General features: G+C 55.4%; 2 protein-coding genes across 7 annotated transcripts; both read left to right on the plus strand.

The window, feature by feature from the left end:
* The first annotated feature begins 680 nt into the window (after nt 1-680).
* Nucleotides 681-46623, plus strand: NPLOC4 (NPL4 homolog, ubiquitin recognition factor). Its single transcript, XM_075014250.1, has 17 exons — nt 681-756; nt 3926-4006; nt 7809-7921; nt 9123-9305; nt 12176-12224; nt 13046-13140; nt 14373-14496; nt 15169-15348; nt 18350-18436; nt 21997-22068; nt 22805-22931; nt 25734-25894; nt 37428-37499; nt 40092-40187; nt 41496-41612; nt 43372-43474; nt 44082-46623. The coding sequence occupies exons 1-17, from the start codon at nt 742-744 to the stop codon at nt 44237-44239; spliced, it is 1833 nt and encodes a 610-aa protein (XP_074870351.1). The 5' UTR covers nt 681-741; the 3' UTR covers nt 44240-46623.
* Nucleotides 46624-55157: 8534 nt separating this feature from the next.
* Nucleotides 55158-67518, plus strand: FAAP100 (FA core complex associated protein 100). Of its 6 annotated transcripts, none has more exons than XM_075014708.1 (10): nt 55158-55224; nt 55634-55810; nt 57595-57713; nt 58862-59826; nt 61341-61494; nt 62256-63040; nt 63877-64013; nt 65555-65671; nt 66416-66505; nt 66790-67518. In XM_075014708.1, the coding sequence occupies exons 2-10, from the start codon at nt 55646-55648 to the stop codon at nt 66913-66915; spliced, it is 2658 nt and encodes an 885-aa protein (XP_074870809.1). In that variant the 5' UTR covers nt 55158-55224; nt 55634-55645; the 3' UTR covers nt 66916-67518. The 6 variants fall into 6 exon arrangements, 4 of the variants coding, with proteins under 4 accessions (XP_074870809.1, XP_074870811.1, XP_074870812.1 ...); XM_075014710.1 differs by having other exon boundaries at nt 66419-66505; XR_012648263.1 differs by lacking the exon at nt 66790-67518 and having other exon boundaries at nt 63877-64024; nt 66419-66450.
* The last annotated feature ends 859 nt before the right edge of the window (nt 67519-68377 follow it).

Consider the following 68377-nt stretch of genomic DNA (forward strand, 5'->3'; position numbering starts at 1 on the left):
TATGGGGGGTGCTGGGCAGGGTTATGGGGTGGGACGGGGGGTGGTTCAATGGGGTACTGGAGAAGGGTTATGGGGGGGACCAGTGGGGGCAGGGTTATAGGGTGGGATAGGGCCAGTTCCGGGGGTGCAGGGCGGGGCTATGGGGGGACCAGTGGTGGGTTCCATGGGGTACGGGGGGGTGCTGGGCAGGGTTATGGGGTGGGACGGGGGGGTACTGGAGAAGGGTTATAAGGTGGGACCAGTGGGGGCAGGGTTATAGGGTGGGATGGGGCCAGTTCCGGGGGGTGCCGGGCGGGGCTATGGGGGAGACCAGTGGGGGGTTCCATGGGGTATGGGGGGTGCTGGGTGGGGTTATGGGGGGACCAGTGGGGGGTTCCATGGGGTACGGGGGTGCTGGGCGGGGTTATGGGGGGACCAGTAGGGGGTTCCATGGGGTATGGGGGGTGCTGGGCAGGGTTATGGGGTGGGACGGGGGGTGGTTCAATGGGGTACTGGAGAAGGGTTATGGGGGGGACCAGTGGGGGCGGGGTTATAGGGTGGGATGGGGCCAGTTCCGGGGGCTGCCGGGCGGGGCTATGGGGGGGCGCAGGCGGCGCTAGGGCCCGGGGGAGGCGGCGGGCGGGGGCGGAACTCTCGGCGCCCGGAACCTCGCGCTCGGGGCTGGCGGACGCGGGCGGGCGGCGCAGGGCAGAGGCACCGGGGGAGCCGGTCCCGGAGCAGGCGGGGGAGGCCGGCGGCGCCATGGCGGAGACCATCGTGAGTCGGGGCGGGGGGGGAGGCGCGGAGGGGCCGGGCCGAGTCCGCTCCACGCGCCCCGGGCCCGGCCCGACGGTCAGCGCCGGACCCCCGCGCCCCCCCCCCGGGCCCGGCTGCAGCCGAGCGGGGGAGGCCGCAGGGCCCAGTGCCGGGCCCGCCGCAGGGCGCTCCCGCGGGGGGAGGGGCAGCGTCCGCTGGGCGCGGGGGCGCCGGCTCGGCTCGGCTCGGCTCAGGCAAACCGCACCGGGCCTCGCCGCCCCCTCCCCCCCCCCCGGGACCGCACCGGGCCTCGCCGCCCCCTCCCCCCCCCCCCGGGACCGCACCGGGCCTCGCCGCCCCCTCCCCCCCCCGGGACCGCACTGGGCCTCCCCTCCCCCTCCCCGGACCTGGCCTCGCCCCCCGGCTCGCGCCCAGCAGGACCTTCGCCGCCTTTCCCTGCGCCCGCAGCGGGGAGGCGAACGGCTGTTCACGCGCAGGTGCTCCGGGAAGCCCGCGCCTGACCCCTTCCCTGCACTGAGCTTTTTGTCTGAAAGCCCCCCCCGTGCGACGGCGCTTGTGCGCCCCGCTGCTGTCCGGGAAGGGAGGTGGGAGCATTCCCCGGGGTCCTCCAAGTCGGGGGCCCCTTTGGCTGGGAGCAGAACCACATTAAAACGCTGTTTGAAAGCCACCTTCTGGCTTTTGTCAGCGTGTGAGTTCGGGTGTTGTTCTCCCAGTGCAGTGAGGCTCCCTCCACCTGAGTTGATTAGCTGTGCTAGAAACTGGTTTAACTGGTACCAGGCCATAAGCAGTTCATTTATTCTTTGTAAAGGTCTGTCTGTATAAGCCTGTAGCTTGCCGGTTATTACCTGGTATGCCCTTGGCCTCTGGTGTGGTCTTCCGTGTTAGTCGTCCCCTTGCCAAGAAGGGGCGTAGAAATTGTCAAATGAAAAAAGTTACTTAAAATGTGTGGGAAAATTCTGACAACTTGCCACAAAACAGGTTTCTCTTTCCTGAAGCTGCCAGGCAGCTCTTGCTGTTGAAAACAAAGCGTCTCCCTTGACTTCCAAAATTACAAATGTTTCTGCTACTCTTGTAGGCAAATCTTTGGCCAACAGGGATCTCGTCCGGGAAATAGGTCCCGTCGTGTGTATATGTTCTTGGGGCCATCTCTGGTGAGGCATGAACTGGCATCTCTCAACATGGGACATTACTGATAATTGCTTTCCTCTTAGCATTTTCTTGGCTTACCTGAGCAGCGGCAGCCATCTTTTTTAAACTGAGTTAAGACCAAGTGTTCCTTTTCTCCCCTGCATGCTTCATGTTAGCTATTGTGACATTGATGTTGGAGATCTTGTTTGAAATGACACCCTAGGCTAAGGGCAGCAAAATAAGGAACAAAGCTGATTTGTGGTATATTTCTGTAGAAAAGGTTCACATTAAGACCCAGTGGTATAGCTCTGTGCTGCCATGCTAGTACCAAGCGGTTAAATATTCAGTTATCTGTTGTGATTTCTGGCTAGCTCCAGCAACATTATGTGGAGACATCATCTACTTAGCCACAGGCAGAGAGAGAATGCTTCAGAGTATTCAACAGCCTTGGTCCCATTAGCCCATTGTATATTTTCTGTAAGCCCCAAAGGTGCGAGAAGCTTGAACAATTTAAAAGATCTTTAGAGCCTTACTTTGGGCATCCCTAGGCTGATTAAATGTAAGTGGAGGGTTTTCCAAGCAAGAAATGCACTGTATGTTCAGTTCCCCTGTGTGTTTGAAAAACCAGAGCAAGACGAGCTCATCCCTCAGGCGTTAAGGTGCACCCTGAAACATAGTGTTAACAAATCCAGCCCTCCTTTGTCGTGTGCGCACTCCAGCAGGGAAAAGGTAAAGTGCAGCAGTTTGAACTCAAACAAAATAGTATCGGTTGCACTTCTCTCTTCCGGAACCCTTGGAACCTGACAAGAGCGGGACGAGAGAACTCGCCGGACCAGTAGGGATTCAATGTTGTCTAGCACATTCCCACCGCGTCCACGGCTAACTGGGCTCTTTGAAGCCATGCCGGGGTCAATTACAACGAAGTAACAGCACAGGACACTGGGAGCCAGGCCTGGTGACTCAGCAAATTTTATGTGACCATGGGCAACTTGGCCACACCCATGATAAATGGTCATCCGGCTAATGAAAGTCATCCTGGATTATGGATGTTGTTGCACGAGAGTTCTGGATTAGAGAGGTTCACCCTGTCGTCTGTTACAAACATGTCCTGATTCTAGTGCACACCATGGATTCACACAGAGCATCGGAGCAGCATTGTAAAACAGCTCTGAAGCAGAGCATTCTGGAGCGCTCTGGCAGCCTTTTGCTGTCACATGTTGAGCTCTGCCCTGCTGTCCTTCAGATGGGCAGATCGCTGTTTGTAATAGTGTTCTCCGCAGCGTGAGTCTTCCCTGCAAATCCGCTTGCTGCTTTGGGCTGGCAGCAGCTCTGAAGCTCTGACTGAGCTTCAGTCACTTCCATGCTCCAGAGAAGTGCAAGACATACTGATGGTTGTGCCAAGGCTGTCTTTACGGGAACAATTGCCTTTGGCCCCTTTTCCCAGAGGCAGCTGGCTTTACTCCTCTCTCCAATGGAAGTTCTATTAACATCTCCCAGTAATATCTTTTGCCTTCTCTATTTCTCTTTATTGGAGATAGATACCGAGTGTCAGTAAAGTTAAAAAGAAAGAAAAATGGAGATGACACTTACCTGCAAGTTAGCCCAGTCCTTTGGTAAGGGAACTTGAGATTGAATACCTGGCTCTCATAAAAGCTTTGAATCATCCTCCAGTAATGCTGTGTGTTGTGCTTCGTGTCTAAATCTAGAGGTTTCATCAGAAAAATAAGCTTGGTGCACTGACTTTTGACATGTTTGTAAAAATGCCTTGCGTCTCAAAGGGCCGTATCCTGCAAATAATATTAAAGCCTTGGTTTGTATACTCTGAAGATGGTAATTAAACTCGCCCCCGTAATTCTCTCATTGAATACAGAGGTGAGTTCAGTCATGGAAAAGAGGTGTGGTCAGGGTGAGAGGTGGTGAAGGAGACTCACTTTGTTTCAGGTCTTCAAAGTGGGGGACTCCTTTTGGTCAGGAACAAAACCAGGGCAAGCTGCAGGGTTGCTTTGGTGCGTGACCTAGCATACCTTCTCGTTCTCTGCAGATAATCCGTGTCCAGTCGCCGGAGGGGGTGAAGCGTATCACGGCAGCAAAGCGAGAAACAGTTGCAACATTTCTAAAAAAGGTACCCTGGGCTTTCAGCATTGTATTGCTTGTGTTCCATGTCTCCTCTGAGCAGAGCTAGGAGAAATCTGTGGCTGCCCGGAACTTTGTCAGTCTAGACTCACAGTGTCCAATATGCTTTGTGTTCGCCCCAAGTGGCAAACAGGGCAGCACCGTGTGGTGAAATATGGCTCCTCAGAGTCACCCATGTGGAGTGCCCTCCACCCATTTGTGCACACGCCCCACCGCTTGGTGGGACAGGCATGTGACGGCTCCAGCCACAGCCCCTGGCGTGACTCACACGGCAGCAGCTCTGGTTAGTTGCCGACAGTTTGCACTGCGGGGAGTGCCTGGTTCTGGCGGTAGGGAAGAAGCCCTGGCTCTGCGGGGGGCAGTTATGACGATCCTTAAAGTTCTGTCGGACACCACTGGTCTAGATAGCTGTGCTCTCTGGAGCTGCTTACCCTGCTGGCTGTATCTACAGAGATTTTGTTTAATGAAAGATATATGCTCAATCAGGATAGCTGGATGGTGGTTGTATGGCTCAACGTGCATTAGCCAAAACAATCTCTCCACAGCTATAAACCCAGTTTTGATACCCTCATCCTAATTTGAACAAATTCAACCTCTCTGACAAAACTTTTCTTTATTGTTTTAAATTTCTGATAAGGCGGTGGTGGAAAAGGTGTTCGAGGTACGACTGCTTGAAAAATCAGTTACGCTCCTCAATTTGCAAGCAGTTATTCCGGGTGACAAGCCATGATTTGTTTTTAAAATAGATTGGACTGTATATTGGGTGGTCTGTACCAGGGATGTGATAGAGTATCCAGTTACACAACTAACTGACAAGCATCTGCTACCTGTTACTCTTAGGCCATCCTCTCCCTACCCCAAGTAAATAGGGAATGGCTGGCTCAGCCTCTATCCCTGCTCATGCCAGGATCAGTCTGTTTCCCCTGCTGTGACTCTGCGTTAAAAAAGCTGAGCCACGCACAGGCTCGCTTAGCTTCTGTCCCCACCATGGGGATCAGGTTCCTCCTCCCTGCCGCTCTGCATTCAAAAGGCTGAGCTGGCCCACAGGCTGGCTCAGGTTTTGTCTCTGCCATGGGGATTGGGTTCTTCCCTGTTGGGGAGGGAGAAGAGCCCAATCCCCTGTGTGCTGGCTCAGCCTTTTAAATGTGAGCAGGAGGGGTGGGAGGGTGAAGAGAAGCTGAGCCAGCCTGTGCAGGGAGGGGTGGCGGTTAACCGAGTAAGTGACAGAAATTTTTGCGGTTTCTCAGTCACCAGATTACTTGCTCTTTAGCATCCCGAGTCTGTACATCTTTCCAGGGATTAATACAGAAAAATCCTATAACCTTTTATCAAAACGCCATTCAACTGGTGTCCTTTCACGCTCCATTCCTCATCTTGCCAACAGCGTGTGCAGAGGGAGTCATCTGATTCCTTCTTCACCTTAATATTTTCAGCCATGCCACCAACATCAACCCAGTTTTGGTGACACTGAATGAATCAGAGACTTGAGTTGGAGGTTGAAAGGAAAAACCCTCCAATGTGTACACACACACAACAACATTAATCCCCATAACTAATGGGATTGTGGGAGAGCACAGACTGAGAAGTAGATGGGAAATATATAGAGAGTATTCAGTATCTACCACAAGTGACTCGCCCTTTTAAGCGTACTTTGAGTGGAAATTAATGGTTAGCTGGTTAGTTTGCTCCGAGAGTACCACTGTGTGTTTTCTGTCTCATTGTTCTGTGAATGCCACAGGGCCTCTTCCAACATGAGGGAAGGGATGTTAGGGATATTAGATTAGGGGAAGATACTGAGCAATTTTGAGATCCTTATGTGATCTTTAAGGAATGGATTGCTACAGGAGAGAATTTCATAACTGAAACACAGAGCTAGCTTTGTATTAGAGATCAGGTGATCATCTTTTGTTTGGTACAAGTATGGTTAATGTCTCAAATTCATTGTTTTAGAAGGGCAAGATTCTCCGATATTTTGCATATCTTCTGCAATTGTTTTTCTCCTCTTCATCTCCTGGGGCTTTTGCAGTAACACGTAATCTTTAAGCTCAGTGCTTTTTTTCTTAGTGAGAGAAATATCTTGTACTACTGTGGTCTGAGAGAGACATTACGGGTTGTAACACATCAATGTCTAGGCTTCTTGCGTCTTAATGGGTTTCGGTTTTACTACATAATGGCTAATATATATAGTAAGTGTTGCATCTAGATAGATAGCTATAATTTAAAAATCAGATTATAGATTTTTCTGTTTATAGTTAAACTTTATCTTTTCCTTGAGAATTTAACAAAAGCTCGTACAAACTGAAGACGAGGGACAGACAGCATTTTGTTAGAGTACCTGCACGTTGGAAGAACTTTGAAACGTTTTGCTCAAAACTCAGACTTCCTTTTCTCTGTATTTGTCATTGCTCTCTTTACAGAATTTTTTTACTTATTTTGGAGTATGCTTTATAAACCAGGGCTTTGTTCCTTTTTGGCTTGTGATCGCCTCTTAGTTAATCCTGCACAAATACCATGTTCATTTCAAAATGTTACACCATGGGGCATTTAATAGTCCTGGCATTCTATCTTTAAAGCACATGACACCATATATCTTAGGCCAGAATACGGTACTAGATGCACCAGTGGTCTGATCCAGTCTGAGCATTCCTCTTTCATATAGCAAGGTCAGAATCTTGAGATCATCTGTGTGCAAGTTAGAACTTTAAACCTGGAAAAAACTGTAATTTTGTTTCACAGTTGTAGAATTTGCTTCCTCCATAACAGAGGAGGTCTGTGAGCTGATGGTTCACGTCAGGCAGGTAAAGTACACAAGTTACAGGGCTATGTAGAAAGCACATTCTTCTAAATAACTTACCTTCTTTTGTTACGACTCACGCCTCAGAACACAATAGTAGAGAGCATAGAGAAAACTGTATTCTTTTTTTTCCATTTTGCTTAGTGTGCTTGGCAGTATTTTGTGTGTTACGTGCTTGATTGTGTCCTGTCCAGAGTCCATGCTTCTGTCTGTGGGTTTGACAGGAACATCTGGGTAAGGGTGCAGATCTAACACCTGCAGCTATTTCTAACTCAGGTTTTTAAATTGCCTAGCTCTTAAAAGATCGGATTTATAAATGGGCAGAGGATGCTATTGAACTGAAGTCAGCATTGCAAAGTTAAGAGAAAAGTGGGCTTTAATTGAGGCACTTAAAGGATGTAAGAGAAGCTGGCTAGGAGTCTGAAGGAAGAGGCTTTTGCAAGCATAAAGTCCAGGGTGAAGAAGGGCACATGGCCAACAGTGTAAAGAAATGGAAAAGGAAGAGCAGAGAGCGAAAACTGTGTGGAAAACACGACTGAGAAAAGAGAGGGGAGATGACTCTAAGCTGAGCCTGATGTGTGAGGCTCTGGTGTGAGATGGGAAGTACAGCAAGACATCTGAGGTGGATTGAGGGGCAGAGATGATTTGATGGGTGCAGTGCTGCACAGAAGCTGCCACGGTACAGGTTTGGATAACAGTGACTGAGGCTTCTCTACCCTAAGTGTTCGGTTTTCGAGCAAACGCCCAGTGTTGCGTTTGTCTTTTATTTTCATGATTGTCTTTAAGACCAGCCGAGGTCCATGTGTGCGTCCGCTCTTGTTTTCTTCTTGGGTCCTTGTTGAGCACTGTGGTTGTGAGCTACCCAGCACTCTTTCCCACACAGTGGGAGAACGGATTCAGTTAAAGTATCTGCGACAGAAAATTCCACCAGGCCTGGCATATCTTCTCTCACGTTGAGGACACAGATGTATTGTCTCACTGATCTCTCATTTCCTAGGTTGCAAAAGAGTTTGGCTTCAGGAATAATGGCTTTTCTGTGTACATCAATAGAAACAGGACTGGCGAGATCACAGCGTCACAAAATAAATCCCTCCACCTGCTGAAAATCAAGTAAGTGCCTCACCGAGAATGCCAGGGCTGCAGAGAGAATGTTGTACAGTAGAACGTACCTTTCCCTTTTCGCCAAACCCGTCTAGCTTCTCTGGTTGTGCCTGTGTGGGTTGGAAGTAAAGGACAAAACTCGGAATGTCAGTAATCCCTGCAATTGTCTGTGTCGCTTGTGAGGAGGAAAGTTGGACTGGTTGCAGTGCTGCGGGCTGCCGATGGTTACTGTCTGTCTGAGCCCATTGTAACCGTCTATCTTAGGGGTTTATAGTGCAGCCCACCGTGTCATAAGGCCATACCAGACTCCTCGTTTGCACCTCCCTGGCCAAGAGGGAACTGCATCATTTGTTCCTCCTTGCTATCTTCTGCGCTCCTCCAGCCTCACTGTGTCGCTGCTGGCGGCTCACAACAAACTTGTCCAGTTAGCACGAGCCAGAGCTGTGGCCCTCCCTCGTCAGAGATTATTGGCGCTGCTCTCTCAGCCCTCCCATCCCCTCTTCTAGTGTGAGTGTCGGTGGCAGAAGGAAGAGCAGCCAACAACGCCAACTCTTCTGTGGTCCGTAGTGGGGCAGAAAGGCCTTTGGAAGACACCTGACTGCAAGCGTAGGCAGCTTTCTCCTTAGCCCTGTGCTCTGCTGAAGCCTCGTTTCTCTCCTTTTAACCCCTTCCACTCTGTTCTCCTTATTTTTCTTTGGCTCTGTTCTTGGTGACAGGTGCCTCTTCGTTAAGCTGGTGCTAAGGGGCAGAATTCAGCGCCAGCATTTGAGGGCCTCCTGCAGCTTCTTAATGCAAGTGGGTAAAGCAGCAGGAGTGCTAGGTAACGAAAAGGCTTTGGAGGATGGTTGTTAGTGTTGTGCAGTTTCATTTATACTACTCAGATCTTGATCCTGTGGTCCTGCAGATTTCAAGTTCTGGTGGGCGGGAAGCTTGGTAGACATGACCTAACAAAGGCTTGTTTAATAGCTATAGACCCGTAAGGAAACTTAGAAATTTCACCTGAGAACTCAGGCAGCAGCAGTAGTTCCACAGAGTGGTTCCAGTGAAAATTGTAATCCGACAAGTTCGGCTGAAAGGAAGAGAGGCGAGGTTGTAATGTATCAGTACTCTAACCTATTAAGCGGCTGCTTTCCTAGCAGCTGGTTGGCCTCACTGTGTATCTAGGAAATTATGCACATTCCAGTGCTTGTTTCTCTTTCTCCCCACACAGACATGGTGATATGTTGTTCCTTTTCCCCTCGAGCCCTGCTGGCTCTTCCTCTGAGAACATGGACACCTCTATCTCCCAAGGGCTGTTGCGCCCCTTCGGGGCCCCCCATGTGGTAGAAGATGAGATCGACCAGTACCTGATCAAACAGGATGGGAAGATTTACAGGAATCGGGACCAGCAACTGTAAATACCACTGTGCTTTCTAACTAGTTTCGGTAGTGTTGGCCACATGCTTGGTGCTTAGCAAAATTTAAAATAACGTTTGGTATGAAACCAGTAACCAGTAAGTGTGTTAAAGGAATGGTCACCTTTCTAAACCATATGCCACTCGTTGGCTACCCCAGCCCAGTTGAAAATACCCCCAAGCAACGTTCCCTCTAATTTTTTCCATCCGTTTGCAGATTTTTTCCCATCCACATGAAGAGTAAATTTTTTGATGTGCACCATCAGTTAGAAACAAAATGCGCGACGCTGGGTGCTCTGCTAACCAGCTGGGCGGCAGTGGAATCGCTCCTCAGTGGCCACACAAACACACCACTCACAGGGAGCACTGCCACCAAGGAAGAGACTTTGCTGTTGTCCTGGAACATTCAGTCTGGGCTCCAGCAGAGCCAGGGTGCAAGCAAATTCCCGGCTGGAGGACCTGCTGACAGCCATGATTGCCTCTGATGATGATCTCTCTTCCCACCCCTTTAACACTAGATGGATGAAAACCAACACCTTGAATTCTACTTAGAAAAGTCCCAGTAGTTAGTGCAGGACCCTCCTGGAATATGCTCCCAATGTGACACCTGCCTAACAAACAAGCAGGCAGGCTGCATTCTGAACTAGCTTCGGCTGCCATATGGTTTCACTGTGTATTTCCTATAGCGCGTGTTGCATTAATCCAGGCATGAGGTGACAGGCACGGACAAACTTTGGCCTGGTCTGGATCCCACGTGAAAGCCGCAAATGAAAAAATTCCCTTTTCACCAAAGCTGCTCCCTTGACATCCAGGAATAATAGGGGGTTGAACACAGGCTGAAGATCTCAGTTGGAAAGCCACAAGAGACAAAGAAATGTGTGGAAATGTTGCGACCGCAGGGAACTGGAAGTCAGGAGTCCTGGTTATGATGCCTAGCTCCCTTCCAGGTCCCTGTAATAATTTTTTGTGTCCCCCGCTTACCCTTCTATAAAATAACGGTGCCTGCTTAGCTCACTGGAAAGTGTTTGTAAAGCATGTTTAGATAGTCCTAGCCATTATCGGCAGTGCTTTACAAAGAAGGTAGTTATCCCCATTTTACAGATGGGAAAACTGAGATATATGGAGGGAAGAGAGTAGCTCAAGGTCACTCAGCATCAATCCAGTGTCACACCTGGGAATAAAACTTGGGTCTCCTGAGTGCCAGTCCAATGCTTTGTCTGCCAGCCCATACTGCCTTGCTGGTTTTGGCTGGGAGGAGCTTTGGATAAACAGTGTCATACTTTCTCCCATAAAAATAAATATTAAGATATTGTAATAAAGCCTTAAGTCTAACCACACATTAACAAAACTCTTCTAGGGGCATCGGGGAAAGTGTACGGCAACCATTACCGATACCTAATTTCTATTTTCGCTTACCCTCAGAGTCACGACTAGATCCCCCTTTGTGAAGTAACTTCTGAAAGGTGCTGAACAAAGATTTAGAGACGGGCAGGGCTTTTGTTTTTTTTTAACATGAGTGCCCAGGTGGTTTAATCTTTCGTGCTGCAGCAGAAGGAAAGATCAGAGAGACATAGCCTTGAAATGGAAAATACTGTCTCGCCTTTTCGACCTGATGATAAATGAGGGAAATGGCTCATTAATCTTCAAACAAAAAAGGCAAAACTTTCCACATCTCTTTTTTAAAAACAAAAACCCAAAGCCTGGCTTTAACATGGCCATGTTTTTCAGGAGAGGAAAGGTATTCTTAGCAGGGGGCCAGAGCACAGTGACGAATATTTATGATGATAAAAAATGTATGACCAGAGTTGTGCTTGTATTTGTGGCTGCCTATCAATCTGAAGGTGAGGGGATGCTGGCATTCTGCTGAGTGCATTAGCGGCCTGTAGTGGTCCTTTAATGTGGGAGATAATGTTCATACAACCTTATTAAAAGCAGTGCCTCACTGGCTCCCATCCATATCTTTCTAGCAAGAGCCAATAGTCATGTTCATCAGCTCTTTTGCTCTTAAGAACCCATATTGACCCGTTCTTAATGTTCGGGCAGAGCTCCTGTGATTTCTAAAGAGATCACCTCACAGGAGGATATTTTTCCTTGTCTCAAGGTTGGCTTAGCAACATTTTATTGGTTAGATCAAGGCATGTTCCACTGTGTTCTACGAGCATCCTAATGAGTGTGTTGGAACTCATTTCTTTAAAAGTAATGCAGCCACTCCCCTTCCCCATACATCATAAAGCATTATGTATTGGAACTGAGGCGCTGCCCTGAATCAGAGTGCTACAGATTCAGGTATTATAACCTAAACCTGAACCTCTCTAGTCTGGCACTTTGGGGCCTAATGGTTGCTGAACGAGAGAATTTGCCAGACCACAGGACATCGGTATTGTCTACCAGCATTACCAACACTTCCACTGCTTGCTGGGCCCTTAGAAGACATTTAGGGGTGGATTACAGCTAAATAACAGCACAGAACACTGAGAGTCAGGGCTGGTCGCTGGAAAAAAACTTTGAGACCACAGGAAACTTGGGCACATCCATGATAGGTGGTCATCTGGCTAATTTAAATCATGCCGGTTTCTAGATGCTGCTGGGTGAGAGAGGTTCAACCTGTAGTGGAAATGTCTGCCGGTGAAACAGGTGTGTTAAGAACCTCCGATTGTGACCTCAGACTTAGAGGTTAAATCCAAGATCTCATTCCCAATTTATGAGAAATCATTGTTATGCCCCCTCAATGTCTCATAATAGACCAGTAGATGCTCATGGCCCAAATAGGTACCCAGTCATTCTAAATCACTGCATAAAGATGGTAAAGTCTGGCACGGCGCATCTGTCCTCTTATTCAACGCGACCTTTCTTCTCTCTCTTCACACAGGTGTCGGCATGGCCCGTTGGGTAAATGTGTGCACTGCGTACCCCTAGAGGTAAGGAGTCAAACCATACACTTCAACCATCACTTCTTCGTGTTGCTTTCTGAAGTTAAATTTCTTTACACTGTCGGTACCCGCCTAAATGTTCCTTGAAGCTCTGCCTGAGTAATGGCAGCACTCTGAGAGGCAGACAGACCCTACGACTGCCTGCTCACATCAGTAATCAAGTCCACCCTGTGGCTGTGATGCTGACCTCAGATTTAGGCATTTTTCCTGCGGTAATGGGTTTAACAGAAAATACTTCACGATGCCCAGGCAGACCTTTGCGTACGAGCTTTTGTCTTCTCTCTTCGCTTTGATTCCGGATCCCTCTACCTCTCCCGGTCTTTGTTTGGCTCTTCAGCCACCCCCCAGAGAAATCTCAGTGCCTCTTTGCAGCTGTCCACCACACTCCATTTAGACTGAAAACAACAGTAACTCTCAGCTGTTTCCCTGGGGGGCACTAATGGTTCTCCCCTACCCTTGTGAGTGTGGTCTCCTCCGTCCCAGGAGTTCGGAACGTTGTTTATGAGGTGGTTTGAGTGGCTGTTTTCTTCGTCATTATTTAAAAAGCCTTGTGCCTTTGCCGTGAGCTGTGATTTGTGGAGCAAATCTGTCTTTGAGCAAGTACGAAGCGATAATAAAAATAACCTGAAATCTCTCTTTTTCTTGTCACATGAAACAGTAACTGCCATGAAAAAAGCCCAGCGTTTCTTGATTGTTTCCACACGGGGCGCCAGTGGAAGGTTGAACTTGGAACCCCCATTTGTTCAGTGATCAATGTTTTATCAGACAGGTGTCTGACCCGAGTCTCCTTTGTATGGTGTTTTTGGCAGCCTTTTGATGAAGATTATTTAAACCATCTGGAGCCTCCTGTGAAGCATATGTCATTCCATGCCTACATCAGGAAGCTGACTGGAGGAGCAGACAAGTAAGAAGCTCGCAGTAGTTAAGGGAATCTTGTGGCTACGCGAAAGTGCACACTTGCCTGGGTCTTATCGGTAACAGCTACTATATGATAACCCAGGGAAGTATAAATCCTGAGCAGTAGATTTACTTTTAGAGTGGCAGGGTAATTGTCTGCAAGCTTCTTTGCTGAAACTGGGAGGAAGACCATGCAGAAGGAATAAAGGGCACGAGGTGATCAGGAGGCCAGGAATCTGAACCTCCGGGTGGATGGACTAAGCTGTGGTGGCTCAGGAGAGCTTCAAACCACAGTCTGCTTTTGCTTTTCCGTTAACTGTTAAGATTTGTAGACAGTGAGATCTCAGATTCCCTGGGGGCCCGGTTCCCCTCTGGCACAGACTGCTTGTGTGACCTTGAGAAAAGCTCTTTGCGTCAGTTCTTTATCTACAAATGCGGGTGACAGCACTTCCCTTCCTTGTGAGGGGTTGTAAGGATAAACTCATTACTAATTGATAATTAGATAATGTCCTTATGAGGCCAGGATGAACACCTTAGGTGGAGGAGGTGCTGGACGTAATATGTATTGCCTCACTCAAGTAGTCAGTGGCTGGCAGGTGCAAACCTGTGGCTGCAAGGCAGGGCCGCAAACTCTCTCATGATCAGCAGCAATCTGTGAAGGACAATGCCCCTTTCCCAGGAGCCAAGGGCTTAGAATGCAGTATTCTAGCGTGCCTCTCCTTTAAAGAAGAAACAAGTGGAACCTTCCCTGATACTGTGGATGGGAGAGAAGGGCAGGGGCGGGGGGCTGTTATCTCGCTGAATGAAACTCAGGGACAGAATCTTTCATTTTAAGAAAACTTCAGCTTGCAAAAAATGTTATGCACGTAAAGAAAAACTGATTTTAGCTTTGCAGTGTAACACCTTCCTTGCCAGGCACTATATATGTTGTTTAAACTGTGTCCAAATGTCTTTTATCTGCATTTCAAACACTCTTTCTGGAGCCATGCGCTTACTGGAAAGCTGTCCAGTTATTAGAGCAGAAGGGCCGGGACTTCTGGCTTACGTTGGTAACTCCACCACTAAATTTGCAAAGTGACTTTGGACAAGTTGCAGCATCAGATAATGGAGCAAATGATCAACATGCTGTGTCCTGTGCCCTGTAACATGCAGGGTGCTTGGCTTGCCAGATGCTTTCTAGGAGGCAAAAGGTATTTGAGTGTGCTAAAGAAAAGTCCCCTTTCTTCCCATCTTGCTCAGGGGGAAGTTTGTTGCACTGGAGAACATCAGCTGCAAGATTAAGTCGGGGTGCGAGGGCCATCCTCCTTGGCCAGAGGGCATTTGCACCAAGTGCCAGCCGAGTGCAATCACTCTCAACAGACAGGTGAGTCTTAGCATTGGCTGTGCCGCGCTCCTTGTGCTCTTCTACGCAGAGAAGCCGTCATTTACCTTTTTGGTTTTGAACGGGAGAAAACCTCAATGCACGTAGCCAGCTTAGAGCTTGGGAGCCTTTGCTGGTTAGCAATCGCTTGGGCAATGGCTGTCAGTGTCGTTAGCTTCTTCACGAAGAACTCTGAAAAGCTGCGTGTTCAGCTGTTTCCCCAGAGTGCAGAGGACTTGGATGCTGAGGTGAGCTGGGATGGGGCATCTCAACAGTCCGTCCACGTGGGACCCAAAAAACCACCCAGCAGAATTCCACAGTGCTTGGTGGTCAGAGAGGATTGTGGGGTTATGGCCCTAGAATGAAGCGAGCACTGATTTTAGGTGCTGGCTATGCTGAGTGCTTTTCCTTGCATTCTGCTTGTTGGGGCATGCGTGCGTGTTGGGAGCAGGGAGGGGTAGAGAGGTCACAGGAAGAAGCAGGACGGGAGCAAGCCAGCTTCTCGCTCCATTGCCTTGCTCCAGCAGGATTCGGACTCTTTTTCCTTTGTTGTTTGGGGTACACCTGAGGCAGGTCTGGGGAGAGGTGACCGGACTGCAAGTCAGCAGACTAGTTGATTCCATCTGTCTGGCGTCAGACAGTTGTTCTAAAGCTTTCTTGCGTCCTCTCTGACAGAAATACCGACATGTTGACAACATAATGTTTGAGAACCACACGATTGCAGATCGCTTCCTAGACTTCTGGAGAAAGACAGGGAACCAGCATTTTGGGTACTTGTACGGCCGATACACAGAGCACAAGGACATCCCTCTGGGCATCAGGGCTGAGGTAGCTGCCATCTATGAACCTCCCCAGGTAAAAAAAATAACTCAACACAAGAATGTCGCTGTTTTATTTCTTAAAGATGGTGATTGGGGAACACTTTGTTTGCAGAAAATCACTTGCAGTATTCCCTGCAGTAGATCCAAAAGTAGGTCTAAACGGTCCAGATTAAAATTACCTATTGTGACTAATTATCTGTGGTAATAGTCTTGTCTTAGATTATTAACGCTGAAATTGCCACTCGTATTTGCTTTTCACTGTTTATGATTTTAGTGACTTCCTTAGAATGGGAGTCGCTTTCAGGTTCTCTCGGGGGTTGTTTTGGTTGCAAAGAATTCAGCTGGAAATATTTGTCTCAAACTGTTTTGAAACAAAAAGATGTTTCAAAATATGCTCACGGAAATATTTCTGTTGCCCTTAAATTTTATACAAACATCTACACAATCAACATTTGGGCTCAAAGTCGCTTCGTTTCTTATTTAGCTAAGACTGCTGTATAGAAATATACTGTTGCTGTGCAGGAGTGGACAGATCTGGTCTGAGTGGAACAGCTCAGGTTTTGCTCTTGTCTTGGTAGACTGCGTTTAGAAGAGAGCAATTACCATTTGGTTTTACCTAGCCCTGCAGAGCGTTTTCTGTGGACCGTCGTTCAAACTCTGTAAAGCCTGCAGAGGAGCAGGCCAACACGTCATTGCAGACTGATCCAGCGCATTAGTGTAAACGTCAGTTTCGTGGAGATCAGTCACAGGCCACAAACAGTCCAGCAGGGGGAGGTTTGGGCCAAAAACAAGGATTTCAGGGTTCAGGAGGCGGCTTCAGACTGAGGCAGAGGATTGGGATGTAGGAGTAGGTGAGGGCTCCAGATGGGGGGCAGGCTGTGGGGTGGGGTTAGGGATAAGGGGTTTGGTGTGTAGGAGGGGACTGTGAGCAAGAGGCTGGGATGGAGTGTGGGGTCTGGGTGAGAGTTAGGAAGCTGGTAGGGGATGGGGACATTGGAGGGGGTGCAGGGCTAAGGCCGGCTCCGTGCTATGGCTACTCCCAGAAGTGGACACAGCTGGCACGTCCTGCAACCCATGCGGTTGTGCATTGCCCTTGCCTGCAGGCACCACCCCCACAGCCCCAACTGGCTGCAATTCCTGGTCAGTAGGTGCTGCGCTGTGCACCTGGAAGCAGAATGCCGGGCACCCCAGATCACCACCTGCCACAGCAATGCTCTGAATTCCAGCCTAGGGGAAGAGGGACTAGACCAAGGCTCAGGGTTTTCAGCCTGCAGTGCAGAGACTTTCTTCAGGGCAGATGAAATGAAGCCAGAGCCTGGATCTGGTCCCCAGGCGAGAGGTTCCCCGCCCCGGGGCGTAGGACCATGAATACACCACAGACTTGAAAATAAAGATTCCAGATTTGTTCCTTGTAAAAGTCACTAGGTGGCGCTGGTTACTGCCTGGGAGCTCTTGGGTTGGACCACACCCAGGTCCAGCAAATCCAAATGCATCGGATAGATTTCAGCATCACCTCAAACCGGATCAAATGCTAGAAAGCTGAGTGAGGCCTTGTAGGTTGAATGATGTAACTGACAGTGTGTAGCGCTGTAGCAAGACAGAGCAGGGGAGAGAATATCACTGGCTGGGACAACTCCTGTTGGTGAGAGAGAGCGTTTTTGAGCTATCCAGAGCTGCTTTTGAGGTCTGGGGAGCTGCAGAGCAGGTCTCTCTCACCAAGAGACGCTGGCCCAATAAAAGCTATTACCAAAAAAGCTCCTCCACTTTGCTTCTCTCCTGTCCTGGGCTGCATTATACACAAGAACTCCTCACGTGGCGTAGCATCTGCAGGGAGGGTTCCAAAACAGTGAAGCTGGACCAGTATTTAATTTCCCTTTTTAAGGACTAGAAGGCGTACCAGGTAATCCTGCAAAGCAGCAGGCCTCCTATTTCTGTCCAGCTGCAACGCCCTTCGCGTTGTGGTTAGAGAGCTCCCTGAAATCCACAGTGCCTGGGGAGCTGACTCGTCCAGCTTCGGCATCTTCGTCTGTTTCAGCGTGTTTCAGTATTGCAACATAGAGAGAGCTATAAAGGCGCTCATGCCCCAGGGTGGATTGGAGAGGTGTCGCAGGTGTGACTCTTCACATCCCGTCTATTGTGAATTCAAACTATGCAGGCAGGGGTGTGCAAGGCGTGGTCTGCCCATGTACACGCCCTAGTGAGGGAGGCATGGAGTAGGAACGTCATAACTCCTGACTGCCATTGGATTCACGGGGGGTGAAGTCACAGTCAGTCGTGTCATTCAGCTCTCTGAGCCAGGCCTACTGTAGGTGCAGGTACACCCCTTTAGGCCTTTACAGCTCTGCTGATTTTATTAAATGCCACCGTAGCCAAGCCCAGCTTGTTGGCCCAGTGTCGTTGTAAGCCCCTGGTATGACCTAGGGGGCACACAGGTGTTGGAAGTGTCTTTTTCAGCTCCACTGTGGTGCTTAAGATGGAAACGAGGCAGCCTCCTCCACTCCTCTGGGGAGACAAGACTCTGCTCTTCTGGCTGGCAGAGCTTCTCAGCCCAAAACCTAACAACAACAGCGCCTGCCTTTGAAAGCGCTCTCGAATGGCGGCGTCTTGTGCTCCACAGCTGGGAGGAAGGGCTGCACGAATTCTTGGATTCACCAACTTCCATCCAGTGCGCTGCTCTTACGTCCAAACAAGCACAACATGAGCATAGATCCGCCACCTCCGAAAGCTTCAGAAAGATGTTCTTGTCTGTACCTTTCTCTAGCAGTGCTCCGAGAGCATCGTAATAGGGCCAGCGAGTGTGTACAGAGCTCCTCAGGTTCATGAATCCTGACGCTTGCCAGCTAAGTTTCAGGACTCCTGTATAAACCGCCTTTCCCAAGGTTGTAACAAGTCTGCAGGAGAGCTGGGAATGGAACCCAGCAGCTGTGTTCCTAGGCCCCTGTCTCACCCACTTGAGAGTCTCTCTTGAAATGCCCAGAAGGATAGTACCTAATTTGCTCTGGGTTTTGAATGAGGTTGTGCTTGTTTGCTTACAGATTGGTACCCAGAACAGCCTGGAGCTCCTTGAAGACCCGAAAGCTGAGGTTGTGGATGAGATTGCTGCAAAGCTTGGCCTGAGGAAGGTAGGGAAATGTTCTGGGCTAATATGTCTGGGAGAAGGGCTGAGTTCCCCTAGGGACACGCAGCTTCCCATGAAGCCTCACTCAGGCACTGTGGGCTGCAGCAGGGGGTGATGTCTCTTCCCAAACCCTGAAGCTGGCAGAGACAGCCAGGGGGGAGGGTGTCACTCCTGCCCTGACAGCCCGAGTACCGAATGCCACGGCCAGGAAAGAGAAGACCCTCCTTGCCATCCCCAGCAGGGACCCACCCTGCCCCCCCTTGAGGCCCACTCCCAGTCCTGAGCACCCTCCTCATCCACAGCCCCACTCCAGAGCCCTTGCATCCCAAGCCTCTGGGCCAGCCCTGAGCTCCTGCACCCAAACTCCACCCTGGGTCCCTCACTCCTGTGCCTTAACCCTCTGACCCTGCTCTGAACCCCCTCCCACCTTCAGAACCCATTGCCCCACTCTCACCACATGATGTCTGTCGCACATCACCTCCACATGGGTACGCATAAACAAATCCGTTCTGCTGGGGGCGGGACAAAGTTAGAGGCGGCGTTCTGGCGAGGGATGTAAAGTCCTGTTTTGTTAGTTAACCTGTTAAATGTTCAGTTGAACCGGTTAACCGATTAAACGGTGGGGGGCACGCCAGCCTGCGGCACCGCCATTGGTGGGGAGTGCTCCAGTCTGGACCGAGCAGCCCCAGGCACACTGCAGGGCAGGGTGTTCCAGTTAGGCCAAAGCAGCTCAGGTCCCTGGCGTGCCACAGGCAGGGGTGCTGCAGCCCAGCTGGACCAGCTCCAGCTGCCTTCCTCTTCCCACACGTCCACTGTGGACGGGAGGGTCTACTCTAGCCATGCTGGCGTGTCTCCGCTCTTCCCTCTCCCCAGCTGCAGTGGCCCCTGTGTGGCTGGAGCAACCCTGCCAGCTGACTGTAAGCAGTAAACCTCGTCCATTTAGGGGAGAGGGTTGTCAGTGAACTGGTTAAACATCAACATCCCTAGTTCTTGGGTCTCTACAGCCATGAAAGGAAAGTCCGCTCTCACCATTCTCCTTACTTGACAAAGCAAAATTAACGCTGAGCACGTTTTCAATCTAGCTCGTGTTTATAGGGAGCCAGTAGCTTTTGTGCTTCTAGGCAGGAAAGTGAAGCGAGGCTGTTTCTCTATGCAGACACTGAGCAGAGTGACAGAGCTGTTCTGCTCAGCTCAGCCGTCCTCCGTCTTGAACAGCATCAAAGGGATCAGAAGCCCAACTTTCTGCCTCTCTCCCCTTGGATCAGCACATTCCCTCGCCCCTCTGGCGGGTGCTAATTTGGCATCCTTGAGGGTTGAGTTTTTTCGTTCGTTCTTTGAGCGACTCTGTGGCTTGCTGGCAGGATTCCCACAAGCAGAGCTCAGTGCCTGTCTCCGGGTGTTCCTGGGGGGCTCTGCGGTACAAGAGTTAGCCTGCGTATGATTTAGGCGTGGAGTTCCTTATTTCTCTTGTAGCTGCAACCTGTCAGTGAGTTAATCAAGACATGCAGATGTCAGCGTCCTCTGTATGCAGGTGACATTCAAATCGATATTTAATTTTCCAGCCAGTCTGACAGTATTGCTCACCGTGCAGCAGCTAGCACTTAGCACTGAGCTTTCTGGTGTTGAATGTTTTCAAGCTGGAGGTCTTGTTTGTAGGCAGGGGCACACACTCCTCTATGGGGAGCTCCCTTGCTCTCCAAGATGAAATCCGTCTCTTACTGCCCATGTCTGAAGCAAGGAATTGGTGGGCGGTGTTAGAGTCCTGTTTTATCTTTGCTTCTCACTTGGGTTCTGTGAAATCACCTAGGTTAACAATGCAGAGTTACAGTAAACCTTCAGTTTAATGGACCCCGATATAACGAACGCTGTCTGCCAGCCCCCCCACCCCCGACTTCTCCCCCAGAGTAAATGCTGGAGTCTCACCAGAGCTGCTGCCAGGGCTGGGGCTGAAGGGGCTACCTGGGGCCACTGAGGCCAGGGGAGCCGTGGGGTGGAGGCAGGGCGCAGGAGCTCTCCTCCCCCAGCCCTGTGTGCATGGAGCATGTCAGCTTCTGGCTGCCACTGCCGGTAATGGTGCTGAGCAGCAGCAGGGGTGTCGGAGGCTGCTGCCTGCTGGCAGGCTGGGGGCGGCCAGGCTCTGCCTTTGCGTGGGTGGCTCGGGGCTGGGAGCTGGGGGAGCTGCAGCGCTGAGAGCTGCAGGAGGTGGAAGGAGCCAGGCGGGCATTGCATTCAGTTCCTCTCCTGGTACCTGGGAGAGGGAGATGGAGGTGTGAGGAGAATGGGGCAGGAGAGGGGAAGGGAAGTGGGGGCAGAGGACAGGAGTGAGAGACGGGCTGGGGCGGTCAGTGCACCATCACACAGTACAACCATTCGGATACAATGGACTTGCAGCACGAATGGACACCCCTTCCCCCAGTTAGTCCGTTAAACCGAGGGTTTGCTGTGCTGAGCGTGGGCTGCAGATCTGGGCGGGATACCTCGTCTGTCTCTTGGCCTCCCAGTAGGTTACCACATTGCTCTGTGGCAAACACCAGACACCGGGCTCCAGAGATGCGGGAGCTGCTTTGGCAACAGGGGCTGCTGCAGCCTCCTGGTGGTGGGGCGGGGGCGGGGGTGGAGGATGGGGGTTCCTGGCAGCAGAGGCCGATGTGCCAGGGAACAGGACCGCTGCCCTGTGAAGGAGCTTCCACATTGCAGGAGGTGCCTTCCTGAGGCACAGGACGCTGGGGAATGAAACATGCTCCCCCTGGAGGGGCTCCCTGGCAGCAGGAGATGTCTGCTGTAGGTGTTGGGTACCAGGGAAAGGCAGCCACCCCATGGCAGAGCTCACCGGCAGCACGGGCTGCTGCCAGGGGGTGCTGGGAGTGGGATAGCTGCAGCTCCAAGCCACCAGGTGCTAGGACACAGGAACCTGGCAAAACATGAGACAATTTGCCCGTTTTCTTAAAAAAGTCGAAGAGACAGCTTAACTAAGGGACTGTCCTGGGAAAAACAGGGTGGATGGTCGCCCTGCCTCCCGGTGGGTGCATAGCAGGCTTCTCAGCCGAATGGCTACGTCTTGTAGAAGTGAGTTGCAAGGGAGGGCTTGAATAAAGAGTGTAGCTGTCGGGTGCTGACAGTGAAGAGACACGAATATGTGGTTCTCTGTGCAGAGCAGGCTGGGGCGGGGAACACGGCAGAACTGAGAGGGAAACTCAGAAAGTGTCAGAAAACCAGCTCACTGAGACACGATGTCGTCTCCAGTTGGGCTGCTGCTGCTGCAGTCTAAATATTGTGCATCAGATGGCTCTTTGGTGTGGGGGATTTGGGGGAAGGCTAAGAGGCCTGCAGCCTCCAGGCTTTTCTGTGAAAATATTCCCCTGCAAGACATAGACCTGCAAGTCCCTTGGAAGCTAGCTGGCACTGCACACGTGTGAGTTGTGTCCAGAGGAATGCAGCCCAGCCGGGCGAGTCCTTGCCTTTCGGTGCCATGCAGCAGGCCCTCATCGGGAGGGGTGAGGATCATCTTGTGGGAGGGAGTGACGTCCCACTTCTAAAAGAAGCGGGGGTTTTATTTGTTTAAAGGTTGGCTGGATATTCACGGATCTGGTTTCTGAAGATACCCGGAAGGGGACTGTTCGGTACAGCAGGAACAAGGTGAGAAGCGAGTGCGTCGGTAATTGCTGTCTTTGTCTATTGACCATCATAGATGCAGGCTCTGCCAAGCAGAGTCCTGCCCCCAGGGACTGCAACTGAAGGCAGAAGTCAAGCCATTGCAGTGTAGAGTGGGCTGGGTACGTTGCGGTTGCCGTGTTTCCTGCTGCGGGGGGTTTTCCAACGCGTTTGAAGGAGCAGGGGGGTGATCAGTGAACAATGGTGGGAGCCTGCCACAGTCTCATTCGCCCACTCCTGAGAGCGAGCTCTGGATTACGAGAGACTTCAGCAGAGGGTAGAGCGCAGGGTGACGTAAGTGATGAGTTTGGTGAGCGATTGAGCGTTGCACCTTATGCAGACCGCTTTGCTGTCTGAACCTCAAGTGCTTCCAGCGCATTGTCTGCATAATACTTTCTATCTTCAAATGGCAACCTTCCTGCCTCCCTGTGACATAGAGCAATATTATCCCCAGCTCCCAGGTGGTGAAACTGAGGCACTGACTTACCCGGGACTGTGCTGTCTGAGACACAGCCAGGATTAGAACTCAGGGCTTCCAGACTGCTAATCCCCTGTGTTCAGTCCTTTACCCCCTCTCTCTGTAGCATTCCCTTCACAGATTGCACAAATGCTTTACTAAGAAGCAGATTTTTGCCAGAGCAGCTGCAATCCAGTGAAATGGAGGTGGGGCATGTCTCATAGCTCCATCATCTTGCCAAGTTCTGTTCTTATTTTTTCCTAGGATACCTATTTTTTAAGTGCAGAAGAGTGCATCACTGCTGGAAACTTTCAGAACCAGCATCCCAACATATGTCGCCTGTCTCCAGATGGCCACTTTGGATCCAAATTTGTCACTGTTGTGGCTACAGGTATAAACTGACACAGAGTTCTCTTAACCCCTCATTTCTTCTGGGATTTTCTCTGGTGGTTACCCCCAAGGAACATGCAGTGCTTCCCTGTCAAGCTACAGACTGTCCTGATCGCTAGAAGTGTTCAGTTGTCTCCCACCAGTCCTTGCAACAAGTCTTAGATGGTTCTCAAGTGCATTGAGTAAAATAAATTTCCCTTATTCCATGTTCTAACTGTTCTTTCTCCACCTGTTTCCTGCGACCCCTTCCATGCAGTTAGCGTCAGTGGAGTGTATATTCACAGACATACACACGTTCTTTCTTCACCATAAAATTGTCAGCCAGGAGTAGGAAAATAAAGCACCAGCAACAAATATCCTATGGCCAAAGGGTGCCTGCCTGCTTCTTTTTACAAAGTTAGTTTCTCTTCCAAACCTGCTCTTGAGTCTTCAGAGAGAGCCCCTGGTGTAGCCCACTTTAGGGGGTGTGGATTTGTGGAACTCAAGATGTGACTGCTCAAAGAGAGTTCGACCAGTTGAATGAAGTTTTCCTCTGGGAGGCCCCTGATGCCTTGTTTCTTTTTTCAGTTGCTTTTCGTGAAAAGAACGCTCATATGTAGTGTTTGCATCATGCCATATCTTCAGAGCACTTTGTGTTCAGTAACAGTGGCCTCACTCCAGCGAGGCAGGGAATGAGTGTTTGCCACTTTTAAAGAAGAAAGAACTGAGCCGCAGAGGGGATGCCTGGCAATGTTCCTTCTAATTTTTTCCATCCAAGGGCGGAATAAATTTTTATGTGCACTGAGGCATGTGTTTGTGCACCGCCACTAGAAACACACACTGCCAGCTGTGGGTGCTCTGCTAATCAGCTGTAGTGGCACCTGAATCTCCTGGGTGGCTGCCCAAGTACCCATCCTACAGGGAATGCTGGTGACTGGCCGTAGGCTGCCAAGCCAGGACTTGACCTCGGGAGTTCTTTGCTCCCTGTCCTGCAGCAGTATGCTAGGGCTGTGCTAGTTAATGCCTGCTCAGCTGAGCTTCATAGGAAGATGGAAGAGAGCCAGAATAACAGCACTTCCATGCACTTGCTATCCAGCTGTGGCGATGTATTCTAGAGAGTTTGAGGAACACCATTGTGTAGCTCCGAAGGGCAGTGTGTCCAGGCCTTGTAAGCTGAAATGTTGGAGTCTGTGGTACTAGAACACAAAAACTTCGGGAGTCTTGAAAGTTACTTGTGACGGTTCACTGTAAAGTGGGGACCTTTAATTCCCTCATATTTCTGCCACTGAAAAACAGATACGAAAAAAAACCCTTCAAAGTGAAATTCGGATCTTCCCAGGTGAGTGAAAAATGTTTTTGTCCAATCACTCAAGTATCTCAATTAAAGCGCCTGCAGGCTTCTGTCGCATCAATTTTGGCCATCCCGTGCAGGGAGCTTTTTCAGGACCCTCTGAAGAGTACAGGAGATTATACTGATACACGGGGCCAGTTCATGGAGGCATTGGCATGAGCTGGGGAAATTACAGCCTTCAAAGTTCAATCTGCCCTCGGCTCTCTGAGACGACACAGATGTGTTCATTTAAGGTTTCCCTGAACCAGGTTCTGGGGTCTATTTTAAGCAATCTAAAAAAGCCTGAATTCCAACTAGCATCCCATGTAAAGAATTAACGTGCAATATTATGTTACCTCCTCTGAGCCCCAGGCTTTAGAGATGTTTCTGGGGCCTTTTCAGTAACAGGTCTATGTGATCAGACAGCTGCCTCACGCATTCCAGACTGCTAAACGCATTCATCTTTTCTTACAAGATAAATGTGCGTATCCATTTTTAAACAAGGTGTTTTACTGGGGAAATGGGGTTTGCTTTGTTCAGGCCTTCCATGTGTCTTGGCCCACTTTTAATTTCTGGGAGTGTTTGCCCAAGATCAGAGTGAGACAGGCTAGAAATCAGAGGCTAGGAAACCAATGTTTCCTCTTCTGATCACCTGGGCCAGATAATTTCATTCTGTTCTGTTAAATCAGCCTGTCAGATTTCTGTACAAACAACTGGTTTGTTCCTAGTGCGCAGTATAAATGTAAATGTGCCGTTTGCACCATCAACTTTGCCTTTTAAAGGTCCCCTGCATGGATTAATTTCACTTTCTCTCACAGCGTCCAGCTTCACAGATAGCAACGCGCTCTTAACGTTTATGTGTGCCTCATTTTCTCTCTGATAGCGGACAGCCTGCTGAGGCTTAAACTAGCCAAACTGAAGAACTGATTTTGTGATCCATGCCAAAGCCACCCGAAGCGAGTGTTGTGACTTCCTGTTTTGTGGGTCAAAATTCCCTGGCTTTGTACACAGTCACGTTTGCCAGGTGATTGACCTAAGTTACTGTAGCCTGGAGTTGGCTGTGTAGACCTTAATGAGGATAGCAGGAACTACCTTCCTGACTGTAATTTTGGAAAGTGTTGCTGCTGAAGAGGGAGGCTAGAGGGATCCGATGCTCGGCCCCCGAGGTTGAAAGCTTGGCCTAATTAAATAAATGGCAAAACTTCCATTGATTTCAGTCCAGCCAGGATTTCACCCGAGGAATGGGTACCACTAGTTTAGGTGTGAAAACACAGGTGGAAGCAGTGTGCAGGATAAAGTAAGTGTAGGACTTTCATGGGAATCCCTGTGTACAAACACTTCCTAATACAGCAAACCACGAGCACAAATGCCTTGGTATTTAAAGCCAATGTGATGTGTAACCCAGCTGCTCAGACCATAATGCTAGCCATTGCAATCTTGCAAGAATAAGTAAATGCTCCCCTGTGGCGGATTAAAGGTAATTTTCTATTCTAGGTGGTCCCGACAACCAGGTCCACTTTGAGGGTTACCAAGTCTCTAATCAGTGCATGGCCCTGGTACGGGACGAGTGCCTGCTGCCATGCCGGGATGCACCAGAGCTCGGCTACGCCAAGGAGTCCAGCAGTGAGCAGTATGTGCCTGACGTATTCTATAAGGTAAGGGTTGAGACTAAGACGTGTGCGCAAGAGCATGAGGACGACGTCTGCGGCGGGGCTGGAAACTGACGTAGCCAGCTCAGAGAAAGGGTGTCTTTTGAGGTTTAGAACTATTTTCTGTAGTAACCACTCCGTGCATGTCCACAGGAAGTAATTGTGTCAGCTCCATTTCTTCCTCGTAAAAGTGCTATTATGGTTTCCAGTGCAGTAGTAGCCATTGGCTATCTAGCCTATAAATGAGGTCTGCAGTGATCCACCTAGGGCCTGTAGCAGGCATTCGGAATTAACCACGCCATGTGTGTTTATTGGCAGTGGCTGCCATACTTCTCTGTTGACTTTTAATCCCCCGCTGAGCCTATTGGCATCCTCCTCTCCTCAATTATACTTACACATAGTGTGCGCTGGAGCAAAATGATGCACTAAGTTGAAGCAGCAATAAAAGCAGATTTCTAACAAGCTGGTGAGAATTCAGTGTAGGTAATGCTTTTCTAAGAGACCTGCGGAGCTGCATCAGGCACGCCACAACAGCAGACCAAGCAGGAAAGTAAGAATGAGTCTGCCCAAATAGAGCACCAGCTGGAACCAGCAGAGGAGGAAGACGCCACATGTACCCAAGCCAAAGGGGAGCAGTAGCCTACACGTATAAAAGCCAGGAAGGAAGGGATTAGTAGACTTAAATAAAGAGGGGGGGATAGGGGGAAGGACAGGAAAGTGTCCACACTGGGTCAGACCATTGGTCCCTCTAACACGGTATCCTGTCAGACAGTGTCCAGTTCTGGAGCTTCTAGGGGAGTACACAGAACAATAGGCTGAAGGTAGCCACCTCTGTCCTAAACTCTCGCCTGGCAGGCTGAGGTTTAGGCTCACCCCAAACTTGGGGTTGCATCCCTGACCACGTTGACTAATAGCCACTGTTGGACCTGTCCTCTGTGAGCTTATCTAGTCCTCCTTTGAACCCTGTTATACTTTTTGCCTTCCCAACAGCCACTGGGAATGAGTTCCACAACGCTGGCTTTTCTCTCTTTGGGGCAGGGGTTAGTACCTGCCGTTAGTGCCTTACTGTTCGGTCACGACTGTAACCCTCAGAAGCCCCTCCTGCTACACAGCGGAGGCCACCCATGTTCAGAGCAAGAATCTACAAGAGCATTGGCCATCAGAAGAGCCGTCCTTGCAGGGTGCATGCCAAAGCCCCGTCTGTATCTGCACTACTGCCCGTATGGAGTATGTAGCTTTTAAATGCGATGCTAGAGACGAGCAGCCACTTCACACATTTGTCCCTGCAGTTTTTCAAACCTCTTGTCTTTCCAGATTTGGGTGGGAAAGATCAGAATAGGGCCTCGGTGAGAACAATGGTGCTGCTTCTCGAAAATCCCATTTGCTGCGTTTTGGTGCTTCATGAATCATGGAGAACATTAAGTTAATGAGGATGCCTGCCAACAAATTAGCCATCCATCATCCGTGCCAGCTATCTCATATGTGTGTGTATCTGGTGTTTGTGATCCGGTCTGCATGTGACACTACCTCCTGTTGCATTTGAGACTGCCCATTAAGTAGTGTAGGCAAGGCAAGGCTGTTAAATTGAGCACCATGTACGCCACGGAGAGCAAATCTTTCGGGAGTACTTCTGTGGGCCCCAGAGTGGTGCTGAGTGACGATCAGGAAACTGCTGATTGGTAAACTCCTCTGCGTGTTTTTTTTTCTGCCAGCACCACATGATTGATTTGCCTTGATGCCCCCTGGAATTGTGAGACGCCTTCCAGCCCAATTTCTTCCTTGCTCTATCAGCCTTTCCCCGTTTGTGCGCTTGTAAATTGAGTTTTCACCCAAGGAACTGATTCCGAGTCCCCACCACAGCAACTGATGGACTATTCCCAAAGGACGCCCACATGAGCAGCCAAAGGTCTCATTGGCCTCTTGTCAAGAAGCCAGGAGGTGGTACAGTTGTGCTAGTCTAGAATGTGAGAGTGCAGCTTGTGGTGACTGCAGATCTCAGCCTTCAGTGCTTCATCTCGAAGCCAGGAGATCCTGCTCAGGTCAAGAAGGAGCCCTACATTGTGACACAGTCCATGGCTCCATGTCCAGAAGAACTGCAGAAAGCTGCATGCTGTGTGGTAGCGAAACATTCAGAGCATCAGGAAAGCAGGGTTCCAGCAGGTGCTAACCTCCGGCTTGTAACCCAAAGCAATGGTGGTAAAGAGAAAGCAAACAGATTCCACCAGCCCTCTGTGGAAGTTTCCATGAACCAGTGGGATGAATCATTGGGTCAATCTTCAGGTTATTTCCTATGTTGTGTAACTCTTGCCTGTAATTGTCTTTCCCTTCTGTGCAGTAGGAGGGCTTGAGGAGTGTTTGAATTCAAACATGTTTGGCTGCGGTACCTTGACTTTTTTGGGAACTTTTTTAAATGAATGGTGAGCTTACTCACTTGACCACTTGGGTCTCATTAAATATAAAAAGGTCTGAGGTCAGAGGCACTACCTCATAGTCACTGGGTGTGTGACACTGAGCTTGGCAAAGCTTTGATTAAACATTTTGTTGGGAGCAAGAGTCCTCAGGAGGTTTGGCTGTGCAGTGAGAAGATGAAGGTTCTTGGTAAAGTAACATTCTGGCTCTCCCATCAGCAGGATAGCAGGCGTATTACTGAAGCACTGTGGTCACCAGGCAATAACCAGTTTAATAATCAGTCTACTTACCTTTACCCTTCAGCTTTTTGCTTCCTGCCCTAAGCTGTGGTGCAGGGTTGCTGTGTGCTCAAAGCAGTTGCCATATTTCACCTCACATGGCTGGGCCACTGGTGAGCAAGAATAAGCTGAATAGGGGTAGTGTTTATCGGCTTGACAAGCACTTCAGGAGGAAATGGGCTATATTAATTTTAAGTTTAGTGTGACAGTTGAATGAGGACCATGAAGCCAATGTTTGTGCAGTGTGGAATATATTTATAGAACAATTTAGCATCCAAATATGGGAGGGGAAGCTATTCAGTTCCTGTCTCCACTAGTTGCGTAAAGTAGACGATGCATTTTAAAACTCCTGCCAATAGGAGAAGGTGACCAAAGTAACACTGGAAAAATATGAAGCAGCAAGGGTACTACAATGCGTTCATCACATAAGGAAAAGATCTTCTGTCTTTACCCTTTGTCTGTGTCATCTTTGCTTTTGAAATGACTGAGAAATTTCTCTGAATTAGTAATGCTGCAGAGATTGAAGCCTGTGTCAGGGATCAAAGCCGTGCAGCTGGGAGAAATTAGTGAGAGTGTTACAGGTTTGAGGACTCTGGCAAGCAGGCAAAGAGGTGCTTCAAGGCAAAATAACAGCTCTCTTCACTCTTCAAGCCTTTCTTGTGTAGCGCACATCAAGATGCATTTGTGAAAGGGGGTCAGAGGCTAGTATGCCCCTCAGTGTGTTACAGCTGCTGCTGAAAATAAGGTTCCCATGTGAATGAGTGTGACTCATCTCAATGGTCTATCAGCTGTAGACATGTCTTAAATATCGTGAATACAGGAAACTGATGGTACCAGATTTGCTCTGTTTTCATAAACCAAAGCATTTTTTCCTGAGCTGCCTGCCCGGCCATTCCTCTATGTCTTTACTTTTCTCTTTATGTTGGCCTCTTGCCCTGCTGCTGCCAGAAACCGTCCTATTAACACACAGCAGCATGGTGCTGTCTTCGTGGGGGTGTTCAGGCCATCAGATGCGAAAGCTGGAAATTTGTTTAGTTGTGAAAGTCAGGAGCATTCCGGAGCAAGAATATAAATTACTCTGCTAAATAATTCCTCATTGTGGTCATCCATCCCACTGGTAAATCCAGAGGGTCAAGGGGCAGGATTAGTGAGGACCATCAGGAATTGCCGTGCAACAATCTCTTCTTTGACGATTAAGGTCCTATCAAATTCGTGGTCTGTTTTGGTCAATTGCACAGTCTGAGGATTTTTAAAATGGTAAATCTCGTGATTTCAGCTGTTTAAATCTGACACTTGACGGTGGTGCAATCACAGGGGTCTTGACCCCAAAAGGAGTTGCGGGAAGGTCACAAGGTTGCTGTGGCAGGGTTGCAATACTGTTGTTTTTACTTGTGCTTTGCAGCTGGTGCAATGCGGCCTTCAGAGCTGTACGATTGGAGAGGGGCAGCTGGTGGCCTGGTTCCCGCTGTGAAGGCAGAGCTGCTGCCAGCAGCAGCACAGAAGCGAGGACCGCGTGGTGTGGTTTGCTTCCCTTAGTTTTGTCCTGTTGCCTGCAGAGCCGGGCCCTCAGTCAGCAGCTGCCACTCACCAGTCACCCAACTTGAGGGCAGTAGCACAAAAGTAATGGCGGCATGGTATGGCATGGTATTGCCACGTGTACTTCTGTGCTGGGCTCCCGGCCAATGGCCGTCACGTTCTGGCCATCCAGCTCTGAAGGTAACGCAGAAGTAAGGGTGGCAGTATTGTGACTGCCCCTTAAAATAACCTCACACTCTCCCCTGCTGCTCCCTTTCGGGTCTGGACTGCCGGTCTGAGAGATGCTGGTCTCCCCAGTGAAATCTGGAGAGAGCCAAAGCTCACAAAAGCGGTCAGATTTCCTGCTCTGTGATGTGTTTGCCGCGGCTGTGAACTGGAGAGGGCCCTGGTTATGGTATTGCAAAAATACCAGCTGGTGCTTTTCAACAACAGTAACTCTACCCAAACTCGCAAAGGCCCCCTCCCTTCTCAGTACGCAGACCTGGAATGACTGTAATTACAAGGGTAACCATTCTGTCCTCTAGCACCAGAGACCACAGTACTGTCAACCTCCTCTTGAGTTCATTTTCCGATAGGGTGGAAAGCCTAAAGAGTCCACTTCATATCAGGGCTGCTGAAGTCCTTCCATCTGTCTTCTCCTCCCTGTTTTCATGTGTTTCTAGGAAGTAAAGAAGTGCACCTACCCATCTTGCTTAAGCTAGGAGTGTATTTTAAACACTGGGGATTGAAGTCAGTGGGTGCTCAGCACCTTTGGAAATGTGATTGTCCAGCTGTGTGTTCCCCGCTTCTTGCGGCTCATTATGTGTGAATGCTGCTCTCCAAGTTGGCTTCAGCTCGGGGGCAGAGTTCACGGCTTTCTATTGTCAGGCAGTGTCATTTTATTGTATGCCCCAGCAACTCCCAGGTGGCAGCACCACAGGACTCTCGCGCTGGACTTATTTCATGGATGTCTCTAAATTCCATCGTACGAAGCTGAAAAATAACAGCGCTGACTTTTAAGGCCCCTTTGAAGCATTAAGTAGTCATGGGTTAGTACTTCTGCAGGGCTTGGTTCTTCTGTTAACTTCAGGCAAATGCCTGGGATCTCAGCACACAAAAGATGTCATCCCTGTCGTGAGTCACATGTTATTGCTGTTCCAATAGCCAAGAAACTTATTGGTGGATGGCAAAAATTTAAAGCCCTTTTTAATGAGGCTTGCGTTACAAAAGGGACATTTCCCTTCCTGGCGGAGGTTAATGGGCTTGGTCTTTGCATTTGGACGACTGCTCAGCTTCATGCAGTGTCAGCTGCAAGACACATCGGCCATTAAACTTTTGTTTCAGGCCAAGCTCTGGAAAACACCATTTTGTCCAGTCTGGATTAGCTTGACAGCATTTTGAGGTTTTTATTACGGCCCCCTGGGATACCAAACCCAACTTCTCCTACCCCAAGACAGTCAGACAAGAGTGTGTTATGAGCGCTCGGTTTAGAAATTCCCTCTCCTTCTGTCTGTACGTTTGAAATTCCTCTTGCTGAAAGTCAGATGTTGCATATAACACAAACATGCCTCTGGGCCTCCATTAAAGGAATCTTTGCAGGTCATGATGATGTGAACTCTCGGAGCAGTCAGACTATTGAGGAATGTTCTCATCGGCGCAGGAGAGATGCTCTGTAGTCCAGAAGGGTTCTGTGGTAGCTGCTCTTTCTGGCAGTTGCTCCCGCGTTACCAAAGAACGGAGGAGGGATATTTCCATCTTCACCCTGCATTTCATCCCGCCTAGGTTCTCCTGTGCACAACTTTGTTTTGTAGGAGGTGCTTCCTTGGGTATAGAGTCCTCTGTCCCCAGCCAAGGATGGTTGTTGGGGAGGATGGAAGGACACTGCCTTTATTCTTATCGCAAAAGCTTGCTACGCCTAGATTCCCAGCGGTGAGAAAGTTGATAGGTGTCCAAAGGTCTCCCTGCCTTATCTGGGGGGAGAGACCTACCACGTAGTCACCACCTAGTCTGCACCAGGGAATGCGTCTCCTCTAAGTGAGTAAAAAGCAGATGGCAGTCCTTAGCATAGTTCAGAAGATTAGCTAGATCTGCATCTGCAGTTTGGCTCAGACTAACCAATCCAAAGTGTGCAGAATGGATTTTCACAGCCTCTTGAGTGAGCGTGTTATCATTAGAATGCCATCGTGTTGGAGAGTGGCAGACTGTTCTTAGGTCTGTGCTAAGAGGAAGCATGTCCATGTAATATGCCAGGAATACCCATTTGATAGGATAATGAGCCTTGTGGATAGGGGGAGAAGCGGTAGATGTGGTATACTTAGACTTCAGTAAAGCATTTGGTACGGTCTCACATGATATTCTTATAAAAAAACTAGGCAAATACAATTTAGATGAGGCTACTATAAGGTGGGTGCATAACTGGCTGGATAACTGCACTCAGAGGGTAGTTCATAATGGTTCTCAATCCTGCTGGAAAAGTATAACAAGGGGGGTTCTGCAGGGGTCTGTGTTAGGACCAGTTCTGTTCAATATCTTCATCAACGATTTAGATATTGGCATAGAAAGTACGCTTATTACATTTGCAGATGATATGAAGCTGGGAGGATAGGGTCAAAATTCAAAATGATCTGGATAAATTGGAGAAATGGTCTGAGGTAAAACAGGATGAAGTTTAATAAGGACAAATGCAAAGTGCTCCACTTGAGAAGGAACAACCAGTTTCACACATACAGAATGGAGAGAGACTATCTAGGAATGACTACAGCAGAAAGGGATTTAGGGGTTATAGTGGACCACAAGCTAAATATGAGTCAACAGTGTGATGCTGTTGCAAAAAAAGCAAACATTCTGGGATGCATTAACAGGTGTGTTGTGAACAAGACACGAGAAGTCATTCTTCCGCTCTCCTCTGCACTGGTTAGGCCTCAGCTGGAGTATTGTGTCCAGTTCTGGGCGCTGCAGTTCAAGAAAGATGTGGAGAAATTAGAGAGGGTCCAGAAGAGAGCGACAACAATGATGAAAGGTCTAGAGAATGTGACCTATGAAGAAAGGCTGAAAGAATTGGGCTTGTTTTGTTTGGAAAAGAGAAGATTGAGGGGCGACATGGTAGCAGTTTTCAGGTATCTAAAAGGGAGTCATGAGGAGGAGGGTGAAAACTTGTTCTTTTTGGCCTCTGAGGATAGAACAAGAGGCAATGGACTTAAACTGCAGCAAGGGAGGTTGAGGTTGGACATTAGGAAAAGGTTCCTAACTGTCAGGGTGGTCAAACAGTGGAATAAATTGCCGAGGGAGGTTGTGGAATCTCCATCACTGGAGATATTTGAGAACAGGTTAGATAGATGTCTATCAGGGATGGTTTAGACAGTACTTGGTCCTGCCATTGGGGCAGGGGGCTGGACTCGATGGACTCTCGCGGTCCCTTCCTGTCCTAGCGTTCTATTCCATGATTTGTATTGGCCTTCTCTGGACTGTGCATGTTGGAGCGGGAAAGAGGTTCTGTTACTCTGAGCAATAACCCAGTGGGAGACTGCAGCTTAACTCAGTGGAGACAAAACTGGGCAAGGAGCTGGGACAAGTGTTCCCTGCAAGCTGACTGCTTGGGCGGCCACCCAGGAGAGAGTCGGGTGCCACTCAGCTGATTAGCAGAGCGCCCCCAACCAGCAGCATGTTTTTCTCTTGCTGGTGTACATCCACTCATGCCTTTGTGCACATAACAAAATTTATTGCACCATGGATGGAAAAAATTTGAAGAATCCTGGTCAGGGCTCTCCAAGGTTCTGCTCCAGTGCTGTAGCTGACTCGCTGTGTGAGCGTCGGCAGGTCTCTTCACCTCTGCCTCAGATCGTCCATCCCGGACGTGAGGCTGTTGCTCACCTTCTGCTGTGCAAGGCTGAGCTTTAGAGACCAAAAGTGCTAGGTAAGAGCTAAGTCACAGGGTATGCAAAAAACCCAGATACAGCAAAGCAAAGCAACATTAGCTGTGTGAACCCAGGAAGATCTGATCACGAGAGACTATCATTGGTGCAAATGTTCTCCACATTAAAGGGTTGTTTGCCTTGAAGAGTAAAGAGCCGTGGTCCATTTGTAGTTGTGGATACACCGAGGAGCCCAGTCCTAGAGCAGAACCTCATTGTGCTAGGTGCTGGACAGACACAGAAGACACAGCCTTTGTTGCAATGGCAATCTAGTTTTAAGGAAGACCCGAGGTGTGTTCCCCTCTTTGCCTGTATCCAAGGAACCAGTGGGACAGTACCGTGTAGAGTGGTAAGCCGTCTCCGGTCACTAGCAGTCCAGCTGGCTGGCAAACTCTTATATCTGACTGACCATACACACGCTGGTTCATAACCCCTGAGAATCTGAACTCTTCGTGAGCTGTCTTCTCCCCATTGCTAGCTTGCAGCGCTAGCTTGCCAGCAGAAGCATGAGAATACTGAGAGTAACTTCCTTGGGTAATGGTATTTCTCTACGCCAATGGATTAATCATTTTCCTGTCTGGAAAGAGAAGCTCCACTACCATTAGGTCAAACTGTTTCAAAATGTTAGGATTGCAGGAGCTCATCTCTACTCCTGTCTCTGGTGTGATTCATAGCCCACTTCCTCTGGGGCCTATTGCTTGATTTTTGTCTGGGCAACAAGTAGAATCTGAGCTTTCCTTAACTCCTTGCTGCCCTCCCTATGGAGCCACGGCTGCTAAACAGAGCACCTGGTGCCGCCTGGTGCTGGGAATCCCGGAGTCACAGTAAGAGCTGACCGCATATCTGGTTAAAGACTGCAAGGGCCTTGATGACTGCCAGATTTGGAGTGAAAACGTGTTTCTGCGTCTCTTGTAGCAATCTTTCCAGCTTGGCATTTGTTAGGGCTATAAAATGTAACTGCCTAATAAAACGGTACATGTGGGGAAAAGATAGGTGCCTACCTCGTTCCTGGCGGGTGGGGGAGGTGTCGGAAAATACATCCTTTAGCTGGGGGGAAGTTAGGTATCAATTTGGTCCTAAGAATTTTAGAAAGTATCTTTGAGGCGGTAGGAGCATGACATTAAAAAGCAGGCTTTTAACATGGAAATCCCCAGGGGGAAGATTAAAGCGAACAGGTGCTGGAAAAATGTTTCCGCATATTAGAACTTAATTAGATTTGAAAATGAATTCCAGATGGGCTAATTATGTGTGAGTTGTTGCAGGTTCGTTCTTGCAGGGGCAGAAGAGTGTTTGGGAAGCTGATGCAGCTTGATTGGATTTGAGTCCTGATCCTTGCAGTATTGCTGAGATCTGAGCGCAGGCTGGCGTTCGGGCCCTGTGATCACTCTGAAAAGGCTCTGCGTCTTCTGCTGCTGCTGTCAGAGCCAGGGAGATCTAAGGCCACAAGCAGCCAGAACTGTTGCTAAAATAACCTCAGGGCCAACAGCCTGTCAGGTTCAAGGAGAAATTATTCTTATCGCGATTACTTATAAGGGAAACTTCAAAGACTGGAAGGTTGATCCTACGAAGGGGGAATGATTTCCAGGGGCACAGGCTGTTGCGGTGCCATTGGCTTCTACAAGCACATTAGCATGTGAGAGCATGCTTGGGCACCTGACTGTGTGTGTGAGAACTGTGCAGAACCAGGGCTGGGGGAGCTGCCCTTAACGCTGTGTGTTTCAGCTGTGGCCCATGTGATGCCCTCAGGGTCGTAGAGGTTCAGGTTGAACCTCTCTAGTCCAGCACCCTCGGGAGCTGACTGGCACCAAATGAGAGAATTTGCCGGACCACGGGGTGGGGATCAGAATTGCGTGGCCCATTACCAACGCTCCCACTGCTTACTGGGCCCTTGGAAGACATTTAGGGGTCAGTGACAACAAAATAGCGGCACACAGCCCTGCAAGCCAGGCCTGGTGACTGCAAACAAACTTACGGAACCACAGGAGACTGGGCCACACCCAGGAGAAGTGGTCGTCCGGCTGACTAAAATCACGCCGGATTGTGGATGTTGCCGGCTGGGGGAGAGGTTCATCCTGTAGTACGTATATTGCATAGGTGCAGCCCACATGATATAGGGAGCTGCATCTGCTACCCGCAGTGGTAAACAGGCTGAGAATCGCTGTGGAAGAGCAGCTGAGAAATGCTACGCCAGCACTAGGACCAGCACAGTCAGAGCCAGAAAGCTGCAGCTTTTAAAGGGACAGTGTTATCTGCGAGTGTCTCTCTGAAGGGTTTTGCTTGCTGCCTGTGTTTCAGGAGTGCTTCACAAAGCCCCAGAGATACCCACTCCGTCTGCAGTGTGGGGCTGCAAGTGGGGTGAAAACCAGGTCCCTGCCAGCTCTTTCAATAGCTTCCTGCTGGCTTTTGCCGTGGCTCAGCCAGAGCTGCGCACCAGGGGGCATCTGCGTAAATTACTTTCACCTCTGGCTACAGGATGGATTTTGGATTTCATGGTCTTTTAGCAGTGGTTCCTAAGAAGTAAGTTGAGCGTGCTGGGATGAGAGCCGTGGGAGAGTCTGCATGTGTGCTGGGGCGACAACCGTGTATGAGCCTGTGTAACCGTCAGGGGATTTGCCTCCCAGCCGTTCTGAGAAAGCCCAACAAACCTGAACTTTTCTGAAAAGTCTGTGACTGGGAATCATGGCTGTATGATTTATGTGCAGCTTGATGAATGATTTATATCACATTAAGGGATGATTTAGGTAGAAAATACAGTCCCCTGTTACAGAATCGGTAATGAAAAGAGTCAGTTCTTATTCATTTATTTCTGAAGCTGTTTGAACTCAGCGTGTTTGACATAAATCAAGTCTAATTGTCATTTCATGATTAATGAACATATGCTGGCCGTTTTTCTTCCTAATTAAACTTTATGTTCAATTCATCTGACAAAGCAAAACAAGTTTAGGCTTCGGCAGATTGTGTGGTTTTTCCAGATCTGTGTATTTAAGAAAAAGGGGTTGGTTTTCCATTGGCCACAAACAGGCCTGCCGGGTATGAGCACATGCAATTTGTGGAGACTTCAGCATGGTGACGTGACAGGACAGCCTAGGCAGGAAGGCCCAGTTTATGTCCCTCTGTGGTGTGAAGGGAACATGCCATTATAACCATGGCGCCTTTTGGCTTGTCTGCCTCAGACGTCGGCCGAGAGATGGGTTGGAATAATCTGAGGAGCAGGGAAGCGTTGCTGTAACAGCGGAGACAGCTACACAGCGGGTTTGCTAACAGCAGCTTAGCACCCAACAAAACGACAGAGGAAAATGAAGAGTTCTCTGTGTCATTCCTAAGATGCAAAGCAACTCCAGTCGTCTGCCTGGGCATTCCGGCTCAGGGATACATCAATCTACACCGGGTCCACCCAGGTCACTGACTCACCTCTTCTTATTTCAGGACATAGACAAGTTTGGCAACGAGATCACTCAGCTAGCTCGCCCGCTGCCTGTCGAGTACCTAATCATCGATGTAAGTATTTGCTGCAGCGCTTGCCCCTTCGCACCTGGCCGCAGAATCAAGGCAGACTTCCTGTCGCACCATCACGAGATGTCCACAAGGTCTGAAGGTCGTCTTTTGAGTTTGCTCTCTTCAAACCACTCTTTAAGCCAGGGAGTGCAGCTCTCTGGGTGCAGGGGTGCTGTGGTGCCAGAGAAATGCATGTGCTTCTCCAGAGGGCACTTCTTGGAGTGTCTTACGGCTGTTAAGAAATAGAATTTACCCATAAAACGAAGGCAGCGGTGAGCCCCCTGCATCTGCTGGGTATTCAGTCATTGGGAGCTGATTAGGAAGCACCGGTTGTCTCTTTCCTAGCGGTCATTAACAGCACCGCTCATTCCAGTGAGGAGCAAGCGGGGTTTGCCTTACGTAACGGCCTACGGCTCTTCCATTGCCAGTTCCTAATGCTTCTGTTGTGGCGAAGGGGTCCTGCTTGCAGATCTGCCTGTCTGCCCTCCCCTGAGCGTGCCCTCAGGAAGCAGGGGTGCATCTTGGACTACGCGTCCTTGAGTGCTGGGAGCCAAAGGGCGATTGGTCTGAGAGCCCTCCCTTGTGGAGTAAGAGTTGCCAGCGCACTTGGAAGCAGCATTCAAACCCTGCCCCGTCTTTCAGTGTTAATGGGGGGCTTTCCCGCCTGGCAGACTGCGAGGCAGACAATACAGATGACAGAGAATATGGTGGGGTTGGAGGTGATGCCACTAATGATTAAATCCATTCAAAGCAACACATCCACTCTAGCTGCTGCTGGCATGAATACAAACACCCTGAGCGCTGCCCCAGGAACTCCCAGATGTGGGGAAGCAGGCGGCCGGGACTCCAACACTCTCTTCCTCTCCGTCAGTTTTTTTCCTGGGGGGTGTGTTCCTTATCAAAGCTGCATTTGGGCTGATGGCTTTGACGTGAGTCAGGCTGGGAAACGTTGCGTTTGGAACAATGGGGCCCATTGTCCAGAGCCCGTCAATGTTCCGTTCCAGTTGACAGCACTAGAAGGGATTAATTACCCCTGCGGTAAAGGTGTCTGCTTTTGGAATATCTGGGGCATAAGTAAGATGAAAACAGACTGAAAGAGTGGGGACTTGGGAGGAGTCTGGCATGATGGAAAACTGAATTTCTGAAGCAAATTAAAAAAATACCCGGAGAAGGATTCTTCAGACTAACATTGCGATGGACGTTACTGTCAGCATCGCACCCCACCGCACCGCACACATCCCTCCGAAAAGCCTTTGCTGATAAGACTTTACTGGCCATCGTATCAGAGTACGATGGCACCTTGCTGGCCCATACAACCTTCTGGTTCACCCACCGTCACCTCCCACCAGCTGACATAAGCGGCCAAGAGAAGGAACATCGGTGAGGCCTGTGATAGCGCATGTAACAAAAGGCAGCAGGCCAGAAGGGTGGCGGAGGATTCGTTTGAGTGCTCTGTGGCTTGGGTCACCCAGTAAGAGCTGCAGGTCCCTCTTGCTAGCCTGGGAAGCATGTGATTACTGAGCCTTGTTCTCCTCTGCATCTAGCTGGTCCCCACCAGTCCAGTGATGGTATTGGGTGCCCTGGGCAGGGGATGCCAGGATTAGGAGGCGATTCTGGAGAACATACATCAGAGAGGGGTCTTGTCCTTGGCGAGAATGTTTGAGTGCAGTTGTGCAAAGGTGCACAAGATAAGAGACAGGCGCAAGGGCCTGTTAGAAGCTTACGCAGTTGAGGAATCACCGTTTGGAGAAAAGCTTGTATCAGCTGCACTACTTTTGCCGCTCTCTCCCTAGCGTGCCTGTGTTTTGGCTGTGTGCAGCACGGAAGTGTCCCTTTTTGCTAAAAGGTTTCACACACAACTGGTGCAAAGGGCTAAAGCCAAGCTCTCGACAAGCCACCAATTTTTTGGTTCCGCTAATCTTCCTTGGCAAAGTAAAGGAGCTGTGTTTTTGTTAGCTCACTTGCAGGAAGTTCCCCTGCCCAGCCCACGGGGTGTAACAAAGCGCCCCTCTGTCCAGCCGTGGTCCAGACCGTACCCTGCACAGCTGATAACCGTGTTTCCAAGCCAGCCGGGGCTGCTCCTGTAACCTCACTCCTTTAGATTATTGCTTTGGGCCTGATCACACGACCCGTGTTTCACGCAGTTGGTTTCTCGGCCCGTGCTCGAGTTCTGGCCCTACAGGGCAGAGAGAAGACAAAACAGTTGCTTTTAGAGAAGTGATCGGGATGGATTCTTTATTCCTTTCCCAGAGTGCCCCACGTCCCTACTGCCAATTTCCGTAGTGCCCCCATCCCCTTCTAATCCTGTAACGTGTCAAAAGAGCCTCTTCCAAGTCGTCATCCTCAGGCGTGCGCAGAGTTGTCACGTCGGTGCCACATGCTCTGTCCTTGAAGGTTGCAGCCGCCCTGAGAAAGGGGCGCGTTCCCCAGAATAAACCCCTTGTGGCCCTCCTGGCTGAACGCTGCAGCGTGTAGTGAGTGGCGTTTCTCAGCTGTTGGAGGCACTGGGCTGAGGTCTCTGGTGCCTGGGGGCCTGGCCTGGCCTGGCCTGTCTGATCAGCACTGTGCACTAACAACTCTGTCTTGAATTTTTAGATCACCACAACTTTCCCCAAGGATCCGGTTTACACTTTTTCTATTTCTCAAAATCCGTTTCCTATTGAGAACCGTGACGTGCTGGGAGAAACTCAGGTGAGTGTGTGTTAAAGGGAGTGTCCTCGCTGTACAATAACACGCATGTGTCATCTCCCACCTGTTTCCCTTGCGCTAACACCTCTGAAAGGAGCTGCCAGTGGAGGCTCTGCAGCAGCTGTTTCGTTGAGCTGTCTCCTCCTAGTTCGAGCCACACTTGGCAACGGGCTCAGTAAAACTTCCCCCTCAGAGTGCTTTGCACCTCCCTATAAATCACCCCTGCTGGAGGTGCCGGTCCCCACTCAAACCAGTGGTGTGGACGAGGCCCTTTGGCTCACCGAGAATTGCTTCTTGCAAGACGCTTCTAAACAGAAGCTGCTGATTCCGAGCAATTTGTTTGGTCGGGAATCAGTTCAGAGTGTATCGTGTATGTGACAGAACAGCCCTGCTCTGCCAGCCTGCTAGGGCGGGTTAAACCAAAGTGCAGGGCCAGCAGTGGTTGCTGGATTTAGTGCTGACCCCGAGAATGCTGGCTGCTTTTGTTGCCGGTTAAAAGGCTGAACTGTTCATTACAGAAAGCAGCCCTGGATAACGCTGGTCAGAGGCAGCTCTCAGCTTGCCCAGGCCCCATGTGAGCTGGCAAAAGCGACAGGCGTTTTGCATTACTTGGTAGTAGCAATGTTCTGTCTCTCGAAAGGGAGCTGCCTGGAAAGCAGCAAAGACTGGATGGAAAGTGCATCGGAAGGGAGCAGTCCCAGCACAAACAGCGCAGCCAGGAGAGGGGTAGCCAGGAGAGACACTTAGTAATTCTGGGGTTGCTGTGTACTGGAGTAGGCAGTTCTGCAGCCAGTACGGCTATAGTGCTAGAGGATTGCTCACCCCCCGGCTTCTCCACCTTGAGGTGAGCCGTGGGTCTCCTTTGCCCCAGTCAGGCTCCCTCCTTTCAGTGCACGTGGCTAATACAGGTCTGGGAGGCCTTGGCCCTGTCATCCAGCTCATTCTCGTCCCCGACCAGGACACCAAGCTTCCAGGGAGCTTTATCTTCCTGTGCCCCCACTGCCCCAGCTCTGACTCCTGGCCGTTCCGAGTGCTCCAGTGTCTGGGCTCAATTCTCTGCACCCAGGGCCCTCAGAGGCGTCTCATTCGTTCCGGTTCTTTCCCCCTGGGAAATGGCAAAGCTGTGATTCATTCTGCGAGGCGCTCCGATTTCCAGCTGTCAGTGGGCCTCACCACTGCCTGTTGGCAGCAGAAAAGACTTTACCAGCCTTTTATATGTCGGCGTGTCTGAGTGGAAGTATCAAGGTGGCACGTTGGAGTAAGGAAATGTGACGTCTGTGGTGTTTATCCTCCCCTTTCCCATCTCTGCAGGACTTCCACAGCTTGGCCACGTACCTGTCTCAGAACACCTCCTCTGTTTTCCTAGACATCATCTCTGACTTCCATCTGCTCCTCTTTCTGGTCACCAATGAGGTCATGCCTCTGCAGGTAGGTCCTGGGGGAAAATGGTTTTGGCTGATGATAGAGGGCCTGCAATGAGGGTCGTGTTACAGACCGGCACTAAGCTTCTCCTGCCAGGAATTGAAGCAGGAGCATCAGTCGCAGGTGTCTCTTATGGCCCAGTCTGAGTCCTTAGCCCCAGCTCATTGGCTGGTTTATCTGTCATTCTTGCTGAGAAAATACAGTTTGGCAACTCCCTTTCCTTCTCCAGGCCCCTAAGAAACTAGATTTGTCTGCGTTCCGGAAGTCCTGCTCAGCCTCTGCGTGACTGGAAGCTGCAGCCAAGCTCCCTGGGTGCTCTGGGACTGACACGCCCATGAGAAAAATTAGCAGGTGCTGAGCACCATGGGGAAGTTGAGCTCCCCCTCTGCCTCCCTCCCCAGGGCTCCCTGCCACCCCTGGCTCCACCGATCTTCTCCCCAGCACCTCCCACTGCAGCAAAACAGCTGTTTCTCCTGGAGGGACAGTGTGGCGCCCTTGGGAAAGGGAGTGGAAGTGGCGGGGGTTGGAGCAGAAGCTTGGGGGAAGGGTGGGGTGGGGACTAGAGCAGAAGTCGGCCCTTATGCTGGAAGCAGCGAGTCAGTGGCTGTGTGAGTGAGGTCACTGGCTGGACACGTCCCCTTGCCTCCAGCTCAGGTCACTGCCCCTGGAGAGGGTTAAAAGTGTCGGAATCCAACATTCCTCTTATAATGATAACAGGGTCAGAGTCACCAAACCTCTCCCAGGACAAGTCCTTCCTGGCTTTGCAGCGCTGGCTTGGCGCGAGGGGCTTGGCTGCAGATCAGGCCCTGTGCTGACATCTGCACCACTCATAGTTTCCCCTTTCTAAATAACACGGACAAGAAAAGCCATGTGTTTTCCAGAGGCTTCGAGAGTTCTGCAGCCTGAGCATGTGTAGCACAGCTGGGCTGCCAGTGGGCAGCTGGAGATCAGGGCCTATCCGAGGGACGTTGTGGGTGTTGCCTATGGAATTGTGTCCGGTCTCCCTGCTTTGCAGTAGACATATTGAGGGACCTTCGCCCTCTTGCAGAATGATTGGAGTACAGGGCCTTGAGGGCCTGGCAGTTAACTCCCTAAAGGTGAACTAGTGCTCCTGAAACGAGGAGCTGGTGATGATGGCTAGAACCAGACCTCCTGGGAGCAAGCACCACACAAGTTTCCCCTGCGTAAACCTCCAAACTATAGTCCAAGCCCTCCTGCTATTCCAACCTGGACTGCTTGACAAAAGCCTCCACATCCTGATTGAGCACGCAGTGCCTTCACCCCCATCCTGCTCAGCTTTACAGCCCAACACGAATACAAAATCACCAGATAAATTTGGCCCATGTTTCTGTGCCGAGGGATGCAGCGGAGGGCTTTTGGCTCCGGTGTGTATCCGCGTATAGATTGTAAAGCCAGACAGGACCTCTGTGATCTGACGTGACCCGTCCTGAATTAATTCCTGTAGCTTCTGTGCGGCCAAGCGTTGGGGGGAATGTCAGCCCTGGGAAGAAACTAGACACGGGGTTTAGAGAGCCAATCAAATCCTAATTGACTCGCCCTTCCCAGCCAGAGCCTCTCCATGTGTCCTCAGAGATACTGGGGGCCCCTCTATCAAGGGATGAAAGCTCAAAGCCCCTCGCTTGATGCTTCCTGGCTACCGCTAAGCCTGCCCTCGCGGTGGCGGACAGGGAGGAGGGGCTGGGACTGGTGGGGGCACAGCCCTGGTCTGTCCACGCTGGTTGTGACACGCTGCTCTCTGGTTCAGGACAGCATCAGCTTGCTGCTGGAGGCGGTGAGGACCAGGAACGAGGAGCTCGCACAGACCTGGAAGAAGTCAGAGCAATGGGCCACCATTGAGCAGCTCTGTAGTAAGTCCCCAGCATTAGCCCACGACTGGGCCACGTCTCCCTGGGGGCCAGGAACGGGGGAGAACCGCAGCAGTTTGCCTGGGCTGGCTGCTGAGGCACAGCTGGGGCAGAGTTCCCCAGGCTAGCAGGGGCTCAGGGCGCTGGGGGCCCCAGCAGGACCCACTGCCAGGGACAAGCCAGCAGGGCCGTGCGCACACCCCTGTCGGGGCAGAGCCACAGTGCTGGGGTGAGCTGGTTGAGAGAGACGGTTGTTACCTCAGGAGGAGGCCTGTGAGCCTGGGCTTGCTCCCGGCGCATCCCCCGAGCACAGACCCTCTGCAGCAGACGGGCCAGGAGTCGCGGGTCTGCGGAGGGGCGCCGGTCCCAGAGCAGAGGCGAGTGCTGAAACCCCGGCCGGCGTGTGCCTCGGCCGGCAGCAGGCGGCACGACCGCGTGGGACAAGCTGTGCGTGTGCAGCGACCTGGCCCGGCCTGGGGAATGCAGGCCGAGCCTCTGAGCCAGGGACCCCGGCACTGAGCCTCCAGGGTTGGGTTACTTGGGGACACTCCCTTGGGCCTCTCTTCCTGCCCCTCCCCAGCCCTGACCTCTCTCTGTTCCCCTCCTCCAGGCACCGTCGGGGTCCAGCTCCCAGGGTCACACGACTACGGAGCTATGGGCAGCTCGACCCACGCGGCGTCCTCGGCCATGTGGGCCTGCCAGCACTGCACCTTCATGAACCAGCCCGGCACGGAGCACTGCGAGATGTGCAGCCTCCCCCGGAGCTAGGGCCGGGCAGGGCAGCCCTCCGCAGCGCAGGCTGCTTTCTCCGCCCCTCCCCCGTAATGACGCCCTGCCGGGGCGGGGAGGGGGGCACCGCCTCTCCCACCGACGGCAGAACTCTGCCCCGTCCGTGCCAGAGCCTGGTGATTGGGGGCGAGAGGCGGCCTGGCTGTTGGCGGGACACTGGACCTCCCCACGCTGTTAGTCCAGCATGAGGAGAGCCCTGGCTTCAGCATCCGCGCGCTCGGGCCCCCATCTCCCCCGACTCGGCTGTTTCCTTCCGCTGCCCTCTCGGGGTCCTGCAGCCGCTCCTGAGCTGGCCGAGCTCGTGTGCCAGGCAGCCGGGGGGCTGGGCTGGGCTGACAAGCTCCACGGGTGCATGGCAGCGAAGGGCTGACCACCCCACCTCCTACCGTTGCATGGCGTGGGCTGCCCAGCCCGGCAGCCTTAGCACAGGAGCTAGCCTGGGCCGAGGGGGTGCTGACGGCATGGCTTGGTCCCCCCACTGCCCTTCAGAGGGGTCACACGCCCCTCCCCAGCGCTCCTTCTCCAGTGCCCGGCTGTAGCCCTCAACGCCTGAGCCTGTGCCACAGTCACAGCTTTGAGTAAACGGCCGAGGAGCTGCAGTGCTCAGCCAGGCCCCCTGGCAGCGCTTGGCGTGCAGATCTCTGGGCACCCCCTGGCAAGAGCACGGTGGGCAGATGTCTTTGAGTGGCCACTCCCAACCCGGTGGCTTTGGCAGTCGCTCCTCGACAGGGCCAGGGCACCTGGCTCCAAGGGGCTTGGCTGGGGCTGCAGCCACTTGCGCAGTGTCCACAGGTCAACAAACAAGCCCAGGGAGCTCCCGTGGCCCCGTTCCTCATACTCCAGAGCACAGGCAGGCCTGGCACCTTTGCATATTGCTTTGTTGAAATGCCAAGGGTCCTGGCGGGAGGGTGGGCAGCTGGCTCAGCTCTGCAGAGCAGGCAACCTTTCGCTCGCTCCTTTCTTCCTAAGTACACTGCCCCTCGGAGGGAAGAAGCCGGGCACAGCAACACAGTGTGTGCTCCTGCCACGGCCTGGCATTTAGTGCCATCGCCTCCAGCTGCCAGCCGCTGCGTCGGCCCGGCACTGCCCCGCGAGGCTGCTTTCCTTGGCCGCCTGCCGAGTGAGGCACAGGCCCTTCGGGAGCGAGGGGCACTCGTAATTCAGCTTTGCGTTGGCAAGCGCAGGGCCGGGCTCCTTCCCTGAGCCCTGGCAGCCCTTCCGCCTCACGCTGCCCAGGCCTGGGCTGAGCTTGGTTCGGTGGGCAGCCGCTGGCCAGCAGCAGGGTCCCCACCTTGGTTTTCAGCAGCTGATCCACTCCATTGGCGCGCAGTGAGTCCTCCGCAACCGGTTCCACCCTTCCGACTCGCTGGCTGTGCTCACGGCACGCCCAGCCAGATAGCTGCTCCCTAGCACCTGGAGTCCTGCACTGAGCCCGGGGTGTTTGGGGGAGCCAGTCTGCACTGGGCAGGCTCCCCTAGCTCAGCACTCGCTGCTGAACAGCGGCGGTGGCCATGTTTAACCTCCCTGGGACACAAGTGCAGGTCTCGTCCACCCTCTGCTTGTGCGCTAGTGACCTTCACAGCATCCCAGCTGGCCAGCCCGGGCCTCTGCTAGCAGGGGAGAGGGTCAGTCGAGAGCCTGCCCCCCACTGCATCATGGAGGCGCCGTCCGACCCAACGCACTTCGGCCCACGTGCCCATCCTGGAGCAGCGCTCGGCCCCTGGACGTCGCAGCTTCTCCCCTTTTGTGCTCATTCAAATGCCTCCCGAGTGTTCGCTGCTGGGGTTGCCTGCGCTGTGTAGTGATGACCCCCTCCCAGCTGTGGCACCTCTCTCCTTAGCTGTAACAAAGCAGGGTGTCGCCCACGGTGCAGCACTGGGAGGCTGGGACCGGGTCCCCTTGGTGGGATAATGCTGCCAGCTGGTTTCCTCCCAGGCTCTGATGCGGGGAGGAGAACGGGCTGTCTGTGTGTCAAACAGCCCCTTGGGACCCATCCTCTGGGCTTCCCCCTTCGGGCTTCTCTCCAGGAGGCTGGGAGTGGGTCGGAAGCTGGGCCGGGGACGGGCACTGTGACTTCTCACAACTCACCCACATGCGCTCCAGCACCCCAGTCTCTCCCCTTTGCAGCTGACATACCCCTGGGGCCAGCCGGCTGCTCTGGGCCGAGCTGTCGCTTGCTGTTTGCAGGTCGGGCAGGTGGCCGTGTCTCCATCTTTGGGCGTGTGCCGCTGTGTAGATCTCCTGGGTGACAGCTGCTCTGGCTTTTCCGTGCTCTTTGGCTTGCAGCGGCGTTCGGGCTGGAGTGACCTTAGTTAAAGCCCTGCAAGTAAAACCCAATAAAAGCACCTCAAGAGTGAACCGGGCTGAAGGTCTCTGCTGTGTTCATTGACCAACCCGTGGGCTGTCCACTCCCCCATGGTTCTCTGGGCCACACAGAGCAGTAGTCCTGGCCCCCCAACCCCAGGTTTAACCACTACCACCCCCAGGCTTAACTTGCCTCCGCAGGTGCAGTTCTGCAGTGGCCACAGCTGCTGGCTGCCCCCACTGCTCCCTGCCATCTCCTCCTCGGCACGGTTGTGCAGCTCTGGCAAGGGCAGGCTCAGCCACGCTCTCCCCAGCTCTCCTGCCGGTTTAGACTTGGCCCGCGCGGGGCGGTTCCCTGCAGAGCCGTCTTTCTCTTGCGGGCTCCCTGCCGCAGCTGACTGCTGAGCGACTCCGGCTGCCGCCTCTGAAACAAGAAACTAAATTCAGTTGGCTCAACAGCGGGCAACTGACTTTGGACTTTTGTTTGCGCAGCAGCAGCAGCACTTGGAGCTGCAAGTGGCTCCTGAAAGAGCCTCGTGTGGCTCCAGAGCTGCAGGTTGCCGACACCTGCCCTAGGAGCAGTGGTTTGAAGCCCCGGCAGGTGAAGGAGCCAGGCCTGGACCTCGGGCAGGGGGATTTGTAGCTCCCCTCCCACTGAGCAGTGGGATGCTGAGGCTGTGCCTGTCCCTGGGGTGGTGGGGTGCCAGAGCCCCATCTCTTCTTGCTGCCCCCCCCACATTGGAGCAGCTCCTGCAAGCACGCAGTGCCCGAGCTGCAGCTGTGCTGTGGCGATGGAGGGTAAAGCCCAGCTCGCCCGTGGGAGGCCGCTTCGCAAGCCAGCTGCTCCAGCTTGACTGAATTAGCCGCACAATGCAGTAGCTAAAAGCATTTTTAAAGGCACTTTTCCTCTGATCTTTGCGTGTAACACACACACCGCAAGCAGCCCTGAGCCAGGCTCGCCAAGCAGCCACCTGCAGGGAGCCCCCCCACCCTCCCCTTCATTGCTGGAGGGAACCAGCTGCATCATCCTCCAGCTGAGAGCCAGGGAAGTTCTGGCCCTGGGGCTGGGGGTGGGGGGGCTGTTGATCGCACCCTCTGCAAAAGGGAGGGGTAGTAGGGGAGGGCTGACCCGGGGTCCTTGTAAGCTGAGTGCTGGGGCGGCCGCCCAGGGAGACTCAAGCGCTGCCCAGTGGATTAGCAGAGCGTCACAGCTGGCAGCACCTTTCTGTTGGTGGTGCACATCCACCCCTCCCTCAGCGCACATAGCAACATTTTTTCCACCCATGGGGGGGAGCTAGTGGGAACCTGGGGGCTGAGATAATGAACATCCTGTACCCTGCTCTGCGCCACAGCCGCAGCTCTCTCCACGCTGGGGGTGGGGGCTGCCGCGGGGACAGCAGGAGCTCACAAGGCTCACGCAGAATGAGGGTGCAGAGGACCAGCCTGGCTGTGCCTGAGGCCCTGCTCCTGTCCCCCCCGTTACCTACAGCAGTGCCGGCAGCGAGGCTTCGGTGAGCTGGTCCCTCCTGCGGCTCTCTGCAGCCATGCAGCAATGGTGGGACCCCAGCAGGAGTAGGCAGGGAGCTCTGGCAGGATGCTGAGTGTGGGACAGCCGCTGTCGGTGAGCACCAGCTTGGGGAGAGGGGCGCGGCCCCAGCGAGCACACGCCAGCTCTCGAGCGGCACCGTCGTGTGCAGCGCTCTGCCTGGAGCAGAGGTGACCAGCACCTGCAGTGGGTGTGGTGGGGCGGGGTGGGGCTATGGCCCTGGCTGCTAAATGTAATGCTACCAGCAAGATGCTGCACAGCATCACCGGCCGCTGACGAGGCTCGCTCCCCGGCCATCGAAATGCAGCCACTTCTGGGGTGGGATGTGGTGGTGTTATATCAGCAGCGTGGCCGAGGTGTATCCCTTCTCCAGGGCGAGAGCCTGGAAGGCTGTAGAGAGCCAAAGTTCTTACAAAACTGCCCAGGAGCCCTGTGGAGCCCACGAATGGCTGGATGTACCCCCGGGAGCTGGGGCCACCCTTAGCCCAGCTCCTGTCTCCGGAGGCCCCTGCTCGCCAACTTCCCCCAGCCCTGGCTTTCTCCCCCCAGCAGCTGGCCTGGCCTGACCCTGCCCTGGAGCCAGCCAGCAGGGCACAGCCCAGCGTCCCTGGGGTTCACAACTGCCTCGGGTTCTCTGCAGGGTCTGCCCTGCCCTCGCTGTCCCTGGGGCAGGGGCGCTGCTGTGGTTAGCTGGAGCTCGGGGTCAGTGACCGTGTGCCCAGGTCGGGTCGGGTCAGGTCAGGGCAGGGATGGGCCAAGAGCTCGGGATGCTCCACTCGCAGGTCTGAGCGCCAGCCCCTGCAGTCAGGACAGGCTCTGCCCCTGACAAAGTCCAAGCGCAGCACAGGCTGCTGGAACTGCTGGGCTGCGTCTCTGGCTCTTGGGCGTCTGCCTTGCGGTCTCCCCAGCCAGCTCCCAGCCCGGGGAGGGGCCGGCAGTCATGCTCCACGCTCTCCCCAGGGCTTCTTGGCCCCAGGGAGCAGGAAACTGCAGCTCGCAGGGCCCGTGGCGGGCCAGGCAGGGCTGTTTGCAATCAGCGGCCCAGCTGCCAGACCCACATCTGGCTTGGCCGCCTGCCAGGGCAGCATGTTAAAAGGGGAAGGAGGGAGGCAGCTGAGAGCCAGAGCGAGCAGGGGGAGCCCAGGGTGGAAAGGACAGCTGCTGCCTCTCTCTGCACCGGTGCAGGGGCCCAGCATAGCAGGTAGGCAACCTTCATCCTGGCCTGGCTCACCTGCGGCACCAGGCCTCCCCCCGGCAGTGCGTGCCAGAGCCCCGCTTGGCTCGGGGCTGACACTGCGTGACGATGTCTCGGCAGCTGGCTCGGGCAAGGGGCTCTGCACAAGCGACTCAGGGCTGGCGCCTTGGGGAGACGCTCCACGGGGGCCCTGGCCCAGTGCCGCCTGGTGTCAGCGGGGCTGGGAGCTCTCACAGCAAGGCCTCTGCCACGTGTCCTCTGCCAAAACCTTGGAGCAAGGGGCCAGGGCAGGGAGAAGGCTCCTGTCGTCAAGCAAAGGCGAGGCGAGCTGGGAAGGGGACCAGCTGAGCGGGGAACACTGGCCCCTTCTTGCCAGTCCCTGGCTCAGGCTCTGCCTGCCGCTGCCCCGGGCAGCTCAGAAATCTTTTCCCCTTGGAGCACAGGGCTGCCGCCTGTCTGCCCCGCCCCAGGCCCAGTCCTGTGGGGTTCCCATCCTGCCCGAGAGATTTACGGGAAAGATCGGGAATCCAGAAAGGACGGGCCAACAGCTGCACAGGGCCAGGGCCCCACGGCTGCAAGAAACCCCCAAAGCTCGGAGCCGGGGGTAAGTGCACAGCAAGGCCCGTCCTGCCCCTGCTCTGGCTGCCAGGCATGGAGCTCGGGGCAGAGGCCAGGCCCCGAAGGCCCCTTGGTGCCCAGGGGGAGCTGTTCCTGGAGCTGCCAGCGCAGGATGAGCTTTAATTCAACAGGCATCATTAGTGCTGCAGCCTCCAGACCAGTCCTGCAGGGGTGGCCACCCACCTAGTTGGCACCTGGGCAGCAGCTGTGGGGCAGGCTTGGTGGGGGGGGGGGCTGTGGGTGGGGAGGGGTGGGGTGCAGTGGGGCATTTGTTCCGATCTCTCCCAGATCCCCTACCTCCCTCAGAGCACCATGGAACGGCTTCTCCCCCTACTGCTCTGTGTGGCTCTCAGCTGTGCCGCAAAGCCCCGGCAGCAGCCAGCGGAATGGGACTACAGAGCCGAAGGTACCTGCCCCGCTCCAACCCCCGGGGACCCCAGCGCCGCTATAATCAGCTGGGCCCGGGTGCCTGCAGACACCCCAGCCGCACGGCCCAGCACCCCATGTCAGCCCAGTGGCGTGTGCCAGCGAGAAGTGGCCCCTAGCTCAGAACTGGACTCCTGGGTTCCGTGGCCAGCTGACGGTGCCCTGCTGAGTGTGACCATGAACCACTCGCTGCCCCGGGTGCCTCAGTTTCCCCTGCTAGATGCAGGGATCATAACCCTGTGCTCCCTCCCCAGACCGGGAGGGGAAATGAGCTGCTCTGTGCTGGGCTTCGGGCTCCCCGGATGGACGGTGCCGGGGTGAGCAACGGGCCTGGGAATCGCAGTGTCTCTGAGGGAAGTGGACCTGGCGCAGGTGGAGCCACCGTGGCCCTGTGAGCAGGCAGGGAGGGGCGCTGTGGGCCAGCTCCACCCCCGCAGCTGGGGCCGTCGTGGGCCCACGCGGGTTTGTCTCCTTCCCAGCCAACAAGGTGAACCTGCGGGGCTGTGCCAACCTCACCGTGGTCCTGGACAACTGGAAATTCGCCATCGTGACAGAGATCAAGAACCTGCTCCTGTACGACCACCAGACCGTGCTCCCCGACTACAGCAGGTGAGCCGGGGCGCCGGAGCCTGCGGCAGGCGGCTGAGCCGAGGGAGCCAGGCTGGGCCTGGGCCTGCCAACGAGGGCATGAGGCCGGCTCCAGGTGTGGGCCCAGAGCGGGGTGTTTGGGGTGTCCAGTTGCTAACATGCATGGCCAGGCCCCTGTGTGGCACTGGGGAAATGCTGGGCTGAACCAGGCCCAACCAGCTGGCACTGAGAGGGAAGCAAGGCCCCATCCCAGGTTGGGGGGCAGACCCTAGTGCAGCCTGGGGGGAAGCTCAGACACACACACACACACCCCTGTCCTGCCGCAGGATCAAATCCCTTTCGGAAGCCCTCGACGACCTGTACAAAGAGTTCAACGCGCTGAAGGGCCGGCTGGGGGAGCTGACCACCCGCTTCGAGGGCGTGGAGGCCTTTGTGGATGAGATGAACACGAGCCGAGGCCAGACTCCCGCCAAGCCTGCCCCCAGGCCTGCCCAGCCGGAGGCTGACAAACCAGCCGCTGCCTTCCCAGCCAAGCGACGCCGCGTGCTGGTCAGGAACAACAGGAAGCCTGTGGAGCCGGCGGCAGAACGGTCTCAGTAGCAGCCCCTGCTGCACTCCCCTGGGCCGGATACACCGCGGACTTTCCCACGCGCGTAGAGCCTGCGTCTCTCTCTTCCCGAAAGGGACGTTTCCTCGCAGGTGGCTGCAGCACTCGCAGCAGGAGGCGCTGCAGCCAGGCCCTTGGCCTTCCCCTGCCCTCTGGAGCAGCACTGGGACATCCACCTGCCACTCCCCACCCTGCACCAGCGCCGGCAGGGCAGCCTCAGGCTCACGTTCTGCGGGGAGACCCCGGACCACCAAATAACCAGTGAGGCTGCTTGGGGCCAGCGCCAGGGGCTGAGGGAGTTCGGCCCGGGCCAGGGCAGGGAGGATGGGGGCAGTGTGCAAAGCCCAGGCTGCAGCTAACTCAGCCCTTGTTTGCAGCACCGGGCGGATTCTTTACTAGCCGGGTCTGCCTCTCCTCAGCCCACGGCTGCGGTCCCTGGCGGGGAAGGGAAGCCGATCTGAACTCAGCTGGGCCGGGGCCGTGCAGGGAGGCACCACACCCGGGGGTGGGTAGCTCGCCCGCAGGGTGCCCGCTGGGCTGGGCCGGGCGAGCTTGCAGGTGCAGGTGCAGGTGATCTGTGGCCAGGGCCATGGTGGATGTGGGCAGGAGAGGGGGTGGCTTAGCCTGCTGGCTGGGGGAGGGGTGAGTCCCTTGAATGCCCCCCCCCACCCAGCGGGGCTGGCCGGCCCTCCCGGCACTCGCAGGGCGACGCCCTCCCTTTCTGGAACTCCAAGGCTGGAGGCAAAACAAACCAACAAAAAATCTTGGCAATGAAGGAGCTGCTGGTTCTGCTCCTTTCCTCCCCGCCCCGCCCCGGGAGCCAGAACCCGCGGGGTGGGGTGAGCTGGGGGGACATCAGGGCTGGCAGAAGGCCGAGGTGCCACGTAGCAAACGCTCCCTGACAGCAGCGCAGCTGCCCAGCCGTTCCCTCCGGCGTGAGAGCTGCAAGCCTGGCCTGCCCCAAACCTCTGGGTCTGAGGAGCTCCCAGTCTGCCTCTCACGTGCAACACAGTGAGGTGCAGGAGGCCCAAAGCAGCCACGTGTTGGGGCCACGAGAGCAAATCTGCCCTGGGCCCCCAGGGCCGTAGCACCTGGGCCTCGTTTGCATGCAACAGGAGAGGCCTGGGGCCCCTGTGGGGCAGGGCTGTGCCAGGGCCAGCTCGCCCATTGCTTCGCCTGTCTGTCACACAAGCTCCTGCTCTCTCGCTTCCTATCTGGCATTCCTTCCCGCTGCCCAGCGGGTCCCTCGTGCGCGTGGGCCGGGGTGCACCAGGGGAGTCTGTCCCCCGCCTTCCAATAAAGAGATTTCCATTACCCTCACCACCTGCTGGAATCTCACCGGAAAAGTCAGCCCCCACCAGCCAGGGGCTAGCACGGCTGTGATCCTGGTGGGGATGCTGCGACCCCCTCCCTCCTAATGCATCTCCACCAGGCCATGTCCTCGTGTGGGTGGGCTCTTGTTACACTGCCTCGTGTGAGCCCGCTGGCCAGGCACAAGTGCTGGGGCGCAGGCTGTTGTGTGGGTTTCACCAGGCTGAAGCTAAAGGCCTCACAAGTAACCTTAGGAAGAATTCCAGCCCTTTCCAGAGCTGCGCTCTGGCGGCTGACGGGCTTGGCACTGGTTTGTCTCGCCTCTTAGCCACCACGCTAGGTGGTCAGGTAGACACATTGGAGGGTAGGGATTGGGTCCAAAGTGACCTAGACAAATTGGAGGATTGGGCCAAAAGAAATCTTATGAGGTTCAACAAGCAGAAGTGCAGCGTCCTGCACGTGGGACGGAGGAATCCCAAGCATTGTTACAGGCTGGGGACTGACTGGCTAAGTAGCAGTGCAGCAGAAAAGGACCTGGGGATTACAGTGGATGAGAGGATGGATATGAATCAATAGAGTGCCCTTGCAGCCAAGAAGGCTAACAGCACATTTTGGTGCTTTAGGAGAAATATTTCCAGCAGATCTAGAGAAGTTATTATTCCCCTCTACTCAGCACTGGTGAGGCCACATCTGGAGTACTGCGTCCAGTTCTGGGGCCCCCAGTACAGAAAGGATGTGGAAGCATGGGAAAGGGTTCAGCGGAGTGCAACAAAAATGAGTAAGGGGCTGGAGCACATGACCTATGAGGAGAGGCTGAGAGAGTTGGGCTTATTTAGTTTGCAGAAGAGAAGACTGAGGGGCAATTTGATAGCAGCCTGCAACTTCTGGAAGGGGGCTCTAAGGAGGATGGAGAGAGACTGTTCTCAGTGGTGACAGATGGCAGAACAAGGAGCGATGGTCTCAAGTTACAGAGGGGGAGGTGTAGGTTGGATATTAGGAAGAACTATTTCCCCAGGAGGCAGGTGAAGCACTGGAATGTGTTACCGAGACAGGTGGTGGAATCTCCATCCCTAGAGGTTTTTAAGTCCTGGCTGGGATGGTTTAGTTGGGGTTGATCCTGCTTTGGGCAGGGGGCTGGACTCGATGACCCCTGAGGTCCCGTCCAGCCCTGGGAGTCTATGAATCAGTTCCAGGTCGATGGTTTAAATCCAGCTGAGGGTGGGTGTCTCCAAGTCTGTGCCCCCTCATAAGATTGCCCCCCATGCAGGATTAACTAGCACCTTGGTTCACAATCTCAGCAGTCAGACTGGGCAGCCACTCACGTCCCTTCTCAGCCAGGGCAGGTGTGGTGTATATACGCCATCACTGCCCTGGGCTGGGCTGGGCTGAACCACAGGGCTGCTGTTTGGTGCTCTGCCAGCTGTGGACCCCAAATGCTCCACAAGAGGGCAGTGTCATTGCACAGCTGGGGAAACTGAGGCAGGGAAAGGCCTTTTCCCGCAAAGCTGTACAGCAAGGCTGGCAGAGCTGGGGAGCGACCCCTGGGCTCCTAATGCCATGCCCGCCCCCCGCCGCTTTGCCCTGCCCTGCCTGTGGGGCCCCCAGCACGTGTTGGAAACACTCAGCGGGGCCGGCTCTCGGCCCTGCTCCTGCAGAGCCAGCCTTGTGCTCAAAGCTCCGCTCCTCTGCTTCAGGGCAACCAGGGTCCCCCTCAGGCCAGCCCCCCAGCCGCCCCGTCCCCTGCGGCGGTGCCTGGGAGCTCCCACAGGGTGCCCCAGAGCCCTGCTGCCGGCGGGTCGCTCTGGCCTGTGCCTCCCTCCCGCGAGTCTTGGAAGCAACAGGGGGTGGGAGTGTGGGGCTCACACTGCAGATTTTGGGGTGCGGGGCCCATCTTGCAGCTCCCCTGCAGGGCACTCACAGAGCCCGGGGTCAGCAACACCAGGCAGGCTGGACGCCTGGGTTCTCTCCCCGGCATGGGGGGCGGGGCTGGGACCCCGGACGCCTGGGTTCTCTCCCCGGCATGGGGGGGGGGCGGGGCTGGGACCCCGGACGCCTGGGTTCTCTCCCCGGCATGGGGGGCGGGGCTGGGACCCCGGACGCCTGGGTTCTCTCCCCGGCATGGGGGGGGGCGGGGCTGGGACCCCGGACGCCTGGGTTCTCTCCCCGGCATGGGGGGGGGCGGGGCTGGGACCCCGGACGCCTGGGTTCTCTCCCCGGCTGCGCTCCTAGCGGCCCGCCCCGGGGAGGGGGGGGTGTCACATCCAGCCCCTCCCACTCCAGCCCCTCCCCGCTTTACGGCCTGTCGCAAACACCCCGCCCCATTGCGGCGGCCGCGGAGGGAGCCGTAAGGCGGAGCCGCCTCCGCCCCGGTACCTGTGGCTCGCAGCCCCGGGGAGGGGAGGGGAGCCGGGGGGGGTCCCGCGGGGTGGGGGGGGCGGAGGGGAGCCGGTGGGGTCCCGCGGGGTGGGGGGGTCGGGGGAGGGAGCCGGGAGCCGGGGGGGTCCCGCGGGTTTGGGGGGGGCGGAGGGGAGCCGGGGGGGTCCCGCGGGTTTGGGGGGGGGCGGAGGGGAGCCGGGGGGTCCCGCGGGTTTGGGGGGGGGCGGAGGGGAGCCGGGGGGTCCCGCGGGGTGGGGGGAGGGCCGGGCCTGCCCTGCCCTGCCCTGCCCCTGCGGACGTTCGCTGCTCGTTGGTGCCGGGGGGGGGGGGGGTGACGGTGTGGGGCCCCCCCAGCTTAGCGCTGCCCCCCCCCGCCCTGACCCGCCCCCCCCCCCCCCGCAGGTCGGCCGGAGGATGGCGCAGGTGGGGCACCGCGTGGATTACCTGGCCGGGTTCTGCTGCCCGGTCGGGGGGCTGGCGGCGGGCAAGCCCCGGGTGCTGTGCCACGAGAAGCAGATCTACCTGTCCAACGGCAGCGAGTTCGTCTACGTCTACGACCAGGAGGGGAAACTGCTGCAGGTGAGTCCCCCCCCCCCCCCACCGGCTGCCCCCCGGCGCCCCCGCGGTGAGACGCCGGGAGAGGGGCAAATCGCAGAACCTCGGCGCCCCCGAAGGAGCATCGCTTGCCCTGCCGCACGGGCGGCGTGGGGACGCTGGGGCTCCCGAGCCTTGCGTCCTGGGCCGTCCAGCGAGGGCCCGTACGGAGGGACGGCTCCTCTGCTCCCAGGGGGCACGGCCGAGGCGTCAGCGACCTTCTGCAGCTTCTCGGATGTTTGCCAGACAAAGACGGGGCAGGTTCACCAGTGGGACTGCTGGAAGTTCGGCTCCGTCGTCCTCACTGGACGGGTTTGCCAATGTGCGCAATGCCCGCGGAAGTCACTGGAGCTTCGGGGTTCTCGGCACTTCTGAAATTGGGCCATTTGTTTAAGGGCCTAGCCCCTCAGGTGTGAACATCTTGGGCGTGGCTTCTGCCACCAATGACCTCCTACTAGCCAGCCGGCCTCCTCCATCCATTTCCACAGCTCCAACTCCATGTATGTCTCGTTTAGCAGGGTTGGAGCTTCAATGTTAGTAGGGCTTCAAATAAGCGATTTCTTGAAGGATAAAGGGTGCTTTTCAGCCCTTTTCCTCATTTCCTGGTACAAATAGCTTAATTAAAATGACCGAGACCTTCTCCTTTTTGCAACAAGAGGACGAGCTTTGTGCTCCGTGGATTTGTCCCTTTTCTTTGCTGTGATAAGCAGCAGAGCAAGCATCAAGCTTGACGTGTCATCCTTTTTAATTGATGCTTGTGATCGTTTCTCAGGAAGCCATCAGGGTGAGATCAGAATTAGCCTCCTACATGTTTTTTTCTCTCTCTCAGGGAAGTAGGTCATCTCTGGGGTTTGAATTTCTCTTTTTTTTTCCCCATCCTCAGCTAGCACAGAACACTGAATGTTTGCTTTGAATTTGTGTGTGCGCATGTGCTACTCTTTCAGCATTGCAACCGTGATCTTCCCTTTGTATATCCCACACACTGTAAAGCTGCACTTGCTTTCATCCCCAGAGCAATGCAGCCATCTCTGGGGTGAAACATGTCACGTGCTTACAGCACACAGCAGCAACGATGCCGTCGTTTAGCCTTGAAGTGAGGAATGCTGGACCGTGTCTTAAAATAATTATTTTACATTTAGAAATATCCCAGCCATATTGTCTGTGAATGGTTTTGCTTCTAGCAGTTAGGCTATTCAGAAAATGGGTGGTTAATTTACAGTTGTTCTATATGTGCCCCCTCAGCTAGTGACAGGCGAAATCTGGTCCAGCTAACGTTTCCTTTAGACACGTGAGAGAAGTTTGCTCATTGGAAGGTTGCAAATGTTTGTGTCGAACGACGTGCGCAGCCACACATGTATGTTTTCACGTTGTCACCTGTCCAAGTGTCCCTGCCGAGTGTAAGCTGGTGCCTCGCACAGCGCCGGCCAGCTCTCATCCCGTCCGTACCTGTACAGGCCGCTCTCAAGTGAGCGCTGGGGGGACATGAAGGGCCAGACCCTCCTTCGGTGTAAGTGGCCTCGTTCCACTGATATTCCCAGGGTCTTGTCTTCCCATATGGCAGCGGTGCTGGAGGGCTGGCTGCTTAAAAGGAGGCGGGATTGCGAAAGCTGACACTGGCTTGATGGTCCTGCTCTGAGAAGCACCAGGCAGATGCTGTGAGTTTTGCAGGAGCAGCTGGGAGGCTGTTTAAAACCCAGGCGCAAGCTTTCCTCCACCCTCCAGTCCTGGCTTCAGGCAACTGACGGTTTCTTTCCCTTTTCACCGTCTAGGCCATCTACAGGTTTCCTGATCAAGTGTGGCATGTGGAACTCCTCCCCCTTCAAAGGCAGCTCTACATCCTGTGTGCTGGAAATGGCATTTTCTGTGTCTCCCTGGACCAGCAGAGCAGGTGAGAGGGGACGCAGTCCTGCCAAGGACAGGTGTCCTAGCATGAGGAGCAGGTGCCTTTGGTTGGAGTCTCGGGATGGCCCTGAAGGAAGGTGGTCTACGAGCATTTCCTACCCCGCGATTTCTCTATGACCATCCACATATTCCTTCTGTTTGCCCTCACCTGAGGTGTGGTGGCCCTGTGCCGTGATAGAACTGGCAAACACCTGTTCTTCTGAGTCACCCTAAAAGAACCAACCCCCTGGCAGCAGGGTGTCTGCTGGTGCCCAGCCCGTGCAGTGCGCTCTCCATCCCCCAGTGCTGCCTGGTGTGGGAGGGGTACGGGCTTGCAGAGATGCCTGTTGGAAGAGTCCATGAGAGGACAGGGAGCGCCGGGCCTTTATTTGCTGGGCGGCGGGGTGCCCTCCCATGATCTGAGGGCCGAGCGTGCCCGTATACTGAGGCTGGCTGCCCGCCTGGTGGGTCGACATCTGCTTGCTTCAAGGCACGTTTGTTAAAACCCACTTGGAAAAGGGCTCAGCTCTCCGGCTGGTTTGGTGCTGTCCTAGCTGTGCATCTGCTCTGTGGGTTAGACCGCCCTGCCTTGCATCCTGCACAGACCGTTTCCTGTTACTCCAAAGGCAGCCGGTGGTGCACCGCGCCTCGCCCCGGAGCGTGCTTTGTTGGGAGAAGAGGGGAAGCTCCCTGACTCCGGGCTCAGCCTGACCTTTAAGGTCCTGGTTCCCCTTAGCCAGCACTTGACTAATCAGCACTCACAGCTGGTGTAACTGACGGGTGACTAGCCCGGTACAGCCCAATGCAGACAGCCTTGTGTCTGGCACTTGTGCTTCGTCCTGTCCGCATACACGCACCCAGCAGCTCCCACTGGTGCTGGGGGGTAGCGGGGGGGGCACGGCTGGGTCAGGCGCTCCTCCTCACCCAGGCAGAAGGGACCAAAAGCGTTACGGTGTTCCAAGCCCCTCGCTCCTGTGGGGCATTGGCCCTTCCTGCTCTCACCAGATCACTGCGCTCAGTGTAGTTCCTTGAAGCGGCTGCTCACAGCCCTCCTTTTGTCAGCTTGTCTTTGAGCGGGCGAGGCGAGAGGCCAGCTCCAGATGCGCTGGCTTTGCCCAGCGGCTGGGCCGAAAGCTTTTCCTTGTTTGCTTGAAGGTTAATGAAGCAGACGGATGGCGATGGCCGAGAAGGTGCCTCCCCTTCTAGCGTCTTCCCTGTCGACTCGGACGCCTGCATCTTCCCGGACGCCGCACTGTGCGCCTTCACGCTCCTGGGCGAGGCGGTCATCACCCTGTCCCAGGCTCAGGGCAAATGGTGGTTGAAACTCCACGAGCTTCGGGACCCTGCTCAGGACAGCCAGCCCTGCCGGCAGATCAGCCAAGTGGGATTCTCCACCGGCGACCAAACTGGAGATGAAGGGGATGCGTCGCCCTCATGCTTCCTTCCCGTCTTGTGCTGCACAGCCGCGCCCGGCACAGCTGGGCCCGGGGAGGCTCTGTGGTGCTCAGGGGGGTTCACGCTGGAGGAGCCACTCTTCAGCCTGCTCTTTGGCATAGACGCTGCCATGCTCAACTCTCCCATGATTCTCTGCGGCTTCCCGGACGGACGGTTGTGCTGTGTGCCGCTGAAGGCCCTCAGTTCCTCGCAAGCGGTTGAGGCCTGTGGTGACGTTGCAGGCCAGGATCTGCCCGTGAAGGTCCTTCACCATTTGGAAGAGCCTGTGGTCTTCATTGGAGCCTTGCGAACAGAACACAGAGCCCCAGAGAGCCCCGATGACCAGCAGCCGTTTGAAGACCTGGGCTGCGACTGCGTCGTGGTGGTCGGGCACTACGGCAAGATGGCGGCCATGAAGGCGGAGCGCGGAGGAGAGGCCAAGGTCCCGGAGGTCAGGGAGTACTACCTGCAAGGGCCGGTCCTGTGCGCAGCGTGCGGCGGTGGCAGCCGGATGTATTACAGCACGTACTCCGACATCTCCGCCGTCGACCTGGATTGGGTCAGCAATGCTTCCGACCCCGAGAGCGTAGATAGCGCTGCCTCCGGCCTCCCTCCCGTTCTCTCGCCAGCCAGTTTAAGTATCTGTAGCGTTGTGGCGCTTTCCTTGTCTTCTCGGGCCTCAGAAGGTACCGCCAGCCGTAAAATCAATTGTCATTCGCGGGGCTGAAATGGGAGGAATAGCTTTGTCCTAACTGCATAGTCCTGTTTCTACCTCTCCACCATTCCTCGTTAAAGGTCCAGCTTCCATTGGCTCACCCTCGTTATTGTAAGTTGTTTGCATCAAGCACACCGAGCCAGGAATTGGCTGGGAGAGGCAGCGTCCTGTGTGTTCAGAGATCAGCTCCCCATGTGGCTCTCTTTGTGGTGTCCGTGTGGGGGTGTGTGTCCCGCCTTGGTGCAGTAGGCCGTGCGGTCACAGGCAGAGGGCTTGTGCTCTCTGTGATGCGGACCGGGGGCTGCTGTGTCTGACAGAGGTAGGATCCTGCGTGGAGTGGCGCTAGGGCGAGCCCAAATCGAGCCAAGCGCAAAGCTTCCCAAAAGGCAATTTCCAGCCCACTCCCCCGGCTGGCTGGGCAGAGAGCTCCGCAGCGACGAGCTCCGTATGCTCCTTTCCTCCTCCCGCCTGGCAGCCCCGTGCCCGGCTGCTGCTCCCCGGTGAGGGCTGGGGACACAGACGTGTTCTTGCTCAGAGTGGAGGGCGCTAGTCGGCCCAGGCCGGGACAGCTGGAACCTGTCGCACTCTGCTGTGCGTAGAGATGGGGCCAGCAGGGGCTGGGGGGGTGGTTGTTAGCTCTTACCTGAGCCCTGTAACCTGGTGGCTTTGCAAACACGTGAGCATTAAAGAATCTGCAAGAGAGCCAGGTGGCAAGGCAGGGTGCAGCTGGCAGGTCCACCGAGCTCGGGCAGCACCCTGCACCAGCACGTCTCCCGACCGCAGCGGGCGCCTGCCTGGAGCCAGGCTCTTTGCATGCTAGCAGCTCGCGTGCTCCGGCTGCACAGTCTGCAGCTTCCGCCTCGGCCTGAAATGCTGCCTGGCTCTGGCAGTCCAGGATCGGCAGCGGGCAGCACAGAGCTCTTCCCATGCAGCTGGTCCTGGTAACAGGGAGGGAGGGGCAGGGCGGGAGCAGAGCGTGTGCCAGCCGCCTGCAGGGAACTGCTCTGGCTGGCAACATGCTGGGTGTGTGGGTACCTGCTGCCGCCTCTGCAAAGTCCTTGGCAGTCTCCAGATTGCTTGTGCAGGACCCCTGGTGTTTTGGGCTGGCCTGAAATGGGGGTGTGAGCCTGCAGGGATTGGGTTCTGCTGGGAGAGGTCTTACCCCCATCCCCCACTGCTCCCGGAAAGCAGCGCCTAGTTGGGGGTGCTCTGTGGCAGTGTTAAACCCCAGCCCTGGGTGCGGAGGGGCTTGCCGAGGTGGGGCCAGTCTGCGGGCCCTTGGTGGGACCGTGTGGTGGTCCCTGCAACCGAGTGGGGTGGCTCCATTCTGTTGCGGGTGGGTGCAGGGCCCAGGCGCAGAGAACGTCATCCCATCTGTCTGTCTCCGCTCTCGGCTGCATGCTGCTCCCTGTCGCGTCACGGGCCGCGCGTGCTTTGTCTGTGTGCTGGCAGCTAACCCACTTCTCTCTGCGCGTGCCTCCCCAGGGGACTCGGAGCTGCTGGCTTTGTCTGCCAAAGGCCGACTGATGAGCTGTGACTTATGCAGCCCCGACGACCCTCACCCTGTCCAGCTGACCCCCGAGAAAGCCGGCCAAAGGATTAAGGAGCTGCTGTCTGGGATAGGCAACGTCTCAGAGAGGTAAAGGGCAGCTTGCGAGTCCCTCTGGCTTCTCTTGCAGCTGCTGCTGGCTCAGGGGCAGGAGCAAAGTGCCCCAGGGGATAAAAAAGCGTTGTCTGCAGCCAGCGCTGCTTGCTGCCCTTCTGCCTTGGGAGCGGAGAGCTCAGGGGTGCTGAGTGGCACAGGCGACACAGGGCTGGCTGACTCCTGAGCACCCCAAAGTGGTGTCAGGCAGGGCAGATGTGAGCCACCTTCTCAACTGCACGCCACCTGGGTTTGTCCCTCGTGCTCCAGGTTCCTGCCACTGCTGGAGCTGCTTTTGGGGCCACCTGCAGCTCTTTGCGTTGCTCTTGGCTGAGCTCTGGAGCGCCCCCCTGCTCCGGAACGGGCTAGCGTTGCTGTGGGCTGCACCGGCCTGGGCTCGCTCAGTCGATCCCTGGGGCGCCGTGTCCTCGTGCGTGGTAAGAACGAAGGCTCGTGCAGGGATCCGGGCGCTCGGCCTGCGCTGCACTTGAAGTAGTTGACGCTCCAAAGCCACGGTGCCTTGCAGGGCTCCCGCTGCCGCTTTCCCTCTGTGCCAAATGCACCTTGTTCTGCGGAGCCAGTGGAAACGCCGGCTGGGGGCGCTCTGCCGGTCAGCTGGCAGCGGCCCAAGCACCGGGGTCCTGGGACTGCCGCTGGCCAGGTGCGCATCGCCTCGGGTGCTGGCCTTCGGCCCCCTGGCTTTGTGCCTGCTTGGCTCTCCATGTGCCCGGGCAGTAAGCGAGCGCTGCTCCCCCCAGGGTCTCTTTCCTGAAGAAGGCTGTGGACCAGAAGAACCGAGCGCTGAGCAGCCTGAACCAGGTGATGAACGTGAGCGCTGCGCTGCTCTCCAACCAGGATGGCCGCAAGCCCGTCACCTGCACCGTCACCGCCGGCTGGAGCCGCCTGCTGCTGCGCGACACCTGGACCGTCTCCTGCGTGCTGGAGAACGCAAGCGAGTGCAGCCTGGAGCACGGCTGGACCCTCTGCGTCCAGGTGTTCGCCAGCTCCTGCGCCTTCGATGAAGACTCCGAGGACTCGGCCACCACGTTCACCTTCCCCATCGACCAGCTCCTCCCGGGGAGCAAGAGGGAGGTGACGCTGCCGCTCGGCACTGCCGAGGGCGCCAAGCTGGAGCTGCCTCTGACCGTCTCCTGTGCTCTCTTCTACAGCCTGCGAGAGATTCTGGACAGTGCGTCCGACTCCGACGAGTCACTGGATGACCTGCTTCCTGATGACTCTCCCGGCCTCTCCCCAGACAAAGACGGGATCTGCCTGCCCCTGAGCGAATGCACCATCGACATTTTGCAGTGCCTTCGCCTGGATGACAGCACTGTGCCTGGAGCGCTCGCCACCCCGGCTGACCCGGTGGAAACCTTCCTGGAAGTATCCAGCCGGCAGTCTGACCCCAGCAGCATGGAGGTCTGCGGCCAGCTGCTTCCCAAGGCACCGGACGCCCCGGGAGAGGAGTACGTGCCCCCATCTGTGGCTTCGATCCGGGTTTCCTCGGAGCTGCTGAAAAACGCCTTGAAGAACTTCTGTGAAGGTTGGTAACTCTGGGCCGTTGCTGAGCCTCAGGGAGCCTCTGCCCAGGCGGGTTCGCTATAGCGGTCCCCTGCGCGGGGCTGGGCTCTGGCCGCTCGCCAGCAGCTGTTCCCGTCAGAGGCTCTTTGGCTTGTCTGGCTTCCAGGGTGTAGCTCGTGGTGGGCTGCTGGGCTGCAGATAAGGAACGTCGCAGCTTGTGGGAGCTATGTGGCCGGCCTGCCCGGCCATTCAGATGCCACCTGCTTGGTTCAGCTGGAGTGAGCACTGAGGGGTGCCTGACTCCCAGCTGTCTGCAGCAAGAAGGCCCGGGCCAGGCCAGGTTCCAGACCGCCATACGCCAGGGTGTTATCATCCTGCCTGAGCGTGACCCCAGGTCTGAGCCTGGGACACAAAGATCCCGGTGCCTTGGGCTCTGCAGCATGGGCCCACTCAAAACCAGCAGCTACCAGCTGCTCCCCTTCCCCGGGGAGAACGGGTGGGAGGGACCTGCCTCTGCCAGGCCCAGCCCCTCCTCTGTGGCCCAGCCGAGAGCTGCCCAGCTGTCTCTCATGGGCACCCTGCAGCACTGGCTGGGGCTGTTTCCTTCCCGCCTTGCGTGCCCCCCCGCGTGGTGTGTGCAGCCTTGTGCCCTCCCTCATGCCACAGGAGTGTGGCTGGGCGCCTGGGGGAGTCGGCTCTGGGCTGCGGTCCTCTCCGCCTGGGCTCAGTGGCACGGCTGCTGCGAGGGAGGCAGCAGGCTCGCATCTGGCGAGCCGTCGTTTGGCGACCCCTGGCGCCCTGTGGGGCTGAGCGCATGCAGCCCCTCACCAGCCCTGCTTTCTCTCCTCTCGCCCGCAGGCGCCCCGCTCTGCTCTGCCAGTCTGCAGTGGCTGCTGGCGGAGAACGCCGCGGCTGCGGCGCTGAGGAGCCGGGATGTGTCCGCCGTGCGGGGCCTGGCTCCCCGTGGAGGCGAGGTGCAGCTGCTCGTCCGAGAGGCAAGGAATGGGTTAGCTCTGCAGGGAAACAGCCCCGCTGCCCCTGGGAGGAGCTGGCTTGTACTCCAGAGCCCTGCGGCAGGGGCCTGGCTCTGCCGGAGGAGACCCAGTGGGGGCGGAAGGAAGGCTCTGGTCCCTTCGGAGCTCGGCAGAGCCCCACTCACGGACTCGGTGCTCGGCCTGCTGGTTACATCTCGGGGGCGGGGGGGGCGAGCCCTGGGGCACCGAGGGCTGCACTCGTGGGGCGTTGGCTGCGTCGCCGGGCTCTGGGCCCTGGCGTGCTAATGGCTGAAAGCCCAGCTGACTGCTCCCCCCTGCGTTCCACAGAGGCCCCTGCTCTCTGTGAGAGCAACGGGGCCGGGGCTCATCTGAGCACCTCACTCGGAGCCAGAGGGGCATCACCCTGTCACGGGGTTGGCTCACGGGTAAGGAATGAGGTCGGGGGCCAGCTCCCAGCCTGCACCGGCTCCCTTCTCCCCCACCTCCATTTGGCCGCCCTTGGGCCTCACTCCCAGGGGTCTACGCTGCACCTGGGCCAAGGCTCTGGGTGCCTGGCAGAGCAGGGGACTGACTGGGGGATGCCTGAAAAATCCTGGCCTCCGAGACTGATGCTGGCTCCCAGTCGGGGCGGAGGCTGGCTGCTCATCTCTGCCGCGTTTGGACACCTGGCCCTGCGCTCGGACCTGAGCAGAGCCAGCAGCTCTGGGGGGGCTGTTTCCAGGCCTGTCCCCCGGCGCAGCAGCTATTACCGATGCTGGTGTGACTCGGACCCTCTGCTGCCCACCCCAGCTGCTCTTCCTGGCCCTGGCTTGACCCGACCCCCCCCCCCCGGTGATGGCCCTGATTTGGCCTCAGACTTGGCTGCAGGACCTGAGGGAGCGAAGCAGCAAAGCTCTGGCTTTAGCTGCCCCTGTGGCTCGCTGCGCTGAGCGAGGGGGAGCGTGGCTGGTGCCGGGGTAAGTCCGACCTGCCTCAGCTTCTCCCCCTCCACGCGCCAATCCCTCGCCGCGTGCCCGGAGGAGACGGAGCCTGCGCTCCTCCTGCGGCTGGGCCCAGCTGGCCGTGTGCTGCGCTGCCCTGCGTCACGTTGCTGCGCGCATGAGAGCGTGAACGCTGCCAATGCGATTAGTGCCAGCGGATTGTGCTCGGACCCCCTGGGGACCAGCTGCTGCATTGTCTCCTGCCTGCCCCAGTGCTGCCTCTGCCTCCCTGGCTCCGGTCCCAAAGCCATGGGCTTGAGGGACCACCGCCTGATGTGGGCCCCAGAGCAGCTGCAGTTCAGGAGACCCCCCCAGCCTTGTCCTGGGAAGGGAGCTGGTTGGGCCAGGGCAGCTGGCGGGGAAGCAGCCCCCTCCTTCCTGGCCTGGAGGTTCCCAGTGCGCCGGAGCACAGATTGCTCTGGCTGCTGGGATCTGCCTCTAACCCGCCTCCGTCCACAGCCACACTGTGGGGCTGCCCCGGGGTCCAGGCCCCTGCCCTCTGCACAGCCAGCCCCTCTCAGCTGGACAATGTTTGCAGCAGGGATCTCCTCTCTCTCGCAGGTGGCTGTGAATGACCTGTGTCCAGCCGGCCCGCTCCAGGCCGTGGAGATCCTGATCCAAAGCCCTTCTCTGGCAGATCTGTGCCAAGTGCACCAGGCTGTGATCCGGCGCATCCAGGTGTGCAGCCCAGTGCTGGCCGCAGCTGCCCCCCGGCAGGAGCCTGCGACTGCGTTGGCGCTGGGCACGGTTGGAGCGGCCGTTGGGTTGGGAGGGAGCTTTGCCCGTAACTCCCGTGGCCTGGCTCTGAGCTAAGGAGGGGTCCCCGGCATCTCCCAGTTCTCTGGAGCGGCTGCTTCTGCCCCTCAGCGCTGGACTCGCCCTGCCCTTCTGGTCACCCTGGGACAGTCTTCCTGCAGCTGTCCCTGTGGCCGTGTGAGTGGCCCTGCGCTGAGCTGAGCTGAGCTGAGCAGCCAGCACCTGATTCAGCCCCAGGCTTGCTGGGGTGGGACACCTCACGCATCCCCTCCCTCTCCCAGTGTGACCCCAGAGCTGGTTCCCGGCTGCTGATCCGGCCAGGGCTTTGGCACTCCGGAACTGCTGCCTGCAGGCTTCGCGAGAGCTGCAGCCAGCCAGGCTAGACGCCAGCGGAGGCTGGAGCAGAGCCGGGGGGGAGCCAGGGTCCTTCCCCAGGTGCACAGGGAGGCTCACACTTCCAAGCAGGGTGGGCGCCAGGGTGGGGCAGCGTGTCTGATGCTGCTGCACCGAGAGGCTGGGCTTGGCCGCTCAGGGGCTGGGGAGGACGGAGCGACTCAGTGCTGAGGCCAGGGCTCAGGCATGCAGCTCGCTGGGCTCCCGGCTCCACCACCACAGGGGGGCGCTGTGAGGGCAGCTCCCGCTGATGCCAAGCGTTCTGTTCCTAAGCAGGCTCTGGTGCTGGAGCAGGCGGCCCAGGGCTCTGGCCCCCCCGACATGCGCGTGCAGTATCTGCACCAGATCCAAGCCAATCACGAGGTAGGCAGCCTTCCCGGTGGGGGGGGTGCCAGACTGGGACTCAGCCACTCCCAAAGCGCGGGGCAGGAACCGCCCAGCCCAGGCCCTGGTGTGTACCGGGCTTCTTGCAGCAGGACCAGCCCGGGCAGCCTGGCCGCGTGGAGAGCCTAGCTCCGCAGCCAGGGGGGAGTGGGGCGTTAGCCAGCGCACCAGGAGGAGCGGGGCGCTGTCCCCTGGCAGGTGCAGAGGGGTCAGGGCCTGGCTGGCTGATCCAGCCTCTTGGACCTCTTTCCTCTGCCTTGCAGATGCTGCTGAAGGACCTGCAGTCCCTGCGGGACCGTCTGTGCCTTGGGGACGAAGCAGGCGCCACGGCGGACAAGCTGCTGGAAGTGTACAGGCAGCTGCGTAACCCCAGCCTCGTCCTTCTGTGAGCGCAGGGCCCACCTTAGACCCTTGGCCTGACGGCCCCTGGGTGTGACCAGGGCGGGCGCCGGGCAGTGCTGGGTGGGTTCAGAACAGAGGGCAGAGCCAGGCCTGGGAGAGGATCGGGGCGGGTGGGGGGATGCTGGCGTTACAAGGCCCCGCCCGACAGGCACTCTAGCCCTGTGTGCCAGGCGTGAGATGGGGCCGTGTGTGTGTTTTTGTGGATGTGCTTTAAGCAGCGGGGGGGCTCCCGGCACCTGCCTGCCCTGGCAGAGCCCTAGCACTGAGCTGTGCTGTGTGGCTGGCTCCCAGGCATGGGGTGTTTGGGGTGTTACTAGACGTGCTCGTTAGCTTCACGCTCTCCAGTAGCCTTGGCCCGGCTCCTCACAGGGAGCGACTTGTCCAGCTGGGTCCCTCCCTCCCAAAGGGCTATGCCACCGCTGGGCTGGCCAGGCCGTCCCGCCCCAGCCTGCAGGGCGCGGGCTGCTGGGGGCTTGGCAGCTGTCCCTTCTCTACCGGCTGTGCCGCATGTCTCTGTGGCGTGGCCTCTCCGTCCCCACGGCCCAGTGCTTGTAAATCTGTTGTGTGCCATGAAACGGTCCTTTGCTGCTCGGCGTGTGCCTGTCTCCTTTCGTCTCCCTGCGAGTGTCCGCCGCTTGCTGCCCCCAGCCTGAAGAGCGTCTGCTCGGCTGGCAGTGCCGGCCGCTGGGCAGGGCCCCGGCAGCCCCTGGGGCCTCTTGGTTAGCAGCCTCTGCGCTGGGCCCCAGAGCCCAGCAGTGCGCCCCACGGCCCTCCTGGGAAGCTGAGAGCAGAGAAGGGGTGGGGTGGCAGCTTAGGCCACGGGAGGCCCAGGTTCGAATCCTTGGCTGACTCGCCCGCAGAAGATGTCCCGTCCCCAGCCTGCCATGCAGCCTGTGCCCTGGGTGTGCCCAGGCCAGGGGTGCTGAGGGCCTGCACTGGCAGGGCTGGGATGCTGGAGTGATTGCTGAGCACCTGTCAGGGCTTGGCTCCCTCCCCTAAGCACCACATCCGCTCAGAACAGGGCGAGGTGCTGCCTGGGACTGGTCTGACGCAATGCCCGTGGTTGCTGCGGGGGCTCTGCCTAAGGCTGGCTGTGCCCTGCTCGGATAGCTGGGCTGTGGGATCCTCCCCAGGCCCCTGCATGAGAATCTGCAAACTGACCCGCCGGCCCCCAGCTGCACTTTCCTCCTGCGTGTCGCCAGCGCCTGCCGCAGCTGGGGTGGGAGCCCCAGCACCGAGCTCCGGCTGCCCGGCTCCTGGCTCGAGCCCCTGCCACATGGCAGTGGGGGAGGGAGCTCTGTCCTCCAGCGAGGGGCAGCCTGGGCACAGTGCCAGGCAGGGCCGGCCCCGAGCAGAGGAGAGCCAGGGGCACCCTGCCTGCTCTCGACACCCGCCCCTGGCCCGGCAGCCGTGGCCATGGCGTGGAAAGGTTACTGGTGGGCAGGCGGC

This window comes from Carettochelys insculpta, chromosome 20 (assembly GCF_033958435.1).
Source record: "Carettochelys insculpta isolate YL-2023 chromosome 20, ASM3395843v1, whole genome shotgun sequence".
In the NCBI taxonomy this organism is placed as follows: Eukaryota; Metazoa; Chordata; order Testudines; family Carettochelyidae; genus Carettochelys; species Carettochelys insculpta.

What these genes read in the sequence shown, in the direction of transcription:
- FAAP100 (XM_075014708.1), top strand. Translation starts at nt 55,646, where the DNA reads ATGGCGCAGGTGGGGCACCGCGTGGATTACCTGGCCGGGTTCTGCTGC. An exon ending in TCCCTGGACCAGCAGAGCAG is followed by an intron (nt 57,714 to 58,861) that starts GTGAGAGGGGAC and finishes GTTTGCTTGAAG; the next exon opens with GTTAATGAAGCAGACGGATG. An exon ending in AGATCCAAGCCAATCACGAG is followed by an intron (nt 66,506 to 66,789) that starts GTAGGCAGCCTT and finishes TCTGCCTTGCAG; the next exon opens with ATGCTGCTGAAGGACCTGCA.
- NPLOC4 (XM_075014250.1), top strand. An exon ending in TGCACTGCGTACCCCTAGAG is followed by an intron (nt 12,225 to 13,045) that starts GTAAGGAGTCAA and finishes TGTTTTTGGCAG; the next exon opens with CCTTTTGATGAAGATTATTT. An exon ending in CTGACTGGAGGAGCAGACAA is followed by an intron (nt 13,141 to 14,372) that starts GTAAGAAGCTCG and finishes CATCTTGCTCAG; the next exon opens with GGGGAAGTTTGTTGCACTGG.